The sequence below is a fragment of the Ovis aries genome, chromosome 14, assembly GCF_016772045.2.
Source record: "Ovis aries strain OAR_USU_Benz2616 breed Rambouillet chromosome 14, ARS-UI_Ramb_v3.0, whole genome shotgun sequence".
Taxonomy (NCBI): Eukaryota; Metazoa; Chordata; class Mammalia; order Artiodactyla; family Bovidae; genus Ovis; species Ovis aries.
Genome location: NC_056067.1, coordinates 45,471,859 through 45,540,701, shown reverse-complemented (window position 1 = coordinate 45,540,701; position 68,843 = coordinate 45,471,859). Strand labels below are relative to the sequence as shown.

General features: G+C 51.7%; 4 protein-coding genes and 1 long non-coding RNA gene across 5 annotated transcripts; 3 read left to right on the top strand and 2 right to left on the bottom strand.

Moving 5' to 3' along the window:
• Positions 1-29,184: 29,184 nt before the first annotated feature.
• Positions 29,185-42,072, top strand: ATP4A (ATPase H+/K+ transporting subunit alpha). The gene is made up of 22 exons (XM_042231991.1): positions 29,185-29,230; positions 29,332-29,472; positions 29,558-29,617; positions 29,980-30,183; positions 31,543-31,656; positions 31,851-32,103; positions 32,378-32,646; positions 33,300-33,498; positions 33,872-33,981; positions 34,085-34,219; positions 34,666-34,858; positions 35,867-36,042; positions 36,525-36,661; positions 36,749-36,899; positions 36,995-37,163; positions 37,256-37,410; positions 38,597-38,720; positions 39,164-39,309; positions 40,616-40,749; positions 41,158-41,259; positions 41,351-41,442; positions 41,649-42,072. The coding sequence occupies exons 1-22, from the start codon at positions 29,219-29,221 to the stop codon at positions 41,675-41,677; spliced, it is 3,105 nt and encodes a 1,034-aa protein (XP_042087925.1). The 5' UTR covers positions 29,185-29,218; the 3' UTR covers positions 41,678-42,072.
• Positions 42,073-44,908: 2,836 nt separating this feature from the next.
• Positions 44,909-46,780, bottom strand: TMEM147 (transmembrane protein 147). The gene is made up of 7 exons (XM_004015161.3): positions 46,596-46,780; positions 46,448-46,517; positions 45,850-45,909; positions 45,627-45,763; positions 45,399-45,483; positions 45,190-45,311; positions 44,909-45,107 (listed from the first exon to the last, which is right to left on the bottom strand). Exons 1-7 carry the CDS (start codon positions 46,670-46,672, stop codon positions 44,984-44,986), a joined length of 675 nt encoding a protein of 224 aa, XP_004015210.1. The 5' UTR covers positions 46,673-46,780; the 3' UTR covers positions 44,909-44,983.
• A 35-nt stretch (positions 46,781-46,815) lies between these two features.
• On the top strand, positions 46,816-55,713 carry LOC114117762 (uncharacterized). Its single transcript, XR_003591381.3, has 4 exons — positions 46,816-47,005; positions 47,321-48,157; positions 50,345-55,289; positions 55,549-55,713. It is a non-coding gene; the product is annotated as an uncharacterized LOC114117762 (long non-coding RNA).
• GAPDHS (glyceraldehyde-3-phosphate dehydrogenase, spermatogenic) lies at positions 47,000-55,893 on the bottom strand. The gene is made up of 11 exons (XM_027977452.3): positions 55,744-55,893; positions 53,685-53,847; positions 52,564-52,660; positions 52,290-52,396; positions 49,826-49,916; positions 49,627-49,745; positions 49,176-49,257; positions 48,741-48,892; positions 48,417-48,579; positions 47,318-47,415; positions 47,000-47,228 (listed from the first exon to the last, which is right to left on the bottom strand). Exons 1-11 carry the CDS (start codon positions 55,808-55,810, stop codon positions 47,156-47,158), a joined length of 1,212 nt encoding a protein of 403 aa, XP_027833253.1. The 5' UTR covers positions 55,811-55,893; the 3' UTR covers positions 47,000-47,155.
• Positions 55,894-60,633: 4,740 nt separating this feature from the next.
• On the top strand, positions 60,634-65,354 carry SBSN (suprabasin). The gene is made up of 4 exons (XM_027977407.3): positions 60,634-62,254; positions 64,058-64,123; positions 64,239-64,283; positions 65,146-65,354. Exons 1-4 carry the CDS (start codon positions 60,662-60,664, stop codon positions 65,167-65,169), a joined length of 1,728 nt encoding a protein of 575 aa, XP_027833208.1. The 5' UTR covers positions 60,634-60,661; the 3' UTR covers positions 65,170-65,354.
• The last annotated feature ends 3,489 nt before the right edge of the window (positions 65,355-68,843 follow it).

The window sequence follows — 68,843 nt, the reverse complement described above, 5'->3', positions numbered from 1 at the left end:
TTTCCTTTCATCTGTATGTATGTGTATGTGCACACATGTTCTCATGCCCCTGCATGTCCACTTCCAGGGGGCTTATTTACACATTCAGTGAATATGCAAATCATTTATTGGGCAACCACTCTACTGTGTCAGGCAGTTTTAGGCCTTAGTGATTCAGTGCTGATTCAAGAGATGAGGGATCTACCTCCATAGAACTTGCTATATTTTGAGGACACAGAAAAAAGGGTAAAATGTAAAGCAAGAAGATGGTTCTGGGTCTCCTCTGTCTAACAGAACATTTGGCAATGATAGAAATGCTTTGTAATCCACTCTGTCCAATATGGTACCTACTAGTCACAGGTGAGTGTTGAGCACTTGAAATGAGGCTAAGTGCAACTAAGGAGCTCAGTGTTTAATGTAACTTGATTATAATTAATTTAAATTAAATTTGACACATATGGTTAATGGCCACTGTCCTGGACAGCACAGTTCTAGGTAGTGTTAACATTATGAAGAAGAAAAAAATTGGGAGAATAGGAAGAGGGACTTATGACAGAGTGGCTAAGGAAAACCCTCACTGGAGAGCTGATATCTGAGCTGTGGTCTGAAGTGAGAGGAGGGGAGAGCCTTAGACAGTTCTGGAAGAGAGTTCTAAGCAGAACAGCAAGTGCAAAGTCCCCAGGGCAGGAAGGAGCCTGGCTTGTCCCCAGAAGAAAAAGAAGACTAGTGCAACTGGGGTGGAGCAATGGGAGTGCTACATAATAAATTCAGAGGGTGGGCAGGAGGCAGGTCACAGAGAGGCTGGAAGGTCACAGGAAGAAGGTTGGATTTTAAATGTGAAGTGGTACATATACACAATGGAGTATTACTCAGCCATTAAAAAGAATACATTTGAATCAGTTCTAATGAGATGGATGAAACTGGAGCCGATTATACAGAGTGAAGTAAGCCAGAAAGAAAAACACCAATACAGTATACTAACACATATATATGGAATTTAGAAAGATGGCAATGATGACCCTGTATGCGAGACAGCAAAAGAGACACAGATGTGTAGAGCGGACTTTTGGACTCAGAGGGAGAGGGAGAGGGTGGGATGATTTGGGAGAATGGCATTGAAACATGTATACTATCATGTAAGAAACGAATCGCCAGTCTATGTCTGATGCAGGATACAGGATGCTTGGGGCTGGTGCCTGGGGATGACCCAGAGAGATGTTATGGGGAGGGAGGTGGGAGGGGAGTTCATATTTGGGAACGCATGTACACCCGTGGTGGATTCATGTCAATGTATGGCAAAACCAATACAGTATTGTAAAGTAAAATAAAGTAAAAATAAAAATTTAATTGAAATACAAAAAAAAAAAGTGAAGTGAAGCTATTACAGGTATTAAACAGGGAGAACACAGACCCTGGATTCTGTTTTTGAAAGAGTTCCATGTCTAAATCGAATGTAAAATATCTTTGAATAGGTTCTGTTACCAACTCCAATTTTGGAGGGGTGATCCCCACACTTAATAAGCTACTGTCAGACACTAGCTGGATGTCCTGTGTGCATGGGTGCTCAGTTACTCAGTTGTGTTCAACTTTTTGGGACCCCACGGACCATAGCCCACCAGGCTTCTCTGTCCATGGAATTTTCTATGCAAGAGTACTGGAGTGGCCTGTCATTTCGTTCTCCAGGATGTCCTACAATTAAACCCAATTCTGACACTGCCTGGTGCTAGCACCAAATTCCACAGTTTGAGGGCTCAGTCCTGCAAGGCAGCTCCCACCCTCCCCAACCACTTCAGATGCCAGTCACAAGCCTGACCACCCAGGTACAGATTGAAGTTTCCTACAACCCCTTCCTGAGACTTCAGACACCAGTCCCCAGTCTGGGTTGTTACCTGTAAGTCTAACTGACTGGTTGTAAATCAGAGGTTCTTACAATCTCCTCCTCAGGACTGATTAATTAGAGTGGCTCATAGAATTCAGAGTAACAACCTACTTAGTAGATTCAGTTCAGTTCAGTCACTCAGTCGTGTCTGACTCTTTGTGACCCCATGGACTGCAGTATGGCAGGCTTCCCTGTCCATCACCAACTCCCAGAGCTTGCTCAAACTCAACATCCATCGAGTCAGTGATGCCATCCAACCATCTCATCCTCTGTCATCCTCTTCTCCTCCTTCCTTCAATCTTTTCCAGCATCAGGGTCTTTTCAAATGAGTCAGTTCTTCCCATCAAGTGGCCAAAATATTGGAGCTTCAACTTCAGCATCAGTCCTTCCAATGAATATTTAGGACTGATTTCCTTTGGGATTGACTGGTTTGATCTCCTTGCTGTCCAAGGGACGCTCAAGATTCTTCTCCAATACCACAGTTCAAAAGCATCAATTCTTTGGCACTCAGCTTTCTTTATGGTCTAACTTTCACATCCATACATGACTACTAGAAAAATCATAGCTTTGACTAGATGGACCTTTGTCAGCAAAGTAATGTCTCTGCTTTTTAATAGGCTGTCTAGGTTGGTCAGAGCTTTTCTTCCAAGGAGCAAGTGTCTTTTAATTTCATGGCTGCAGTCACCATCTCCAGTGATTTTGGAGCCCAAGAAAAGAAAAGTCTGTCACTGTTTCCATTGATTCCCCATCTATTTGCCATGAAGTGATGGGACCAGATGCCATGATCTTAGTTTTCTGAATGTTGAATTTAAAGCCAGCTTTTTCCCTCTCCACTTTCACTTTCATCAAGAAGCTCTTTAGTTCCTCTTCATTTTCTGCCATAAGGGTGGTGTCATCTGCATATTTGAAGTTATTGATATTTCCCTTGGCAATCTTGATTCCAGCTTGTGCTTCATCCAGCCCAGCATTTTGTGTGATATACTCTGCATATAAGTTAAGTAAGCAGGATGACAATATACAGCCTTGATGTACTCCTTTCCTAGTTTGGAACCAGTCCATTGTCCCATGTCCAGTTCTAACTGTTGCTTCTTGACCTGCATACAGATTTCTCAGGAGGCAAGTAAGATGATCTGATATTCTCATCTCTTGAAGAATTTTCCACAGTTTGTTGTGATCCACAGTCAAAGGTTTTGGTGTAGTCAATAAAGCAGAAATTGATGTTTTTTCTTGAACTCTCTTGCTTTTTCTATTATCCAGTGGATGTTGGCAATTTGATATCTGGTTCTGCTACTTTTTCTAAATCCAGCTTGAACATCTGCAAGTTCTCAGTTCATGTACTGTTTTAGCCTGGCTTGGAGAATTTTGAGCATTACTTTGCTAAGCGTGTGAGATGAGTGCAATTGTGCAGTAGTTTGAACATTCTTTGGCATTGCCCTTCTTTGGGATTGGAATGAAAACTGACCTTTTCCAGTCCTGTGGCCACGACTGAGTTTTCCAAATTTGCTGACATGTTGAGCGGAGCACTTTCACAGCATCCCCTTTTAGGATTTGCAATAGCTCAACTGGAATTCTATCACCTCCACTAGCTTTGTTCATAGTGATGCTTCCTAAGGCCCACTTGACTTCGCATTCCACGATGCCTGGCTCTAGGTGAGTGATCACACCATCGTGGTTATCTGGGTCATTAAGATTCAGTAGATCTTAGTAGATTACCAGCTTATTATAAAAGGATGTAACTCAGGAACAATCAGATGGAAAAGATGCACAGTGCAAGGTCTGGGGAAAGGTCACAGAGCTTCCATGTTCTCTTTAGGAGAAACACCCTCTTAGTATCCTCACATGTTTGCCAGCCCGGATGCTCTCTGAATCATCCTTTTGGGTTTTTATAGAGATGTTTGTAAAGACTTAAAGAAAAATGCACAAGAGCTGTGAATTTAGGTTTTATTGAGGGAACTTATTGAGAACTATCTCCCAGGAAACAGTCTCTCAGTAGCTCTGAGGGGACCGTTTGAGGGGGCTTTCCTGGTGGCTCAGTGGTAAAGAACCCACCTGCCAATGCGGGAAACATGGGCTCAATCCCTGGGTTGGGAAGATCCCCCAGAGGAGGAAATGGCAACCTATGCCAGTATTCTTGCCTAGGAAATCCCATGGACAGAGCATCCTGGCAGGCTAGAGTTGGCTGGGGTCATAAAAGAGTTGTACACGAGAACTGTGCTAGCTACAAAATTAATTCAGGATGACCACAGACCTAGATATAAAAGCTAAAACTTAATATAAAGCTTCTATGAGAAAGCACAGGAGAGTAATTTTTATAACCTTTGCATAGGTAGACAAAGATTTATTATATAAGACTTTAAAAAAACCTAAGCACAATAATAAAAATGACAGTTGGATTTTATTAAAATTTAATACTTCTGCTTGTGAAGATACCATTAAGAAGGTGAAAAGTTGTTTCAAATTGAAAGAAAATATTTGCAAGAATGCGGGGGGCCAGCGTGAGGAACTCCGCCCATGGCAAAGGTCATGAGGAAGGAGGCTTGGCATACGCAAAGGCGTGATCAAGCCTCAGGAAACCCCCTGTTCCCGAGCATCTAACCCCAAAACCAGAGTCTGTTTTATGCTCTCACCTACACCTCTGACTTTACGGAGGGCTCTCCCCCATAACCGTTTCTCTCAGAGAAGGAGTAAACGTGCAGCCCCAAGGCAATAAAAATTCCTGGGCGTGACAAGAGTGTTTCAGCTTATGGACTCCTCTGAAGGTTATCTAGCCCACCTGTGTAGGTTCGTCCGGCCACATATGATTGTTTACAGCCTCCCAACCTGAGAGGCATGAGATGTTTTAGACTTACTAAAGGCAAAATCTTTTGGGGAGTTAGAAATTATTAGTATAGTGGGTTGGTTAGGAATTATATTGGTGAAGGGTTTTTCATTTGTTGTGTCAATAATTGCTGCTAATTCCCTGCGCTGGGTGGGACAAGGATGTCTCAGGTCAAACCTCTCTGCTGACAGACTAGCTTGTGTGACAGGATTATCCATACTCCTGCCACATGATTGTTTACTACCTCTTAACCATAAACAGCACAGAGAGTTTTGGAGTATTTTGAGAGTCTTAATTAGCATAGGGCTTTTTCTTCTTGTTGAGTCAATGATTGCTGCCAGGCCTCCATATCCTTAGGTACCTGGGAATGTATTAATCAATGTATTTGGAATATAGCAAAGGAAATACAGTAGTTTTTGATGTTAGCAATACTAGACTTTTTGAGTTAATGGATTTTCTCTTTTGTAATAGATTACTGTACTTTGTTATAAATCACTGCGTCCTTGTTATGTAAAAATGTAACTTTATCACTATCTTAGGACTAAATAGATCTTAAGGGGAACATTGGTGAAAGGATTTTCATTTGTTGGACTGATGTTTGCTGTTAAATCTCCATGTTCCCTACTCTTATAATGAATATAACTAACATATAGGAGAAATAAGTATTAACCTTTAAGCATATAGGAGAAATAAGTATTAACCTTTAAGACTAATCATGTTAACCTTGGGTTAAATAAATTCCTTTCTTAATTGTAACTCACTACACCCTCACCCTATAGGAATGTAACTTTATTTGGAGGGTGGTGCCTGGTTTAAGAAAAAACACCCTTGGAAGAAATAAGTTTTTGGTTATCAGAAAGAAAGGATCATAAAATGTCAGCAGGTCTCACTCATGGCCAGAAGATGATGTACCTTTTTTTTATACATTTATGTGAAGCACCTGATTTTGATAAAGGTCAGGACTGCTGACCCCCACGTGACTCTGTATTCATCCCTATGTGTAACAAAAGGTATATAAGCAAACCCCAAAATAAAGAAATCAGATCAGTTTCCGGAAAGACTGATTCCCCCATGTCGCTTCTTTCTTGCTCCCGTTTTTCTGGCTGAATTCCCATCTGGAGCATGGATGCTATTCCACGTAATCCAAGTTATTCAGCCTCTTTTTCTCCACTGATCTTCCTACTACACTATCCATTTCTAATCTCTCTATATCTGTGATTAAATATGTATTTTTCCAAAGACGCCGACTCCGTCCCCACCTTCGAATCACCCTGGATCCACCGGGGCTGGACCCCGGCACAAGAAGAAAAAAATAAACAGTTCAGCTTTTTTAATGAGCAGAAAGCACGAACATGCATTTCACACAATGTAATTTCCACACGGCCATAGCATGTGCAAGGTGATGAACATCCTTTGTCATTAGGGAAATTCAAACTGAAACCAAAATTAAAGACTATTGCCAGCAAATTTTGGCAAGAACGCAGGGATCCATCTGTAGTCATTGGTTGCAAGTAACAGAGAAGAAAACATTCTTTTACAGAACAAGCACACAGTAGTGTTGACCTGAAACAAGCAGACTGCCAGATATTTCTCCAGCAGGTGTGAGTCACTCAGTCACGTCTGACTCTGTGACCCCATGGACTGTAGCCCTCCAGGCTCCTCTGTCCAAGGGATTCTCCAGCCAAGGACCCTGGAGTGGGTACATTCCGTTCCTCAGGGGATCTTCCCAGCCCAGGCATCAAACCCCAGTCTCCTGCTTTGGAGGCAGATTCTTTACCATCGGAGTCACCAAGGAAACCCCCAGCTAAGAGGAGGGGATCTTTCTTCTTCCTGTAGGACTCTGCTGTTGATGCAAGGTACCAGAGTGCCCCCTTCTGGTATCCTAACTCTACTTGATTGACATTTCTTTTGATTACTCTTTTATCGTAGGCAGGTTGCAGGCACAAGTACCTAGCTCTATTTCCAGCTTTTCTCCTAGTCCTGCCTTTATACCTGGTTTTGTGGACAAAGGCAACTCTAGAATGTTAATTCAAGGGAATTTCAGAAGTTGGGTGAGCCCCTGGAGAGAGTGGCAGGTGGCACAGCCCTTGCAGTTCACTCTCACTTGCTGAAACCCCACCAAAGAATGGCTCTGGTCAGGGTTGCACATTAAACCCTTAGTGAGATGAAGCACTGGCAGAGATGGCCTCCCTGGGATGTAGCCCACTGGCTAAGAGACACATGACCACCAGCCATGGGATCCACCTGGCAAGAAACACACCAGCCAAGGGACTCTCAGCCATGGGTGAGGGTTCTCCTTCTTTCTTTCTTTCTGCGTGCACTGGGTCTTCGGTGCTGTGCTCAGGCTTTCTCTAGCTGCAGCAAGTCGGGGCTACTCTTCACTGCAGCGCACAGGCTTTCTCACTGCAGTGGCTTCTCTTGTTGTGGAGCATGGGCCATAGGCATATGGGCTTTGGTCGTTGTGGCATGCAGGTTCAGGAGTTGTGGCGCACGGGCTCAGTTGCTCTGCAGCATGCGGAATCTTCCCAGACTAGGGATCAAATCCGTGTCCCTTGGATTCTTATACATTGAACCACCAGGGAAATCCTGGGGCGCTCATTCTTATCCATCTGTGTTAATGATTTCTCTGGTAGAAGGTGAGAAGCACTCTTTGGCAACATGATTTCTGCCTACACCTGTCCTACCTGCACCTTTCAGCTTCCATGCTTCCAGGGACTGGGGAGGGGGACAGCCTAAGATGAGGAAGGCATCACTGAGTCCTCATCTTAGGAGACAGACATACACATGTACAGACAGACACTCTCAGATCCACACGGCTATTCCTGGCTGATGTTTCCTGGCTCATTCTCTCTGCCAGATACTCCTTTTTTTCCATCCCCAAGTCCCACCATGTTCAAGGGATTCAGGGCTCAGGGCACTGCGCCATTCTCCCTGAGAATAAAACTGCCAGACACTATCTTCAGGCAAAACAAAAACCTTCTGCTTTCCACTCTCCATTCAGCTCGGGGCAGCTGGAGAAACTCCACAAGCTAAGCCAGATTCTCTCTCTCCCTGGATTAAACCCTCCATATTCCCACGGCTCTTGGGATCAAACCCAAATCCCTCACCCAGGTATGCAGCTCAGCCTTGGTCTGCAGCTCTCTTCCTGCCTCTCCGCACTCTACCCACACTGCCCTTGCTTCTGTTTCTGGAACACACAAATCTCTTTTTCACTTCAAGACCTTTGCACTTGCCATTCCCCCTGCCTGGAACTCTTCCTCCCACCCCCCATCTTCGCATGGCTGGCCCTTCATCAACGGTCTCAGCTTGGATGTCCTCTTCCAGGCAGGCCAGCCTTGACCTCCTCATTGCCCATCTGCCCTCCTGTCACCCTCCTGGGTTCCTTGCCCTTGTGTCCTAGTTAGTCCCCGTAGCCCTTGGTCATCTCTGAAATCATTTGGCTTATTTATTCAGGTTTCCCCTCTCCATCTCCCCGTCTCCTGCATGGTCTGTGAACTCCGGGACAGCCTTGGCTTTGCCTTTCTTGGCTGGCACTTGGCCCTCAAAAGCAGAGTGCTGCCTGATGCACCCTAGGCTTCTGATATTTTCATTCTAAAAACAGCAACAACGACATTACACCCTGCCCTTTGCATTTATGGAGCCTAACAAAGAATCATTCCAGAATTTAGTAGCCTGTACTTGAGGTTCATTCATTGAGTTAATCTGGAGCTCACACTGGGAACAACAAAAAGGCAAATAGTTGAAGTGAAGTGAAATGAAGTCGCTCAGTCGTGTCCGACTCTTTGCGACCCCATGGACTGTAGCCTATCAGGTTCCTCCGTCCATGGGATTTTCCAGGCAAGAGTGCTGGAGTGGATTGCCATTTCCTTCTCCAGGGGATCTTCCCGACCCAGGAATCGAACCCGGGTCTCCCGCATTGCGGGCAGATGCTTTAGCGTCTGAGCCACCGGGAAATGGCTTGAAATACTTGAAACCCTACCTCTTTATTGAATCAATGAAGGGGACAAGGCAGAGAAGAAGGGTGGGAGTGCCTAAGTAATGCTTCCTTAAAACACTGAACCAACCGGAATCTGGGTCTAAACCCTTTTGAGACACCATCATCTGACCCTCCGCCACCCTCTGCGGATCAGGGCAGCCAATCACAATGAAGTGGTAACCAGCAGAGGCCACGCCCCTGTGACTCAGCTCTCCAGGGCAGCCCCAGGGCTAGGCTGAGCGGTCAGTGGTGGCATTAACTGGGTTTGTGGATGATGATCCAGAAATAGCGGGGAGTTTAAGGGCACCAGGAAGGGATCAAAAGAGGACAGCCAGAGCTAGTATGGGAGAGACAGGGGGATGATGGACGTCTGGGTGTCCAGGAGGGAACTGTAAATCCACAGGAAAGTTTTTCTTGGGGGGGAAAGGAAGTAATTTGTGTGGGAAAGAGGCTGGAGGTTAGAAAGGAACAAGAAAAAGCTGTGAGACAACGAGAAGATTATAGGGGTCAAGGAGAGGGTTACATGGGATAAGGAGGTTCTCATGGGACAGGGAGAGGGTTAGGAAGGCATCTGGGAGGTTATGGGGTCTTGAGAAAGGGTTTGAGGGGAAACAGGAAGGGATTTATATGAAGAAATTGAAGGGTTTATAGAGGCAGGGGGAGTTTAAGACAGAGAAGGAGTTGTGGGAGGAGATTATAGGGGTTTAGGAAAGGGTTATGGGGAGCAGAAAAGGAGTTCTAGGGGACAGGGAGAGGTTATAGGAGGAGGATGGGTTATGGGAGGTGTTAAGAGAGACAGAAAGGTTGTTACTGGATCAGGGAGAGGAGTGTAGCAGGATGGGGAATATGAGGTACACGAAAAGGATTACAGAAGTGACCAGAGGGTTAGAGGGGTACCGAGAGTAAGTCATCATTTAAAGCAGTGGTTCTCAAGCCTGGTCCCTATCCTGCAGCAGCAGCTTCATCTGGGAACTTGTCAGAAATACACATTCTTTTTAAAAGGGCTTTTTTTTTTTTTTTTAAATTTACTTTTTTGGCCGCACCAGGCCTTAGTTGCAGCATTTGGGATCTTTAGTTGCGGCATTCAAACTCTTAGTTGCAGCATGAAGGATCTAGTTTCTTGATCAGGCATTGAACCCAGGCCCCCTGCATTGGGAGCATGGAGTCTTAGCCACTGGACCACCAGGGAAGTCCCAGAAATGCGCATTCTTGAGCCCTGCCCCAGACCTGCCGAATCAGCCATTTTGGGCACTCAGTTACCTTTTCCAGGAAGTCCTCCATGTGGCTCTGTTGTATGTTTAAGTTTTAGCATCACTGGGCTAAAGTGACCATTCCATTTAACATCCAAACTGAGGACTTTCTAAACTAAAAGGGAAGCTCTCAATAATTCGGTAGGACCAGGCTTAACTAACTGGACTGCACAGCAAACCAGGATGGAGCATGTTATTGGAGAGCAGGAATGGGTGTAGGAGGACAGGAGAAGCTTGCAGGGTTTCTGTTTCTTGAAGGGTGTTATATAGGGCCAGCGGGAGTATTATATGGAACCATTGGGATGTCACAGAGTCTGTTTCCCCATAGTGGTAGCCAGGGTCACTGTGGGGCAAGGACTTCCAGCACCCTCCTGATAGTGCAGTTGGTTTTATTGCTGTGGAATCTGGAATTACAAAACACACCTCGGAGGACACTCAAGACAGTGGAGTACAGTTTATTATGCCAGCGGGTCCAAGGGGAATCAGTTCCCAACAAGGACCCTGATGTTTCTGAAAGGCCCAGTTGTATACCCACTGGGGGGAATAAAAACTGATTTCCCTTGTTAACCCCCAAACAAGCTTAAAATCTTTTGTGAGGTAGACTGGCCATCCCTTGGGGTAGGATGGTCCTCAGAGGGAACCCTAAAATTGGTCAAAGTTCGTGCTGTGTACTCTGGTAACCGGGCAGCCAGGCCACCCAGATCAGTTTCCGTACATTGACTCATGGCTACTAATTGCAGAAAACCCACCACTTAGCGCCCGGGTATGTTACCCTGAAAAAGGAGAAAGCAAGATTTTGCTAGTGCAGGCAGAACCCAGGCAAGAAAAGCTGGGAAAAAAAAAAAAAAATCATGATCCAGAGGAAGAGGAGCTCCCACTTCCTCCCCTACACTGGGGAACATGACAGGGACTCCCAGAGCAGGAGGAAGAAGTGAGAAAAGAGGGAGATTTTCCTCCCCCACTTCCCTAGGTTGAGGAAGCTCCTTTCCCTCCTACTGTGCCACCGAGTGTGATGGGAGAGACCTCGCCAGCATTATACCCGCCCTCCCCGGTTCAGAGGAAGGTAAAAAGGGAGAGCTGAGTGTTCAGATTTGGCTGAGGTCTACAAAGAAACCTCGAGAGAGAGGTTTTGCAGATGTTTCTTAGGAAAGTCCAGGCGGCACTGCAAGTTGGGTCAGACGGGCACACTCTTCCTGGCCCCACTGTTCTTTACTACCAGCTGTTCTCCATATATAACGACGGGGCTATTAACTGCAACTGACAAAGATAAAAAAATAAAGAGAAAATTCTGCTGCTGTTGGAAGCAGGGTAGGAACCCGCTACAGTGGTTGTAATGCCCTGTAGGAGCCACCAGAGGTCGGACCCACCTCAGGCGAAAGGGAGCTGTCTGGCTGACCGAGCAGCAAAGCAAGCAGCCGCCCAGGACAATATAGCAACCAAACTTATGGTGACGCCTGTGGTGTCTAGCCTACTAACCGCCCAAGCGGTCCCAATCTATGACAAGGAAAAGAAACCACCTGGGCATGAACCGAGCAAGAAACACTACGGGAGGATGGATGGTGGGAACTCTCGGATGGGAGGCTCTTTGTCCCCTCTAGGTTGGCATTTCAGCTGGTTACAGATTTCCATCAATCCACCCGTTTAGGGAAAACAAAGACTTATGAGATTTTAGCTCGCTATTTTGTCATACCACATCTAATAGCCTTGTGGGCAGATGCAAGCCACCTGTACCCTGTAACCTGTGCCAAGAATAATCTGCCTCCCAAGGAGACTGCACCTCCTGGAATGCAATTAAAGGGGACAGCTCCATTTGAACATCTAGAAGTAGACTTCACTGAGGTAAAGCCATGCTGAGGCTACAAATATTTGCTGGTAATGGTATGTACTTTCACAGGATGGGTAGAAGCTTACCCCACCAAGACTGAAAAAGTGAAGGAAGTGGCCTGATTCTTGCTGAGAAACATTATTCCTAGGTTTGGGTTCCCTCTGAGTATATAATCAGATAATGGGCCTGCATTTGGGGCTGAATTACTCCAACTGGTCTGCAAAGCAGTAAATGTTAAATGGAAACTACATACAATGTATAGGTCACAAAGCTCAAGAACGGTTGAGAGAATGAACTGGACCATCAGGGTGACTTTGGCAAAATGGGTGCCAGAAACTGGTGCCCCCTCCCGGATGGATGTGATGCCATTAGTGTTAATGAGGATCAGAATGACCCCCCGGGCATGGGTATTCCCCCTATGAGATAAGGTTCAGGAGGCCTCCCCCACTTATTTGAGAAGTAAAGGGAAATTTATTACAAAGAGGAGGGATGGAGGTGTTGCGGCAACTGGAACAGGTGGGAAAGTTGATCCATGACATCACCTGTTATGTTTAAAAAAAATCCATTTTCTCTAGACACTGCTGTACATCCGTACTCATCAGGAGATTTAGTATGGATAAAGGATTGGAAGCAACAGATGCTGTCCACCGCCTACTCCCCTGAAAGGGCCATATTAGTTCAGTTCAGTTCAGTCGCTCAGTCGTGTCTGACTCTTTGCGACCCCATGAACTGCAGCACGCCAGGCCTCCCTGTCTGTCACCAACTCCCAGAGTTCACTCAGACTCATGTCCATCGAGTTGATAATGCCATCCAGCCATCTCATCTTCTGTCATCCCCTTTTCCTCCTGACCCCAATCCCTCCCAGCATCAGAGTCTTTTCCAATGAGTCAGTTCTTCACATCAGGTGGCCAAAGTATTGGAGTTTCAGCTTTAGCATCATTCCTTCCAAAGAACACCCAGGGCTGATCTCCTTTAGAAGGGACTGGTTGGATCTCCTTGCAGTCCAAGGGACTCTCAAGAGTCTTCTCCAACACCACAGTTCAAAAACATCAGTTCTTCGGTGCTCAGCTTTCTTTATGGTCCAACTCTCACATCCATACATGACTACTAGAAAAACCATAGCCTTGACTAGATGGACCTTTGTTGGCAAACTAATGTCTCTGCTTTTGAATATGATATCTAGGTTGGTCATAACTTTCCTTCCAAGAAGTAAGCGTCTTTTAGTTTCATGGCTGCAGTCACCATCTGCAGTGATTTTGGAGCCCCCCCAAAATAAAGTCTGACACTGTTTCCACTGTTTCCCCATCTATTTCCCATGAAGTGATGGGGCCAGATGCCATGATCTTCATTTTCTGAATGTTGAGCTTTAAGCCAACTTTTTCCCTCTCCTCTTTCACTTTCATCAAGAGGCTCTTTAGTTCCTCTTCACTTTCTGCCATAAGGGTGGTGTCATCTGCATATCTGAGGTTATTGATATTTCTCCCGGCAATCTTGATTCCAGCTTGTGCTTCTACCAGCCCAGCGTTTCTCATGATGTACTCTGCATATAAGTTAAATAAGCAGATGACAATATACAGCTTTGACATACTCCTTTTCCTATTTGGAACCAGTCTGTTGTTCCATGTCCAGTTGTACTAACCGCTCCCACTTTAGTTAAAGTTGCAGGTATTACTCCCTAGATTCACCACACACCAGCAGCGGAGGAAAAGGGACCTTGGACTGCCCATCCTAACCTGGGGGAACCATTAAAGACCTAACTCATCTTCCATCAGCAACCACAGATTCAGTTTGGAGCCGCTGCAAATAATTCTGCTGTTCCTGATCAGCATGATTACCCTACTGCAAATTCAGGATAATGTGTTCCTGTCTTGGGCGCACTCGGATACAACCTTCCAAAATACTTCTGACTGTTAGATGCGTGGGGCCATGCCTTTGTCAGTGATGGATGGACTTCCTTGGTGGGTGTCTCCCCTACGCAGAGGGGGACTTTAGCTCCCTCTGCTCATTTTCGAAACAGCAACAAGAGGCGTTTGCTTCCTTGGTAACTCACAACCTGTCGTTTTCACCTTGGTGTAACCTGGACTTTAACCAAAGTGGTCAAGGCCATGGGGTAAATACAAGCCTTACAAAAGTGACCAAAGCCTATACATTTTACTTAAAAAATAAAAAGAATGAGAACTCAATAGCCAGTGAGAAGGGCCAATCCATCAGGTAATTTGAACAGTTTTATCAGATATGGGATGAATATTTTTGGATTATCCCAGAAAAAGGCCAACCTATTGTCCCTGCCCCTATCTGTTGTGGACACAGGGAACAAGAAGTTGGATTTGGTGACCGTCCCATAGATCCAAAAGAATTAAAATATGTGGGATACTTGTCTTCTGAGCAGTGTGAACAAATATTAGAGGTCACTTATCGCCCAGATTTACCAGCTCGTGGGCCTGGCTCAGACTGGAAGTATGACCCTGGGATCTGATGGGTGGCCCCTGATGGCACCCAAGGGCCATGTGGATTTTATGGCCTTGGCTTCCAGTCGGTTGGGTTGGCTACTGCACATTAGGATTTGCCTTTGCTCATGGAAGTATTAAGCCAGCCTTACAACAAGCCCCGGTAAATTTGCCTTATTTACATGCATGGTGGGCAAGGTCTGAGATGATTAAAATAAAAGCTCTAACTAACTTCACGAAACAGGCCCTCCTGGAAAATGCAAAGGCAATCCAAGACAACGAGAATGGCAATGATGCAAAATTGGATGGCTTTAGACTTACTTACAGCCACCCAAGGAGGGACCTGTGCTATAAAATTGAATGTTGTGTAAATATCCCTGATTTATCTGGCAATATATCAGCTACTCTACATGACATGAAAACCAGGTAAAAGCTATGTTTAATGATAATCCTCCTTTTTAGACGTCAGTGTTTTCTTGGATCAAAGGTGATTGGTGGAAAATCTTTTTGTAACTGTTTTGTTAATCATTATATTATTAATTTGGGGGCTTTGTATTCTCCAGTGTGTAACTCGATGTGTAACCTCCAGACTGATAGCCCTGCTACTGTTACACAGTCCCGTTGTGCAGTTTTACCCATGACTGATGCCCATCGTTAAAGATAAGATGAGCATCAGGAGGGGGGAATGTTGGGGCCAGTGTGAGGAAAGCAAGAGAGACTCTATCTTGAAGTCTGTCATCCATTTTAAAGACAGGATGTAAACTGGGCCTGAGCCCTGCCCAAGAGTGAGGAAACCTTTGCTAGTGAAAACCACATCTCCTGGAGACTTCCCTCCCTACAGATGACAAACGGAGATTGTAGTTGCGGTCAGGCTGCCCCTGTTAGATTAACTATGGAGCCATCCTCCCTTGATGTATAACCTTTAACCACCCCCCCCCCCCGCAACCTTAATTGTTTGTTCCCCTAGCACCTACTCGTTGTAAAACTCAACCATGTACAACAAAGAGGTTGCTAACAGGTAACAGTCATGCAGTGGGGGGTATGAACCTGGGCCTCTCAGAAACATCAGGGGCCTTGTTGGGAAATGATTCCCCTTGGACCCGCTGGCATAATAAACTGTACTCCACTGTCTTGAGTGTCCTCCGAAGTGTGTTGCGTAACTCCGGATTCCACGACACCATGAATCCCGGCTTCTCAGCATTTGCTGACCCTTCTCAGTCCCTCTGTACATCCCATCCCCTCTCCTGGAGTCCGTGGCTGAGAGTTCGAGGGCCCCAGAGTTCAAGTGAAACGGAGCAGGACCCCACTGTCCTTGCCCCGACTGTGTCCTCTGCCTGCCTTTTGTCTGCGGAAAGCTTTAGTCAAAGAATAAGCTTAATCAGAGAAATGAGAGATGCAGATACAAAGGAAAACTGCCAAAGGACACTAAATAATAGTGGTGTAGTCATTAAGCAGAGTCAAGGACATTTGGTTCCTTCTCAAGGGCTATAGATAATATTCTGAGCCATATGCTATGAGTTGTCTTATAGATGCCAAAACACCAGGTGGAAAAGTTAGCTACATGATGACCAGGCTGTACCCAGGACATGAGCTGCCACAATTCTGAGAACTGGCCTCAGAGAAATGGGAACAAATGGACCCTGGAACTGAAGACGAACCATCTAAAACAACAAGACCAAGATGCTGCTGCTCAGACCACTGGTGACCAATCTGAAGATGACTGTCAGAGCTGACTGCGCTGTTTCTACATGCAGCAGCTCCTCACCCTCCACCCTGTCTCTAAAAGCTCTTGTCCCCTCCTTGTCGAGGGGTGGGGTGGGGTGGGGGAGTCGGCCTTTGGACAGATGTATGCCATCCTCCCCACCAAGTAGCCAGCATCTGAAATGAAGCTAACTCCTTTCCGCCAGCCTGGCCTGTTTACTGGCTTTTGAGTGGCCAGCAGCCAGACCCCACACATACTCTTTTGGTGACACAGGGTCACTGGGATGCAGTCCATCTGCAAGACGGCCTTCCCCATTCCTCTGAAGATCTATGTGCTGCTGGCCATGTTTGCAGTTTTCTGCTTCTTCCCACTAGGGGATACTGCAAATATTCTGCTTGGTGGGGATCAGCTATAGCCCTGCCTCTGCAGAACAGCCCCACGTGTTCCCTATCCAGAGGAGTTGGCCCCTGCCCAGCTCCCCCTCTTTTCTAGTTACTAATCTCAGTCCCCTCTCCACCCAACCCTCCCGGCCACCCTGGGGCTTGTCCCCACCCTGTTCACCACCTTGCTCCTTCCCACAGATCCCTGTGGCCCCCTTCTACCTAGTCCCGACCAGACCTCCTGCACCAGCTCACTCCGTGGCTTCCTCCTCCCATAAACCTAACTCCCTCTTCCCTCATCCTAATCACAGCTTTCAGGTTCTCTCCAGGGGCCCCTTCCTCCATTTTGCTCCTCTTCAGAAAAACATCAGCCTGTCTTCATCTCTGCAGGTGTGGAAAGCAAACAGTTTGGACACCAAAGAATTTTTCAGAGCAAAGAAAAATTCTAAGCTGCCCTTGGGCTTCAGCAGTGTGACCATCATTCTGGGCCTGTTGGTGCTCCTGTCCATCTTTATGCCCCAAGACAGCTCAGAAGACCTAGCAGAACCGGGAGCCAGAGACCTCTTTGGCATGCCCTGTGCCTCTCACGGTACCAGGGACTTCAAGGCCTTTTTGCTCCCTGGGAATCTTTTTTTAAAAATTAATTAATTATTGTTTGTTTGCACTGGGTTTCATTGCTGTCCGTGGATTTTCTCTAGTTGCCGTGCACAGGCTTCTCATGTTTCGTAGCATGGGCTCTAGGGTGCCGACTCAGCAGCTGTGGCCCAAGGGCTTTGTTGCTCCTCAGCATGTGGCATCTTCCTGCACCAGGGATCGAACTTGTATCCTCTGGATTGGTAGGTAGATCCTTAACCATTGGACCACCAGGGAAGCCCTCCCCTAAGAATCTCTGATCTTGGTTTGGATATTAGCACCCTGCTCCTGCCCCATAGAAGAAGTTTCTCTCCCAGCACTTCTAGGAGCCGTCCATATGATGCCTTCTGCGCAACTGTGTATGTGCGTTTGTGTGGCTGGGATATGCCTTTACACAGCCCTGTGTACTAACAGCTCCTGGAAGTATCCTGGAGGTTTCTTTCAACAGATTATTACATACTTCCTGTGTGCCTGGGCTAGGGCATAAGAGACAGTGTTGAATGGGACAGATTAGGCTGTGGCTTCACAGGATATATGTTATCTTGAGGGAGGCTAGAACAGAAATAAGAAAATGCAAATTAACAGGGTTATTTCAGATCATCATAAATAATTTAAAAGAGGCTGGAAAATGGGAGGGAGACAGATATGGTAATGTGTTCAGGAAAAGCCTCTCTTTTGGGGGTGGGTTGTGAAAGTTTGTTGAAATATAGTTGATTCCCAATGTAGTTTTTGCTATACAGCAAAGTGATTCAGTTATACATATATATATGTTATTTTTCATATTCTTATTATGGTTTATTATAAGATATTGAATATAGTTCCCTGTGCTATACAGTAGGACCTTGTTGTTTATCCATGGTATATATAATAGTTTGCAATCTGCTAACCCCAAAACTCCCATTTCATTTCCCGCCAACCCCCTCCTCCTTGGAAACTGTAAGTCTGTTCTCTATGTCCATGAGTCTATTTCTGTTTTGTGGATAAGTTCATTTGTGTCATATTTTTTCTTGCACACATACATGATATTGTATATATGTCTTTCTGTCTGACTTTAATCTCTAGGTCCATCCATGTTGTCGCAAGTGGCATTATTCCGTTCTTTTTTATGGCCGAGTAGTATTCCATTGTCTCTATGCACCACACCTTCTTTATCCAGTCCACCTGTGATGGACATTTAGGTTGCTTCCATGTCTTGTCTATTGTAAGTAGTGCTGCGAGAACATCACTTTGCCAACAAAGGTCCATCTAGTCAAAGCTATGGTTTTCCAGTAGTCATGTATGGATGTGAGAGTTGGACCATCAAGAAGGCTGAGCATGAAGAATTGATGCTTTTGAACTGTGGTGTTGGAAAAGACTCTTGAGAGGCCCTTGGGTAGTAAGGAGATCCAACCAGTCAATCCTAAAGGAAATCATGCTGAAGCTGAAGCTCCATAATTTGGTCACCTGATGCGAAGAGCCAACTCACTGGAAAAGACACTGATGCTAGGAAAGATTGAGGGCTGGTGGAGAAGGGGATGACTAAGGATGGCTGGATGGCATCACTGACTTAATGGACACAAGTTCAAGCAATTTCTGGGAGACAGTGAAGGACAGGAAAGCCTAGTCTGCTGTAGTCCATGGGGTTGCAAAGAATCAGACACTACTGAGAGACTGAACAACAATGAACACAGGGGTGCGTGTATCTAGGAAAAGCCTCTCTTAAGAGGCGATATTTGAGCTGTGGCCTGCCTAAAGCATGAGAAGGTGAGGGCTATCGAATTACCAGAAGAGAGAATCAATGAGATAGAATACCAAGTATAATATCCCTGAGGTAAGAAAGTGTAGGAAAAGGGGAAGAGCCAGTAAGCCTGGAGGAGAGCCGTGGGAATACACTAATAAGTCAGTGTGAAGGCTCCCTGGTGGCTCACCGGTAAAGAATCTGCTTGCTAGTGCAGGAGACATGAGTCTGATCCCTGGACAGGGAAGATCCGACATGCCATGGAGCAACTAAACCCGAGAACAGCAACTACTGAGCCTGCATGCTTGCAGCTACTGAAGCCCATGAGCCTACAGCCTGTGCTCCACAGCAAGAGAAACCGCTGCGGTGAGAAGCCCTGCACTGCAGCTGCAGAGTAGCCCCCACTCGCCACCACTAGAGAAAGCTATGCAGCAACAAAGACCCAGCACAGCCAAAAATAAACACATACAACTATTTAAAAAAAAAAAAAAAAAAAAAAGAAGTCAGCATGGCATCCTGAGCAGGGAACAGATCACCCAGAGTCACAGAGTCGTGGTAGTCGTGCCCATGGTGTGGAGTTTGGATCCGAAGTGAAGGGAAGCCATCGGAGGTATTAAACAGGAAAGCACGCGATCTGATTTCTATCTTTAAAGCCCAAATTCCATTCCTGGAAGATGTAGAAGGTCATGGAAGACTATTTTCTTTCTGTAACAACGATAGAGGAATAAACTAAAAATTCATAGCTTAAAGTCATCAAAGATCTATGGTATAAAAAGCAAAACCTCAAAAAAAAAAAAAAAGGTAATATCTCAAGAAACCAAATTCTAGTGAATGAAGGGTCCATCTCAAGTAAACTTGCTAAATTTTGGCACAGGTGGCTAAAGGGCTGGGCCTGTGACAGAGGGACTGTTCTGGGGGAAGAGAAACTTACCGAGCCTTTAAAGGCCAAATGGGCTGGTGTGGCAGACTGAAAGCTGGAATGCACAGTCAAATGCACAGCTGAAAAATTCAGGTTCTGAAATTGAGATGCATTAAGAAGCTACCAGTGTCTGGTAGCTTCACAACATCCCGGATGCAGTAGAAAAGATCAATAAATTCAAAACCAAAGTATTTCTTTTGTGAGGGTAAGACTTTATTTTCTTGTTTTAATTTTTGGCTGCACCAGACCTTCACTGGGGCATGTGGGCTTCTCTCGCTGCAACTCTCAAGCTTAGCTGCCCCAAGGCACGTGGGATCTTAGTTTCCCAACCAAGGATCGACCCTGCGTCCCCTACATTGGAAGGTGGATCTTAACCACTGGACCACCAGGGAATCCCCTCAAAACCAATTTAATAGAAATCGCCCAAAGGGAAACACAGAGAAGAAAAGGAAGGAAAAAGCATCACTCTGTCTGAATGCTACCAGACACTGTCTGATTATGTAATGTGGTTGTAATTGGAGTCCTGTATAGAGAGGAGCTCTGGTACACAGCAGATTCAATCTGTGATGAGATAATGGCTGATCATTTTCTCTAAATCATGAGAAAACATTAACCCATTGATTCTCAAAGCTCAGAAAGGTCTGGAGAGAGTGTCTCTAAAGTAGCTTATCCATCAGGATTCTCCAGAGAAACAGAACACGATGCGACACTGATGGGGCTTCCCAGGTGGCACTAGTGGTAAAGAACTCACCTGCCAGTGCAGGAGACGTAAGAGAGGCAGGTTCGATCCCTGGCTTAGGAAGATCCCCTGGAGGAGGGCATGGCAACCCACTCCAGTATCTTTACCTGGAGAATCCCATGGACAGAGGAGCCTGGCAGACGACTACAGTCGGATAGGACCAAGCAGCTTAGCACGCACACATGAGATATTGATAAAAAGAGAGATGGGGGTGGGGATTGAGATTTATTTTAAGAGATTGGCTTCTGTGATTGTGAAGAAAAGTGAAAGTGTTAGTCGCTCAGTTGTGTCTGACTTTTTGCAATCCCATGGACTGTAGCCCGCTAAGCTCCTCTGTCCATGGGATTCTCTGGGCAAAAATACTGGAATGGGTAACCATTCCATTCTCCAGGAAATCTTCCTGATCCAGGGACTGAACCTGCGTCTCCTGTACTGCAGGCGGATTCTTTACCATCTGAGCCACCAGGGAAGCCCTTCTGTGATTGTGGGCACTGGCGAATCTGAAATTTGTAGGGCAGGCTGGCAGCCCAGAAATTCAAATAAGAATCGATGTTGCCACTGTTAGTCCAGAATTCATAGGGCAGGCCAACAGGTTGAAACTCAGGTAGGATTTCTATGATACAGTCTTGAGGCAGACTTTCTAATTTTCTAGGAAACCTCAGTTGTCCCTCTTAAGGCTTTAACTGATTGGAAGAGACTCACCCACGTTATGAATGGTAATCTATTTTACTTAAAGTCAGCTGATGGTAAATGTTAACCACATCTATAAGCCACTGTCAGAGTAACATCGAACAACTGGGCACTATAGCTTAGCCAAGTCGACACATAAAATTAACCATCGCAGTGACCACAGAGAAAAGACCCCTGAACTTTCTTCTTTTTTATGGCTGTGGGATCTTAATTCCCTGACCAGGGATGGAACCCGTGCCCCTGGCAATGGAAGCACAGAGTCCTAACCGCTGAACCACCAGAGAATTCCGAAAAGACACCTGAACTTCAAGGAACAAAAACCCCTAAAACTATTCTCTTTATTTTTCCAGTTTTATTTGAGGTGTAGCTGACAAAAGGTATTTAAAGTGTACAACGTGCTTATTTGATACACATATATATCGTGAAAGGATTCCCCCCATCCATCATGTCACATATCAATATTTATTTACCTTTGTGTGTGTGACAGAACAGTTTTGTTTGACTCTCTTAACAAATTTAACACATTTCAGTTATACAGTATAGTGTTAGCAACCAAGGACTATCTTCTAATCGGAGATAATTGAAACCGGGAGACATTAGTGTGACATTTTCAAAGTACTGAAAGAAAGAAAAAAAAAAAAACCTGTTCCCTTGCTTCCACTCCCGATTGGCTGGAAAGCCAAGAAGGTGTACAGAGCTTAGGAATCCGTATGAACCAGCTGCTGGTCCAGCCCCATCATCATTTTTTTTGTCCTCCTCTCATGATTAGCTGACATGTGCAAGGGGCGTGTCCTGGGCATCCGCCATCCTGATGTACGGCCCTTCAGCCCCCATGTTTCTCTTTACGTATTGGCTGATGGGCGGTATGGACAGGCTTGCTTTCCTGATGACGCTGGTCCAGTCCCACATGTTGATTCTCCTCTTTTGATTGGCTAGAAGTTGGAAAACGATGTCCGGGCTCCTTGCCCCTCTCCCTCCTTCCAGAATTAGACGATTAGATCAAGAGAACTGTATGCCTCATTCTTGGCTTCTGAACCCCATTCTGAGATTTGCATACTTCTCTATCCGAGATTACCTTTTCTAACTCTAATTTTCTCAAGCTTCCCTGCCAGGCAAAAGGAAGGGGAGTCGGCATGCTCTAGTCACAAAACTCAGTCCTTGTTGGTTTCTCACGGTTTCTATCAAACATCTGTGAGTTTTGCTTTCGACTCCTCCAGCCATGCCTTTATTCAGCAAACAGTGAGCCACATGCTGTGTGCCAGGCTCTGTGCTGGGCACTGGGGGCTCTTAGAAACCCAAGACACTGCTGAACCCACCCTCCTTCAAAAGGCTCCTTTTCCCTTTGCTTCCGGGGCACCCCCTCCATCCCACCCTCATCCCTGGTTCTCACACCTCTCAGACTGTGCATTCATCTTTAATAGCGTGGCTCCCAGAGGCTGCGTCCTGGCCCTGCCCTCCCCTCCCACCTTGCTGTTCCCCCACCCTTGCCAGAGGTTGTCTCACCTCCTGTGGCCTCACTTTAAGTTTCCCCATGGGAACTTCCCTGGTGGTCTGGTGCTAAGACTGTGCTTCCAGTGCAGGGGGCCTGGGTTCTATCCCTGGTCAGGGGACTAGTTCCACATGCCGCAATGAAGATAGAAGATCCCTCATGCCACAGCTAAGACCTGGGGCAGCCAAATAAATAAATATCTTTTTAAAACGTTTCTACACTGACAACACCCTCATCTCAGTGCCCAGTTCCCCACTCTCCTGTAAGCTCCAAGACCCTGTTGTCCCGGAGCCCCCTGGTCATCTCCCCGAAGGTCCCTGGCTCCTATGATGTCTGAGCACTTCCTCAAGTCTACCTCTCCTCCCAGGCCTCATCTCCGGGGTGGCCTCATCACCCTCAGGCCAGAGCCCTGGGCCTCACCTGGACACTGCCTTGCCAGCCTGAGCACCCCTCCTCCCGGCTGCCCCCGTGTCCTTTCCCCCAGGCTCCTTCCTCAGCCTTCTCCCTTGGCTTCTAATCTTAGTCTCCTCTGATTCACAGTCTATGTAGCAGCCGGGGGCAGCTTCCTAAAACTCAGTGCTGTTGGAGCCCGTCTCTTGATCAAACCTCAGAAGCCTCCAAAATTCCTAGCCCCTCAGGGACTTCCCTGGTGGTCCTGTGGTTAAGAATCCACCTTCCAATGCAGGGGACTTAGGTTTGATCCCTGGTGGGAAAGCTAGGATCCCACACGCCTTGCAGCAGCTAACCCGTGAGCTGCAACAACTGAGCTCACATGCTCCAGAGCCCACGCGCTACAACTAGAGAATACTCGCACCGCAAGCAAAGACACAACACGACAAACACAGTAGACGTGACACAACGAAGATCCAACACAGCCAAGAATAGATAAATATTAAAAAAGAGACAAAGACCCAGTGGAGGGAGAGAGGGAGCCATGCAGAATCTGGGAGAAAATCATTCCAGGACATGGCATGCGTACATGCTAAGTTGCTCAGTCGTGTCCACCTCTTTGCAACCCCATGGACTGTAGCCTGCTAGACACCTCTGTCCATGGGATTCTCCAGGCAAGAATGCTGGAGTGGGTTGCCATGCTTTCCTCCAATTCCAGGATGAAGAAACAGCAAATACAAAGGCCAGGAGGCAGGACTGCTCATTGCGCTTGAGGCACCGTGTGGCTGGGGTCAGGGAAGTGGTGTTGGGGGGTGGGGTGGGGGCGGGAGAGAGATGAGGACAGAGAGGCCACAGGACAGCTCACCAGGACCTCAGGCCCCAGTGTGAGGACTTTGCTTTCAGCTGGAGTGAGGTAGAGCAGGGGGAGGGCTCTGAGCCAGGAGGGCCCTGCTCTGACTCAGGGGTTCACCGGCCTCTTCTGGCTGCGTGGATGGGGACAGGGATGGGAACAGGGGGATGAAAGCAGGGAGACAGAGGTGGAGAACCCAGGCGGGAAGGGATGGAGGTTGAACCCGAGAGGGAGCAGAGATGGGAGAGATGGCTGGATTCAGGATAAGATTTTAAGATCCCGGATAAAGAACCCCCAAGGACATCTGACCTTTGCACATCTGTACAAAGGTTGGAGGGGAGCAGAACCCAGGAGACCAGGCTGCTGGCTCAGCTGGGCTGGGGTGACCTTGCCCCTCCCTCGGTGACCCACTGCCTACTCCTCTGCCAGCTGCAAGAAGAAGAGGAAGCAAGGTCCTTGCCTTCTGGGCCCCTAGCATCCAGCTGGAGGGGGAGTACAGGTGGGGGAAGGGTGACCTGCCCAGGAGGCAAAGGGCATTGCTGAACCCACTATCTTATCAGAGACCAAACACAGAAAACCAAGGTCACAATGAGCTCTTTCACTCCACAAACACTCTCTGAGGCCAGCCGGGGTGACTCTGGGCTGGGTGGTGCAGGCACACGGTGGTGACCGAGACATCTGGGACTCTATCCTCTGGAGGAAGAGGGGAGAGGAAATGTCACCAGACAGAGTCAGCCCAGAGTGATCAGGCTTGTGAAGGAGGAATTAAGCGTCAGATTGGTCTCGGGCTAGTATAGGGAAACCTAGAGATCTGTGGGAGCCCAGGGTGGATACCTGATCCAGAAGACTTCCTGGAGGAAGGGGCGTCTGTGTTGGAGCAGGATAGATGAGAGGTAGTCGAACGTGGGCAGGATGAAAGGTGAGTGTCTCAGGCAGAGAAAACTGTATGTTTCAAGGTCTTGAAATGATTTTTTTTTTCTTTTGGCTTGCAGGATCTTAGTTCTCTGACCAGGGATCGAGTCTGCAGTGAAAGTGTGGAGTCTTAACCACTGGACTGCCAGGGAATTCCCTTGAAATAACAGTTTTGATGAGCAGACATCTTAAAACATGAAGCAGAAGTGGCACATGGGACGAAGAAGGGACAGCCAGGGGTCTGCTCCCAGCGGGTCTTGTAGGATGCAGAGTCCCTAAGAGTGTGTGCGGTCACAATTCTAGGAGACTCTTGTTCAAATTCCCCTGAAAGTGAAAGCTGCACAGTCATGTCCACTCTTTGCAACCCCATGGACTGTTGCCCACCAGGCTCCTCTGTCCATGACGTTCTCCAGGCAAGAATATGTAGTGGTTGCCATGTCCTCCTCCAGTGTACCTTCCCAACCCAGGGATCTAACTCAGGTCTCCTGCATTGCAGGCGGTTTCTTGACCATCCGAACCACCATGGAAGCCCATAAAAACCCACTCAAATGTTTACCATTCATTTAACAGTCTGTCTTCTCTGACAGACAGGAAAAAATATTCAATTCTGAACGTCACTTGTTCTCAGAAAGTCTCTATTGCCCCATGTGCCCCAGGTTCAGGGAAATCTTGCTCCCTGTGTTAGATGGATTGTGTCACGCTTTGTGACATTCTTGAAAGAAGTCTTTGCCCCTGAGTGGTGCTGGGAGTTGCCTGTCCCCTTCCCACATGGCACAATCTGCCTGGGCACCGCTCCAGGTGCCAACGTTGGTACACCTCCCACTTTATCCAGATCCTGCCTGGGGCACCCGCCTGTCCACCCCGGAGACAGGGTTAGGATTGCTTGGACACACAATGAAAGAATAAATGCACAAGCAAAGACCCCCCTCCCCCAAGATGCAGAACTTGAATGCCAGCTGAAGACTGTGTAAACAGGGGGCTTGTGAAAAAAAAAAATTAATGGGGAACTGACTAGTCACAATGGACAAGGCCAAGGGGCTGGAGCAAGGTCAGGCTGGGATGGGTGTGGGAGGACTGGGGGCTCAGACAGTGGCTGTTTCCACTACTTGAATCACTGGTCCAGCTGAGTGCCAGCCCGCGACTGCCACAGTGTTTTAAGTAGAAAATAAAAAGACCATAGAACAGCCCTCTGGTCATTCCCTAAGCCTCTTGATATCCCCCAAATGTCTGACTTGTTCCAGACTGCTTGAAAACTCAAAAATAAAGCCTGCCCTGACATGATACTCAGAGGACACAAATGTAGCCGCAGTGCTCCTGCCAACCACGAGGAGCCATCGGCCAACCCAAACCAAGGGAAAATCTGCAAAATAACAGAGATGCTCTTCCAAACCGTTAAGGTCACGAAAGGCAAGGAAAGACTGGGGGAATGCCACAGACTGAAGGAGAGTGGGGAGCCAGGACTGCTACATGCAATGTCTGATTCTGGATTGGGTCCTAGACCAAGAAAGAGACATAAGCGGGAACACTGAGGAAATTCAAATAAATTCCCTAAATCAGGTAATAATGTCATATCCACATTAGTTTCTGAATTTGACTGGGGACTGTGGTTATGTAAGAAAGTGCCCTTGTTCATAGAAGACACATGCCCAAGTATTTATAGGTAAACAAGCATCCTGTTTCCAACTTACTCTCAAATGAGTCAGTGATTCAGCCAAAACTTTAAAAAAACCTATCATCTATCTTGTTGTTGTTCAGTTGCTCAGTCGTGTCCAATTCTTTGTGATACCATGGCCTGCAGCATGCCAGGCTTCCCTGTCCTTCACCATCTCTAGGAGCTTGTTCAAACTCATATCCATTTAGTCAGTGATGCCATCCAACCATCTCATCCTCTGTTGTCCCCTTCTCCTCCTGCCTTCAATCTATCCCAGCATCAAGGTCTTTTCGAATGAGTTGGCTCTTTGCATCAGGTAGCTATCTATTTATTAATATTTATGGCTTGGAAAGACCAAAGGCAAAAAGAGAAGAGGGCAGCAGAGGATGAAATGGTTAGAAAGCATCACCAACTCAGTGGACATGAATTTGAGCAAACTCTGGGAGATGGTGAAGGACAGGGAAGCCTGGTGTGCTGGAGTCCATGGGGTCGTGGAGAGTCAGACATAACTTAGCAACTGAACAGCAGTAACAAATTTATCATCTATCTATCTATTTATATCATCTGTCTAGCACAGATATGGTCAAGTCATTAAATTTAGGGGAAATGTAAGCAGGAGTTCATTTTACTATCCCTGTGACTTGTAAGTCTAAAATATTTAAAATCATTGAAAATGAACATAATACAACTAAGAAATGAGAAGTACAAATGAGGTAGGGACCAGAGAAGGGCAGTCCCTGAGTTTTGATGGGGGTCTGCACTGTATCTCGGGTCAGCCCTCTGCTGCTAGCGATGGTGCCTTGTCTCTTCACCTGTGACCTAGGTTGTGGGCTTCCCTAATCTATACAGACGAGCCTGCACACAGCGAGGGGACACCAGAGGAGTTCCCAATGATGAGACTTCCTGAGATCCTGGCTGGCACTCCAGGTTTGTTAGTGAATGTTCCCAACCACTCAAAGAGAGAAATCCTGTTCAATATCCAACAGTGTCTATTGAGCATCTACAGGGTGTCTGAGATCACCTTTCCGGGTGCTGTGCATATAGCAGCAAACACGGCCAAGTCCCAGTCTTCCTTCCACTGGGACACTAATGACACCAAACAAATAAGATACAAGGTCAGGTTGGGTTAAATGTGTGAGTAAACAGGGTTAAGGGGGTGGAGTCTGGTGGGGATGCTGTATTACATGTGAGGACTCTCTGAAGAGTCGACATATGATTTGAGACCTGGACGGGAGAAAAAGCCAGCTGATATCTGAGGGAAAGAAGGGCTTCTCTGGTGGCTCAGATGGTAAAGAATCTGCCTGAAATGCAGGAGACCCAGATTCAATCCCTGGGTCGGGAAGATCCCCTGGAGAAAGAACAGCTACTCACTCCTGCATTCTTGCCTGGAGAATCCCATGGACAGAGGAGCAAAGCACAGCAAGGCCAGTGTCAATGGCTCAGCAGTAGAGACTGAACTGGGAGAAGTGATCTGGGGCCAGGTCTTACAGGAATGATTTCAGAGTTTAGTCTGAGTGTGAAGGGAAGCCCGTGGAGGGTTGTAAGCAGGGGAATACTAACACAAGCCGTTTTACACGTGTGACTCAGAGAGAAAAGTACCCGGTGAGTGAGTGTGTGTGACTTCGGCCCTGCCTCCTCTCTTGGGGTTTCCTGCAGCCAGATGAGGGGGTGGTGGTGGTGGTGAGGTAAGGGGCTCCTACTGCTCCCAGGTGACCCACCCCAGAAGAGAAGGACATTGCCAAGGCAGTTATCAGATCTACCCACACATGCCCCTGGAGACATTGTGAGGCTCAAGCAGGAGACTATCAAGGACCTGCCATCCTACCAGAGCAGCCCTCATGGCTTCCCATGGAGGTCCCTGCCTAGGGAGGTTCTCCAGACCTCACACCTGGTACCAAGCACCAAGTTCAAAAAATCCCTTCCCCACTTTGCACTGTGGTTCCCACCTGGGCAGGCTGGGCTGGAGACAAGGCAATGATTGAGGGCTGTGATGGCTGTAGCTGGAGGGTGGCATGCCTCTGGGGTCCTCTGAGCCTCAGTTTCCCCCTCTGTATGATGGGAATAACACTACCACCTTCACAGGAATTTCTCGCAGGGACTCATATGCTCAATACTGGCCCATGCTTAGCACTGCTGCTGGGAAGTTGGGGTGTTTTCATTGGTGAGCGCCTATGAGAGCCAGGCTCCAGGGTCAAGCTTGGCCTGGAAACCGGTCCCTGTTACTTAGTCATTGCAACCTCAGGCAAAGTCCTTGATCTCTCTGTGGCTCAGTTTCCCCACCCGTACAATGGGGGATAATAAGAGAACATAGCTTCATGGGGTGGTTGTGAGGAGCTAAGGAAACATTCGAGCCAAGCACACAGGGCTGAGCCAGCACAGGATAAGTTTTCCCTGAATGACAGCAAGGACAGCCACTGTTGTGACCCCCACTCACCCAGGGGTCCAGCGCCTGCTATGCAGTTTTAAATAGGACAGACAGTCTGCAGTCAAGCTGCCTGCTTCTGAGTCCTACCTCTCACATCCGTGGGATGTGGGGACATGTGACTTCACCCCCATGTGCCTGTCTCCCCATCTGTAAGGAGGGGGGGGAGGCAGGTGAGAATGGCACTCACCTCAAAGGGTAGTTGTGAGGTTAAACAAGCTAATATGTGAAAGCCCTTAGCACAGTGCTGGGCATATAATGTTCTTATGTTCTTACTACTGCTCTTCATAAGAGCACCTTATGTTCTTACTATTCCTCTTGTTGTCAGGACGGTTTTTCCCAGTGGGCCCCTGATCTCAGGAACAGGTTGCAGGTAGGGCAGCCCAGTAGGAAAGGCCCGAGCTGCCCAGGCCTGGAGGTCACCCCAAGGAGCCCTGTAATCAGCTGTAATCAAGCCTGTCCTGCTCCACCCCCTACCTCCCTGGGTATATCAGGGCTGGTCCAGATCCTGGGCTTGGTCTCAACAAAGGAGGGCACTGCACTGGGCACCATGGGGAAGGCAGTGAGTGCGGTCAGGGATGGGGGGTGGAGGTTGGAGGCAGGGGCTCTAGTGGGATCTGATGCCTTCTCTGTCCCGCCCGCTCCCCGCCCCCCCAACCCCAGGAGAATTACGAGCTGCACCAGGTAGAGCTGGGTCCTGGCCCTGGTGGGGACATGGCGGCCAAGATGAGCAAGAAGAAGGCGGCCAGTGGAGGGGGCAAGAGGAAGGAAAAGCTGGAGAACATGAAGAAGGAGATGGAGATTGTGAGCAGGGGCTGGGCGGGGCTGGCTGAGGGCAAGGGTGGGGGCCCGGGAGACAGAAAGTGAGTGTGGTGCCCCCTCCATGCAGAATGACCACCAGCTGTCAGTGCAGGAGCTGGAGCAGAAATACCGAACCAGTGCGACCAAGGTGAGCTGGGGCAGACAGAGAGGTGGGTGCAGGGAAGGAGAGGAGGGGAGAGAGGAAAACATTAGAGAGGGCCAAACAGGGCTTCCCCGGCGGTCCAGTGGCTAAGACTGCTCCCAATGCAGGAGGCATGGGTTTGATCCCTGGTTGAGGAACTAAGATCCCACATGCTACAAAGTGCGGTCAAAAGAAGAAAAGAAAAGGCCAAACCGAAAGGGACAAGAGAGGCAGATAAAAAGAAACAGAGACAGAGAGGGAGCAGGAAGAGACAGAGGCAGAAGAGCTCTTGTTAATGAGAGGAGAGCTCTTGTTAATGAGAGGAGAGCCCTTGGTGACCACCGTGACCCTACCCCGCCCATCCCCAGGGCCTGTCTGCCAGCCTGGCTGCTGAGCTGCTGTTGAGGGATGGGCCCAATGCTCTGAGGCCGCCGAAGGGCACCCCCGAGTACGTCAAATTCGCGCGGCAGCTGGCGGGCGGTCTGCAGTGCCTCATGTGGGTGGCTGCTGCCATCTGCCTCATCGCCTTTGCCATCCAGGCCAGCGAGGGCGACCTCACCACGGACGACAATGTGAGTGGCGGGTGCTGGGAGCCAGATCTGGGACACAGGGACCTGGGGGACAGAGGATGTTAAGCATGCGACTCAGGATATGAGTGACATAGGATGGGGATCTAGAGACGTGGAAAAACAGCTTTAAGACGTGGGTCATGTGGGCTGAAGGACACTGGGCTAAGAGACAGACCCAAGATCACAGGGGATGCAGGGGAGTCTGTGTTGCGGAGATGGAGGACATAGGGAGGAAGACACAGACAGGCAACACTTAAGATATGGTCCTGGGAAGGGACTTCCCTGGCAGTCCAGTGGTTAAGACTTCACCTTCTAATTCAGGGGGTGCGGGTTCGATTGCTGGTTGGGGAGCTAAGATCCCACATGCCTCAGGGCCAAAAATCCCAACCATAAAACAGAAGCAATATTGTGACAAATTCAATGAAGACTTTAACATTAAAAAAAAAACCACCACAGTCCTTGGAAAACAGAGGTCATGAGGGCATGAGACAGACCAAGGACAGAGGGCACAGGGGACACTGGGACTCAGACATGGGGACACAAGGGCATGAGGACAGAAGACTCAGGACACGGCGCATGGAGACACGCAAGCTATTAGCCATGGAGCACACGGACATGAAGGATATTGAGATGCAGGACAAGAGCACACTGGATACATGCCAGGGTCAAGACAAGGGACATGGGGGCCCTGGGACATGTGACACTGGACAGAGGATTGAAAGTCACAGGTCATGTGGCACAGGATGGGGACTCAAGGGCACATAGACGTGTGGAGGGACCTGGAATTTGGGACCTGGGACATTGGGCGACACAGAACATGGAGCATGAGATCGACAGCACGCATGGAAGTGGCGACAGGAGGGCACAGGGGCTGTTGGGCACAGGGGACAAGGTGGGTCCCCAGCCCCCAGCCACTGGTATTTTCTGTGGCTCCTCCCACAGGGGCTCAGGGCACACGGATTTTGAAAATGCAGACTATGAACCTTGGAACACATAATACAGGACATGGAAACATGAGGCAGAGGACAGTGCAGAACGCAAGACTTGGGGGCATAGGAAAAGGGGACACATGCCACCAAGCTGCACAGAGATGTGGGGCACGGTCACAGGGCATGGGGCCACAGGGCCAGGAAAGTGGGATCTGTGCCCACCGCGAGCACAGGGCAGTTGAATGCGGGATGTGACGCTCATGGGGACAGGGACACAGGTCTCAGGAAACAGTGCCTGAGGCTTCCTAGTAGAGAGGGGAAAACCATGGAGGTGACCCTGGAGGAAATCACCAGGGGGACCAGAAAGCAGGCAGTGGCCTCAGGCAGGGAGCTTCCAGCCCCTGGTCATTCCCCACCCCTCTGCCTCCCCTAGCTGTACCTGGCGCTGGCCCTCATCGCCGTGGTCGTGGTCACAGGCTGCTTTGGCTACTACCAGGAGTTTAAGAGCACCAACATCATCGCCAGCTTTAAGAACCTCGTCCCCCAGGTGGGCCCCCAGCCCCCAGCCACTGGCATTTTCTGTGGCTCCTCCCATCAGGCCCAGGCAGCCCTTCACCCCCTGCCCCCAGCTCTCCCCACAGGTCCTCACCTCTCCCCACTTTCACCTCCCCACCTTCCCACTGCAAGCGGCAACTTTCACCCCTGCTCCCTGCCCCCAACTCTGGTGCTCTGGTCCCACAGCAAGCAACTGTCATCCGAGACGGGGACAAGTTCCAGATCAACGCAGATCAGCTGGTGGTGGGCGATCTGGTGGAGATGAAAGGCGGGGATCGAGTGCCGGCAGACATCCGCATCCTCCAGGCCCAGGGCTGCAAGGTGGACAACTCCTCGCTGACTGGAGAGTCTGAGCCGCAGACCCGCTCACCCGACTGCACCCATGAGAGCCCCCTGGAGACCCGCAACATCGCCTTCTTCTCCACCATGTGCCTTGAGGGTCTGTGAGGTCCCCAGCCATCCGTCCAGTTGACTACACTGCCTCCGTGCTGCCCTTTGCTGCCTCCACTGCCCTCTTCTGCTTCATTTTGAGATCCACTGACTCCCCGACTTGATGTGATTGCTGCCTCTCTAGCTCCCCCTATTGCCTCCAGTGCCTTCCATGACCGTCCCTCCTCTGGTTCACCGCTGCTGCTGTGCAAGCGAACCGCCGCCCCCCACCCCTGCCAGTGCCGCTCACCTGATGCTGAGTTACCCTCTTGGCCCCCCTGCAGGCACCGCCCAGGGTCTGGTGGTGAACACGGGCGACCGCACCATCATCGGGCGCATCGCATCACTGGCCTCAGGAGTAGAAAATGAGAAGACGCCCATCGCCATCGAAATTGAACATTTTGTGGACATCATCGCAGGCCTGGCCATCCTCTTTGGTGCCACATTTTTCATAGTGGCCATGTGCATCGGCTACACCTTCCTGCGAGCTATGGTCTTCTTCATGGCCATCGTGGTAGCTTATGTGCCTGAGGGGCTGCTGGCCACCGTCACGGTGAGCTGGGGACACAGAAGAACCGTGCAGTGAGCTGAGAGGCCTGTCCATCCATCTTTCCAATCATCCAGGCTTCCTTGTATCCTCTCCCTATCTGTCCATCCATCCTCCATCACCTTTTCTCCTCCTCCCCACCCCCATCTCTCCACCTATCCCATCCATTCAGCAAACACCCGCTGGGTCTGCTCTGGCCTGGGTCCTGTGCCACACACCCAACACTCAGAGATGAACAGGGAAGGGCTTTGACAGGAGGAGGCTGAGGTTGGGTGTTGAAAGCTGCTGTGGGCAGCCTTCCATAATGAGCACCCAGTCCTGGGCCAGTCCAAGAGGAGACTTAGGGAATGTTAGTTTTCTTACTTTGATTGTGCTGATAAGAAATTACAGAACCTCAGCTAGGACACCTAAGAGAGGGGCCTGACTACATTTATCTGGACAGATTGGGGAGGCGTCCCAAGTGGAAAGCAGAGTGGACAAAAGTTTGGAGGCAAGAAAAAGCCCAGTCTTTGCAGGGGAGTGCTGTGTACGCAGTACTGTGGCAGCTTAACGCTGCATACTGTGGCTGGGGTAAAGGATCCCCAGTGCTGAGAAAGGAGGGAGGTGGGGCGGGGAGCAAGGCTTGATCCCCATGCCTGCATTCCCCACCCTTCCCCCAGGTGTGCCTGTCCCTGACAGCCAAGCGGCTGGCCAGCAAGAACTGTGTAGTCAAGAACCTGGAAGCGGTGGAGACACTAGGCTCCACCTCGGTGATCTGCTCTGACAAGACGGGGACCCTCACTCAGAACCGCATGACTGTGTCCCATCTGTGGTTCGACAACCACATCCACTCGGCGGACACTACAGAAGACCAGTCAGGTGTGGGGGTGGGGGTGGGGGACAGTGGCTGGGCGGGATCTGGTAGATGGTGGAGATCTAGAAGGGAGCTCTGAAGTTACTGAAAGAAGTCTGGGGAAGGCTTTGCATTAATGGAGAAGGGGCTCCAGCAGTCATCAGGCAAAGGCTGGGTCCTGGGGTGGCTAAGCTCCGGGTCTGTGAAGGGGTTTGATATTTACTGGGTCTCCTAAGAGACTTGATACTGGGTCTGGAGAGAAAGCTCCGCCCTGGGGTACGTGGAGGTGTGTGGGTCCCACCCAGGCCGGAATTCAGTCTTGAATCCAGGGGGCTGGGGAACTCGATTCTGGTATGGGAGAGACCCTTCGCAGCCCCAGCCTGGATGCCTGGCCTCCAGGGCAGACATTTGACCAATCCTCGGAGACATGGCGGGCGTTGTGCCGCGTGCTCACCCTGTGTAACCGCGCTGCCTTCAAGTCGGGCCAGGACGCAGTGCCGGTGCCCAAGGTGAGAGCAGCGGGCGCTCAGGGGAGTCGAGGGACGAAGCCTGGGGATCCCGGGAGTCTGGTGGTGCAGCCCGGCTCGCCCCTGACACCTCCTGCGTTCCCAGCGCATCGTGATCGGGGACGCGTCGGAGACGGCGCTGCTCAAGTTCTCCGAGCTGACGCTGGGCAATTCCATGGGCTACCGCGAGCGCTTCCCCAAAGTCTGTGAGATCCCCTTCAACTCTACAAACAAGTTCCAGGTGCGCACCCGCCGCGGCCGGCCCCGCCCACGGTCCAGTCCCGCCCACCACAAGTCCCGCCCACCGGAGGCCCCACCCACATTCCGGGCTGGCCTGCGACCGGCCTTCACTCTCAGGCCCCTCCCTCTACACAGCCAAAGGCCGGCAAGGGCCCGGGCACTCCGCCCGCTCTCAGCTGTCAGGCCCTCGATGCGGAGAAGCTCTCAATCCAAATCCCGCCCCAGTCCAACTCCGACCTAAATTCTGCCCGTTCCCCACTCCCAGGCCCTTATCCAGGCCGGTAGGTCCTCCCCAACCCTCAGCCTCTGCTAAGGACCTGCCAGCAAGCAAGCCCCTCACGCTCAGTCCCTCCCGCAGCGCCTGGGCTCTGTCAGCCCCTCGGTTCCCCAAGCCCCGCCTCTCCCCCTTGACCTCGCCCACAACCTCGCCTCTTCCTCCGCCCACAGCTGTCCATACACACGCTGGAGGACCCGCGAGACCCGAGGCACGTGCTTGTCATGAAGGGCGCCCCCGAGCGCGTGCTGGAGCGCTGTAGCTCCATCCTCATCAAGGGCCAGGAGCTGCCACTGGATGAGCAATGGCGCGAGGCCTTCCAGACTGCCTACCTCAGCCTGGGAGGCCTGGGCGAACGCGTCTTGGGTGAGAGTCCATATCCTGCCCAACCTTCTGCGCCAGCCCCAACCCTGACCTTTCCCATCTTTGTTCGACACTTGACCTGCCCCAGTCTACACACTCAACTTTGACTTTCCCTATCTCAGTCCTGATCCCTGTCGTCAATGTCTACCCCACCCAACCTGTCCTCACCTGGATCTTACCTCTCCTGACTCAACCTGTGATCCTTTGATTTTCCCCAACTCTTGCCCCACCCGATGCCCAGTTCTTGTTTTCTTCCTCGTCTGCCTTTCAGCATCCTCCTCCAGACCTTTTGACTTCCTCCAGTCTCTGCCTCAACTCAAGGTTTTCCTCAATCCTTGTTCTGACCTCTGACCCCCTCCCAAGTGTTGTCTTGCTTCCTTAAACTTCCATAACCCCTGCCTTATCTTCCACTTTGCTTGGTGTGTGACTTCTGGCAAGAAGTGTCCTTTCTCCAAACCTGTGTCCTCATTTGCAAGATGAGGATGCTAGTAACTCCCAGAGTGGCTGTGGAGATGGATTCCAACACAGTTGTCTCTCAGTGTCCATAGGGGACGGCTTCCAAGACACCCACCACATTCCCCCCACACCCTTACTACCCCACAGATACCAAAATCTGCAGGCATTCAAATCCCTCATGTAAAATGGTGTAGTATTTGCATATAACCTGTGCACTTCCTTTTGTATACTTAGAATCATCTCCAGATTACTTGGAGTGCCTGATGTACTAGGTAGGATGTACCTCTCCAGGTAGTTGTCATTGTGTGGCAAACTCAGGTTTTTCTAGAATTTTCCGGAGTTTTTTTGGAATATGTTTGATCTGCAGTTGGTTAAATCTGTGACTGTGGAAGTTGTGGATACAGAGGGCTAAGTGTAATGCGAATGAAGGATTCAGCACAGGGTCAGGCATTCACAGATGCTTGGTGCAAGACGTGGTTATTTTACTCATCACTTGGTTTTGCTATGGAAAGGTTCACCCAGGACTCCTGTTTGACTTCCTTGTTTTTTGGTCAGGCTTCTGCCAGCTCTACCTGAGCGAGAAGGACTACCCACATGGCTACGCCTTCGACGTGGAGGCCATGAACTTTCCAACCAGTGGCTTGTGCTTTGCGGGACTCGTATCCATGATAGACCCACCCCGGGCCACCGTTCCTGATGCTGTGCTCAAGTGCCGCACAGCAGGCATCCGGGTATGCCCCTGGGGAGAGTATCAGGCAGGGGTGAGAACAGAGGATGACAGTATTTGAGGATGAGCAACCCTGTGACAGAAACCCACCTGAAAACACCTTGAACCACAAAGGAATACGTTGGTTCAAGAACTGAAAATTTCTGGGGAAGGAAGGTTTGGGTATAGCTGGATCCAGGAGTTCAACATCTTTAGGAATTTGCCTTTCTCCACGTCTCAGCTCTGCTTTTCTCTCTGCTGGCTTTATTCTCAAGCAGTCCTCCATTTTGGTGGACAAAGATGACCACCACCCAGCAGCTCCAACTAAATAACATCCCACCTGTTTAGCCATCACACCAAAAAAAGAGCGCGTCTTTGGCAGTTAGGCCACATTCGGTTACATGTTCATCCTTGAACCAATCACTGTGGCTGAGGAATGTCCACTGGGGCAGACAGGGAGAGTGGGTTAATCTGAAGGGGTCAGGGGTCTGCTGGTTCCTCCTTCAGGTGATCATGGTGACAGGTGACCACCCCATCACAGCCAAGGCCATTGCATCCAGCGTGGGCATCATATCAGAAGGCAGTGAGACAGTGGAGGACATCGCTGCCCGCCTCCGTGTGCCCGTGGACCAGGTTAACCGGAAGTAAGTCCCCTTATGTCCTCCTTGTAGTTCTTCCCACACCCTGCATGGACTGAGGCCCCGGTGCTGCCCTCCCACTGCCCTTTCTAGGGATGCCCGTGCCTGTGTGATTAATGGCATGCAGCTGAAGGACATGGACCCGTCAGAGCTGGTCGAGGCACTGCGGACCCACCCTGAGATGGTGTTTGCTCGCACCAGTCCCCAACAGAAGCTGGTGATTGTGGAGAGCTGCCAGAGACTGGTGCGACCCTGATGATGCCGGCAGGCAGATGGGCTGGGCTGGCCCTGGGCTGCCCTGTCACTGACCACCCTCCCACTTGTGCTCACTGCCTGCAGGGCGCCATTGTGGCAGTGACGGGAGATGGTGTGAATGACTCCCCAGCCCTGAAGAAGGCAGACATCGGCGTGGCCATGGGCATTGCTGGCTCAGATGCTGCCAAAAATGCAGCGGATATGATCCTGCTTGATGACAACTTCGCCTCCATTGTGACAGGCGTGGAGCAGGGTCCGGGCCAGATCAGAGATGGGGGCCAGCAGTGTGGGTGTGGGAGGAAGTGGGCTTAGGGGGACACTGAGGTGCTTGTGGTCCCCCCACAGGCCGACTGATTTTTGACAACCTGAAGAAGTCCATCGCCTATACGCTGACCAAGAACATCCCTGAGCTGACACCGTATCTCATTTATATCACCGTCAGTGTGCCCCTGCCGCTCGGATGCATCACCATCCTCTTCATAGAACTCTGTACTGACATCGTGAGTCTACGGCCCTGATGCCTCCACCCATATAGTGCCCAGAGACATATGCCCACAGGCAGGCATGATAGAGACCATCACGGACAGTCTTAGACTCAGAGTGATACAGATGTGTGTACAACAGACAGCCAGATGTGGACACACAGGCAGGCAGGAAGCTAGCCATGGGCAGACTTACAGACATGGACACACAGGTGGACACTCAGGTAGGCACAGACAGACTCAAGGATATGCATGGACTCAGATATGGACACTCAGACAAACAGATTTTAACAGACACAGCTATCTGGCTAAGCTTGGATTGCAGACATTCTCCAACAGACATGGGCAGATAAACAGCGTCAGATAGACCTCAAAGCAGACAGACAGAAAAGAGCCTCAGATACAGCCACGAATACAGCCAGATGCACGGTCATGGCACAGATTCATTCAACAGCACTTACACAATGCCTGCTCTGGGCCAAGTATGTGTTAATTACTTCATTTTGTCCTCAGAACTACTCTATGAGGAGTTTTATTTCATCATCCCCATTTTACCGATGAGCTAATTGAAGCTTAGACAACTTGAGTGGCTTGCCCCAGGTCACACAGCTAATTCAAGCCCAGGCAGGCTGGTGCCTCGAACAGGCAGGCTGTCCTCGGTCAGCACACTCTGCCGCCACAAACAGACGGGTAGGGGACAGGGAGGCCGCCACAGGTACACAGAGAGGCAGAAGAGATGCAGAGATAGTGACAGAGATAAAGAGACAGGCGCACAGAGATGCAACAGTAGAGACATAATCACAGCACGAGACGAGAGACAGGAACAACAACAAGGAAAAACACAAAGACAGTAAGGGGCAGAGAGAGACAGAATGTGCAATAGGAAAAGCCATCAAGACCGGAGGAGCCCAGACCAGAAACAGAGAGGAGGAGGAGGACGGGACAAAGAGACCGAGAGAACACACAATGGCAGCGACAAACCCAGACGTTCCCGTGGAGACGGACAGCAGGACAGGTGTGGACACACGTGGAAAGGGCCAGCTGGCCTCAGGCTGTCCGGGCAGGTGTGACTGTGTGACCGCTGTGGACCTCACCTCCTTACCTCGGTTCTGTCCCCGTCCACTGCAGAGGGGGAGGGGTCCAAAGAGTCAGGGACAGGGGCCCAGGCAAACTGCCAACCCTGGCTCCTTCCACCCCTGGCCAGTTCCCGTCAGTGTCCCTGGCATACGAGAAGGCTGAGAGTGACATCATGCACTTGCGTCCCCGGAACCCAAAGCGGGACCGACTGGTCAACGAGCCCCTGGCTGCCTACTCTTACTTCCAGATCGGTGCGTGCCCGTGGCGGCGGGGTGGGGCGGCGCAGGGCTGTCCTGCGGGACTGCTCACCGCCGTGGGGTCTCTCCCTGGGACTTGGCCTTGCTCTGGATCTCAGTGTCTGCCTTTGATCCTGGGTGTCTGTTGTTTTCTGAGTCTTTGTCTGCACACGATGGCCTCTGAGGTGCCCTGGGTCCCTCCTCCGTCTCTGGCCTCATTCTCCTTGGCCCTGCCTCTGGGTCATTGCCTTTTGCCTTTTTTGGGTCCTCTGGGTGTGTGTCTGTCCCTGCCTCTCCCTGTGTCCTGTCTCGTGTCACTGTCGATCTGTCTTGGAGTCTTTTCTTTGTCTGTCCACGGTTTGTGTTCCTGTCTGTTTCCATGCTACCATTTCTGTGTGTTCCTGACTCTCTTGGTCTCTCCATCTCTGTCTCCCTGTGTTTCCTCGCTTCTCACCCAGGTGCCATCCAGTCATTTGCTGGCTTCACTGACTACTTCACGGCCATGGCCCAGGAGGGCTGGTTCCCTTTGCTATGTGTGGGACTGCGGCCGCAGTGGGAGGACCACCACCTACAGGATCTGCAGGACAGCTATGGCCAGGAGTGGGTGAGTCCCTGCCCCTATCCCCTGAGTTTCCAGCGCCACCTTCCTTGAGTATGGCCCACGCTCACTCCTCCATGCATGACTGAGCTCAGCTGGAGCCTCCTGGACACCCAAGCTCTCTGCCAGTGCTGTGGTAAGGGGCCTTTCCCATCACAGTCTCGAGCTCCAGACTCGTTTCTGAGGACCCTAGCTGTTCATCATCTCAGGTGTGGAACCAGGATCCTGCCCCGCCCTCCAGCGTCCTGTGATTTTCCCTGCAGCAGCATGACTTACACAGAGTATTTGCACGTGTGGCTGACTTAGGTGAAAGCTGGTGCCTAGAGAGGCTAGATCTGGCTGGCAGGTGTGTTTAGCTTGCCCTGTGGAATGACAGATCGGGACATTCCCCTTGAACGTTTACTGTTGTGTTAAGAAAATAGATCTTGGAACCAGACTGCTTGGGTTGACTGCCACTGCTCCTCGCAGCTGTGTGACACTGGGTGAACTCATTTGCCTCTCTCTGCCTCAGTTTTCCCACCTCTAAAGTGGATAGCCTACTCATGTCTTATCTTGGTGACTTTGACCTTATTGATTTTTACAGTGTGGTCCTCAGACCAGCAGCATCCGCAACACCTGGGAACTTGTTTGAAAAATCTCAGTTTTTCCCTCAGACCTCTGGGGTCAGAAACTCTAGGGGTGGGACCCACATTTTAACCAGTTCTTCTGGGGATTCTGATGTATGTCAAAGTTTGAATACCACCAGTCTACCTCAGAGGATTATTGGAAGGATTCAGTGAGATAATACATGCAAAACACTTGGTACCTGGAGCATAGTAAGTGTTCCTTACACAATTGGTGGTTTGTATAGAAATAGTTATACCGAAGACATGGATTGAACAGTGGCTGCCCCTCTAAATGTGGCTTGTGCCGCATTCCTCAAAGGCCCATCTGCCTCATGTTTGCCATCTTCCCGGGTCCTGGAGTCACCAAACTTTGTATACCCTGCCTCAGGGTTCGAATTCCCTTTGCCCAGGTGCTCCCTTTAGGGTGCCCAGGAAATCCTGCATCCCTCCTTTCATTATGAAGGCGATTGACCTGACCTACTGATTGGCCAGGCACTGACATCTAAGCTCACTAGACCAGGTTTCTAGGCCCTGCACTCTGGGGTCCTGCACACCTGGCAGACCGTGCATCTCTGCTTTGTCCCCGCCCCGGACTCTGACACAAGGGATAGAGTGTTGAGGGGCTCGTGGCCCCAGGCCCCGGGTGCCCGGCTGGCCACCGAGGCTCTCCGCCTGGGCTCAGGCTGCTTTTCCCGCTGGGCCCACAGACGTTCGGGCAGCGCCTGTACCAGCAGTACACCTGCTACACCGTGTTCTTCATCAGCATCGAGATGTGCCAGATCGCAGACGTGCTCATCCGGAAGACGCGCCGCCTCTCCGCCTTCCAGCAGGGCTTCTTCAGGTGCCCCTGGCCAGCCGCAGCCCCGCCCCCACCCTGCCCTCCGGGCCCCAGCAGGTCTTGACCGGGGCTTGCTGCAGCCAGCGGACCCCAGCACTGGATGTGCCGGGGCCAGGTGCTAATGTTCCTGATCAATAGCGGGCCAAGAGCTCCCACCCTGTGCATCTCAACTGGCCCCCCACGTTTCTTCAGCTAAAGGGGTGATGCTGACCACTCCTGGTGTGGGCCAGCGTCCACTGGGGGAGAGGTGCAAGCTACGCCAGGGTTCGGTGTTTAGAACATCTCCCTGCAGCTGCTATCTGACCCCCTCTGACCCAGCACCCTGATGTCCGTCCAGTCGCCATCTCCTCCTGGCCTGTCTTTGTCCCGAGTCCGCCTGTCTGAGTCTGTCCCACCCCGTCCCACCTGCAGGAACAGGATCCTGGTGATTGCCATCGTGTTCCAGGTCTGCATCGGCTGCTTCCTGTGCTACTGCCCTGGCATGCCCAACATCTTCAACTTCATGCCCATTCGGTGAGGGGCTGTGAGCTGTGGGCGTCAGGTGGGCCTGTGGGACACACACCTGGGAGGAGCCTTGACCTTGCCATCTCACCTGTGCCTTCAGGTACCAGTGGTGGCTGGTCCCCATGCCCTTTGGCCTCCTCATTTTTGTCTATGATGAGATCCGGAAACTTGGAGTCCGCTGTTGCCCAGGAAGTGAGTGTGGAGCCTAGAAGCCTGGGGATAGAGGGCTGAAACTTTCTTAGAGCTGCTGCCTTCACGTCTGATTTCCAGTACTTGACCTCTAGGCCCTGGACCTGCCGTATGAAACCACCACTGAGCTATCACCTTTGAGCCCCTGGCTCCCACATACTCACCTGAAACCCCCAGCACTGAGTCTCCTTTCTCTCTCTGCCCCCCAGGCTGGTGGGACCAGGAACTCTACTATTAGAAGGGCCGCTGCCTTCAAGTCATCCTCACCCCGCTGTAGTAGGGGTGGAGGTGGGGGACACCTGGGACCCTCTGAACAGCCGCCAAAACATCTGAGCACTCGAGCTCCAGCCCCATCTGTGCCTGCTCTTGTAGCCCGCAACAACTCAACCTCGGAGAGACCTTCCCTACTCCCCTTCCCCACTCCCCTTCCCCACTCCCCCTCCCTGGGCCCAGTTCTCAGAGCTGGCCTCAGGGAAGCCCCCACCTGAAGGGGAGGGGGCGCTTTGAAGGGGAGTAGGAGTTCACATCTCCTACGAGGTTGGTCTCTCCTTAGGACTCCAGGCCAGCAAGTCTTCTTTAAAAACACACGTGTCTGCATGATAGTAATAAACCAGCTCACACTGACTGCTTTTATTTGGTGCTGGGCATCGTCATCTTTTTTTTTTTTTTTTCATGATCCCCTTTGTTTCCTACAACTCAGGGGCTGTTTGTTCCAGGCTGTTATCTCCAGTTTCTAGAACACAGCCTGGCACATAGTAGGTACTCAGTAAACGTTGCCTGGGAGAAGGAATTCCCAGTTCTTTGCCGAGAGCGACAGCATTTCTGGGCAAGCTGGTGTGACCGTGTGCACGCTCCAGAGTAGTGCCTTTTAACTGTACCACTAGCTAACCACCACCTCTGGGCTCTCCTTTCTCAGTACCCCTTTCCATCTCTGCTCAGGTGACAGGTGTCAGGTGTCAGAATCATCAGAATCGTTTCTGCCTGAAGCAGCCCCTCCCAGTTCACAGGTTCCTGATTCCACTTACACCTTTGCAGCTGCAGTGGGCACCCTATCGCTGGTTAGTCCCAGCCGACTCCTGGAGGCTGAAAGTCACAGGTCCCCTCCTCACACCCCTATCACCTGAAAAGTGAATCCTCCAACTGTTGGAAACTCCCGTCCACAGTCCCCCCACCCCTACTTTTGCCACTCCTCTCCCCAGTCCTCTTTCCTGCCTCTCTTCCCTGTTTTTTGACGTCTCTCTGGCTGGACCCCAGGCTTCTCCTTCCTCATCGGCACAGTCCCCACACCCCTACCGGCCTCAGCTGTCTCTGCAGTGATGCCCACATCTGCCCCCAGCCTCCTCTGGCATGTTCAAGGGGGCCTACACTAGCCTCTGCATCATCCTCCAAACCTGCTCGCGTCATTCTGGCTCCTCCTCCCTGGAAACGTCCTCACGGGTGGCTCACAAACAACCGCACTTCTATTACCCTGGCCTCCTTCCTTTCTCACTGGTCATCTCCCTACTCCCCACCCCCAGCCCACCTGGCAAGATGAAAACACACAGCTCCCCGAACTCATTCCAACCAGTTCTTGTTTCCCTGGAAAGGCCAGGTGCTCTCTTTTAACTTCAAGGACTTTGCTCCTTGAAAAGCAGGGCCTTGACACCCACTTTCTTCTCTTTGCCCCATGAACTCATCCTCTTCAGCCCACACACCCTCTCCTCCAGGAGACAGATAGACATCTTTTCCCTTCCCAGCCCTTATCACTGTAGTCTAGCCCACCAGGGCCACCATCCTGGCCAGGGTTAACCATCAGTCCTGATCCGTCTGGCTTGCGTGCCCCCATTCAGTCCCTGAACCCCATGAAAGCTGGGGCTACTTCACAGACAGATGGCCACCAGTAGAAGGCCTGGATCAGAGTCCCTGCTCAGCTGCTGCTGCTGGTGCTGTCACTTCAGTCCTGTCCGACTCTGTGTGACCCCATAGATGGCAGCCTATCAGGCTCCCCAGTCCCTGGGATTCTCCAGGCAAGAACACTGGAGTGGGTTGCCATTTCCTTCTCCAATGCATGAAGGTGAAAAGTGAAAGTGAAGTTGCTCAGTCGTGTCCGACTCTTTGCGAACTCATGGACTGCAGCCTACCAGGCTCCTCCGTCCATGGGATTTTCCAGGCAAGAGTACTGGAGTCAGGTGCCATTGCCTTCTCCCTGCTCAGCAGATAGGTTGAATAGTCATTTCTGCAACCTTCCCTCTATGTGCTCAGGGCTAGGTGGGGCATGGGAGGGGGATACGGGAGAAGGCAATGCCCTTATACATCCACGCATGTGGGCTTGGGGAGCGCCCCATCCACTCCCTTTTCATATCAAACTCATGGTGACCTCCCACTCACCTCCCCACCCCATCCCAAGACCCCTGGGAACCCTGTCCTGACTAGGAGCAATGAGGATGTGGGCTACATGGTGGTTGCCCCATCTGAAGGTAAATGCTGCCTCTGGAAACACCAAGACTCAGAGTAGAGCTGAACAGATCTGTGTTTGCTGCTTTCCTAGGCCCCGGGTCAAGTAACATTATGGCAGGACTTGAGAGCCTAGTGCAGGGAGGGAGGCAGGAAGGGAGGGAGGGAGGGAGGGAGGGAAAGGGCACGTGCTCTATCTCATGCCCTGGGGGATCCCACTGATAACAGCAGGGCTGGGGTGCAACTTCCCACATGGTCAGGGATTGCAGCTGGGTGGATCTTAAGAAAGCCATTCAACACCTTGCTTCTAATCAATCCCCCTTAGGGAAGGGGAGAGAAAGCGGCAGGAAGCTGGCCTCACTAGACCAGGCAAGGACTGGGATGAGCAGGGTGGTATTCAGGGTAACAGCCACATTGGTGGGCTCTGCTCCTGGGCTGCAGCTGTCTCTGTTCTCCACCCTAAGACGACTCAGGCCAGGGTTTAATCTGAGGGCCACAAAAACGAGTCAGCGCACTGAAGACCTCAGAATCACAAAACAGACACTCAAAGATAAAACCAAGGGTCCAGTGGACTGCTCCAGTGTGAGGAGCCCTAGATGGTTGTAAGCAGAGAAGGGCAAACTAGTAAGACGGGGGTTTCAGATAGATTCCCTTAGTTCCCATACAAAAGGTGGATAGGGAGATGGTTTGGGACCAGGAGCTGAAGAGGTGACCAGCCAGGGAAGAGCCATGTGGGAGAGGGCCAGGTTAAGGCAGTGAGGAGAAGCCCTCAAGAACCATCTCTTGGATTCTAGCTCCCCTCCGTCACCTGTTCCCTGAGGGCCTAGGCTATGCCACTGCTCCAAGACTGTCTACAAGCCCTCAGCCAACTCAGGGAAAACAAGGAGCAGAGGAGCTGGTCCAGGAACATAGGGCAAATCACGCGGCCTGGTCGTCCGGCTTGCCTGCCTGGCTCCAAAACCAAAACGAGGGCCGCTGGGACCCAGGTGAGCACAGTATTGGCAGACAGTTCCAGAGAGAGAAACGGAGGCAGAAACAACTTTCCAAATACTGTTTACTTCACTGAACCTGGGGATGGGGAGAAGGTATGTGAGAGTCTGGGATGCCAAGCCTAGGAGTGCACGTTGACAACGGCGACATACAGGGCTAAGGTGCTGAGGGCCAGCAGCCCCGTCACCAGCGCTCGGGCCAGCAGTGCCGTCCAGCTGCCCAGGGAACAGAGGTGGACGAAGGTCCTGTGAGGAAACAGCACAATGAGGGAGGGAGAAGAGAAAACCTGGCCCATCTGGCCCCGGCCTCCAACCCCACCCCGCTCACTCCATGACAAAGGCCTTGTAGACGCTAAGGAACATCAGGAGGAGGACTGCTGGCCGGTAAGTGTGGTACAGGTCGTAGCGAGTTATCATCCACACCTGGGCAGAGGCGACGATGTAATGGACCTGGAGGGAAGCGGGCAGTCAGGGCTGGGCCTCAAGAGTAGAGCCACCAGCAAAGGAGTTGTGTGTGGGGTAAGCAGGACTGCGTACCAGGCTGATGTTGGAGTCGATGCTCATCTGGATGTATTTCCAGTCAAACTCAATGCCCCGAGCTCCAACCCAGAGGGGGATGCAGCTGAGGAAGGCAAAGGGAGGGATTCTCCAGTACCCAGACACCCTCAGCACCCAGAATCTGAGTGAGCCCCCCCCCCACTCCAGCACCCCCTGGAACCCAGGTGTCCTTTCTCAGGAGTCTGGGCTCCAGGCTGCTGCACACACCGGGACATAATGAGCTCGGCGGTGGCCCAGCCCAGGGCAGCAACCATGATCTTGTATTCCCCCTTGCCGGCATTCCGGGACATGACAAGGTTTAGGCCTATCAGGTCTGCCACGTCCACGCTGGCCTTCATGAACTCCTGTGGGTCAGGTTGAGGCTTGAGTAAGCACAGGTGCCAGGGGCCCCCACTCCTGTACTCCCTCCCCCTCCCTTGCCCCCACTCACCCCAATGAAGTCATAGATGCCGCCTTCCCAGGTGGGAAAGAAAGTGGCCAAGAACAGCATCTGAGACCAGAACACAGAGAGGTCACCTCAAGGTGAGGGAAAGCAACCATGTGGATTGGGTGGGAAGTTAGTATGTGGAGGGGAGTACACTGGGGTTCTGGGGGGCGGTGTCCATATGGAAGAGGGATCACCAGAGAGCAGCAAGAAGGCAGAAGCCTGGGTGACTGAGGGCAGGGGCTTGGAAGTCTGGGGTCCTGTGGTGATCAGAGGGGATCGAGGTCAGGTCTGGAGGCGCCGCGGCTGGTTATCTACCAGGGCAGTGGTAGCAGTGCTGGGACTTGGGGTTAGTCAGCGGCTCTTAGTAGTTAGTATCCAAAACCCTCTTGGCCATGTAATCGAGTGTTCTCAGTGTTACTAAAAGTGCTATACAAAAGTTGCTCGGGGACCTCTCCTCGGGTTCCAGCCCTTCCAAGCCCGGCTTCCCTAGGCATTCTGGAGCACCCAGTTGGGGTGCGGGAATGGCCCCACCTCCGGGGTCCGGGCAGGGGCAGAGACGAGGGTCCCCCAAGCCCTAGCGCGGCACCGCTGGCGCCCTCACCTTGCACAGCTGCACGAACAGGTAGGTGACCCCGGCCTGGACGCACTTCCAGAAGGCGTTGTACTCCGACCTGCGAGAGTGGGCGGTGAGGGGTCGGCTCGACCCGCGGCACCCCCTTCCCACCGCCCCGCGGCCTCCCCGCACTCACAGGCCGCTGCACTTGTAGGTGATGAAGTAGGGGAAGTAGGCCAGGGCGAAGCAGTTCCCGAAGTGGAAGAGCGTCATGACGCCGGCCGCCAGGCCCGCCGGAGCGCGCCTCTCTGCCTCGGCGGCCTGGCGCCCGAGCCCGGGCCTGGCGCCCACCTGCCTCCGCCGCGGCCCGCGCGGCCTTCTGGGAGCCGGAGTCCGTGGCGCGGCGCGCTGACGTCATCCGGCTCCGCCGCGGCGCCCGGGGGCGGCCAGCAAGGAGCCTGCTCCGGAGCTGGACCCCGTGCCGTCCCGGCCTCTCTGGAGCGGCCCTTGGGGTCTGGTTGCCCGGATCGAGCGAGCGCATGCGGAGCGGCTCTGGATCCCGGACCCGACCCCGTCGTGACCGGCGCAGAGACATGGCGCGCAACTGTGAGCACTCTGAGTTTTTATTTTACCACTGGCCCAGCGGCACAGGCCCCTCGCGCGGGGACGCCCACCTTTCCCCGGGGGGCCGAGGACGGGGATGAGAAAGAGGTTCCGGCCCGAGAGCACTGGGAAGCAGAGGTGGGTCAGCCTGTTTCACTTGTCTCTGCTGAACATGTAGCGGACGAGGTCCACCACCCGGTTACTGTAGCCATATTCATTGTCGTACCTGGGGAGGGAGGGATGGAGGGGTTCAGGGGATCCTTTCCGACCACTCCCACTCTGCCCACCATGGTCTCTGACCCCTTCCCCCTTTACCAGGAAATGAGCTTCACGAAGTTGTCGTTGAGCGCGATGCCGGCCTTAGCATCGAAGATAGATGAGTGGCTATCGCTAAGGAAGTCCGTGGATACGACCTGAACATGAGAATTTCAAAGATAAGCGTGGGTCGCAGAAGGACCTTCAGGAGCTCAGTCTGTTGGGCGCACAGTGTTTGATGGAGCCCCACTCTGTCCAGGTTCTGGGGACAGGGTATGAGGGAGACTCATGGGGGGCATTGCAGGTAGGGGCCAGGCTAAAGGATACAGACTGCAAACAGCCTTTGATGCTGCACCAACAGACATCTCTTCCTGGGAATCCTGCAAGGGGGATGAGTCGCCAGAGGCCCTTGAGGGAAGGTGGTGAGCCTGGCTCTGGACGACTAGGAGGATCTGGTCAGCTCCACCCCTCAGTAGGGTCTGAGGTGGAAGGAACTGGAGCGTGAGGCCCCTGGGGGTTTGACCCTAGCATGGTGGAAGGCTACAGGAAGGTTTCCAGCTTTGAGGATGACGTGATCTGATTTAAGAGATCCCGGCAGCTTTGGGAGGGTGGACTTGAAGGAGCTAAAGCAGGGAGACAGCACCAAAGTGGACTGATGGAGCAGAGGGAGGTGATACCCATTCCTCACAGGGAAGGCCATGGGACATGGCCGGCCCAAAGCAAGTGTTGAAAAATGGGAGTCCTTGTCTTGTTCACTAAGCATGGTGTTGAACACCTGCTGTATGCCAGGCCCTGGAAGATGGCTGGAGCTATGGAAGTGAAAAAGGAGTCCCAAGGTCACTACTGTCTTGGAGTGTTCATGCTAGCAGAGCCAACAGTGACCATGAAATGACATTTCAGGTAAGAACAAGGGCCACAAAAAGAGGTGAGAAGTTTAAGTAGTGACTTGGAGAAGGTGAGGACACACTGTGTGGCTATTCGAGGGAACAGCAGTCCAGACCAAAGGGGAGCAAGTACAGAGACCCTGATTTGGTGGGGAGAGCTGACCTTCCCAGCCCTGCAGGTCCTATTTTAATACGCTGCAAACAACTCCTTGGCAAATGGAAAACCACGCTCCCTCCCCAGAGGGCTCTTCCCAGGGTCCCTTCTCAGCCCCTACCTCATCCTCCGTGTAGGCAAGGATGCCAGCCATGGGCCCCTTGGCTGCTGCTTTGATGGCATCCTTGATGGCTGAGTATGGGGTAGGCTGGGCCAGGCGGCAGGTCAGGTCCACCACAGACACGTCTGGGGTTGGCACTCGGAATGCCATTCCTGTCAGCTTCCTGAAGAATCCCACAGCAGGGGCAGGAGTCAGAACCCAGGGGCCTAGCCACCATTCCCCCTTGTCTCTGCTTTCGCCACACTGGACACCTCCAGGATTGGGGGCCAGTCCAGTCCTTCTGGGGTGCGCCCTCGCCCCAGTTGCAGCCTCCTGCCCTCATACCCTTTGAGGTCTGGGATGACTTTGCCCACGGCCTTGGCAGCCCCTGTGGAGGCTGGGATGATGTTCTGGTGGGCGCCCCGTCCGTCTCGCCAAGCTTTCTTCGACGGCCCATCCACTGTCTTCTGGGTGGCCGTGTAGGAATGGACTGTGGTCTTGGGAAGGAAGAGGGCCAAGGTGAGGCCTTCCTGGCTCCTAGGCTGCTTCTTCCCAGGCCCAAGGTTAGCGGTCCAGGTGTGGAGGTTGGCAGGGCCACAACCACCCAGGAGGAGCACATGCAGGCAGGATCCAGAGTTCAAAGGATGTCACCACTGGTGGGCTTCTCCCCACACAGAAAACCAGTCTCTCCCGGTTAACTCCACACACGAAGCAAGTACAGGAGGAAGAGGTACAGGTTCCCAGCTGGGTCTCCTGCCCTGCCCCTTTTCCCCAGCTTACCATCAGGCCTTCCAGAATCCCAAATCGTTCATGGATGACCTTGGCGAGGGGGGCCAGGCAGTTGGTGGTGCAGGACGCATTGCTGAAACAGCCAGGAGTGCCAGGGCACTGTGAGGTGAGCCGCAGAGCCGCCCCCCCACCCCCCTTACCTGACCTTCAGGGTTTGCACACAGACTTGGTTTGCTGAAAACTTGGGCTGGGGATGAGGGAGCAGTGGGGAGCGGAAGCTCCCCAAGCATGTTCTGAGAACATTTCTAACTGATGGCTTTAGGGTAACGTGAACAAGAGGGCTGCTAAGACCTTGGGAAGGAGAAGTGGAGTGAAGTGAAGACAGCACCAGGGGGCGAGGGGGAGTGGTGAGGGTGAGAGGATTCCTATCTCCCTCACCCCCCACCCCCAGGCTTGTCCTTCAGGCACACCCTGCAGAGCATTGCTGCCCATAGGTTGTTACCTGACGATTTTCATGGAGCTGGGGTTATATTCCTTTTCGTTCACCCCCATGACAAACATGGGTGCATCTGGAGAGGGCGCACAGATGACCACACGCTGGGCACCTGCCTCGATGTGGGCCTAGAGAAGAAGCAGAGTGTCATGAGGCACTTCGAGTGCCACCCCACCCAGGCAGCCCCGGGTGTCTCCTCCCAACTTACCTTAGTTTCCTCTAAGGACAGGTACACACCGGTGGCCTCTACCACAAAGGGGCTCCCGACAGACTTCCAGGGGATTTCTTTGGGCTGCTTGCTGTGGAGGGGCGGCAGCGCTGTCAGTCGGTCTCTCCCCTGCCTGGCCTCCCCTTCCCAGTCCCTGGCCTTCACCATTTGAGAAAGGCTGACCCGAGGCCTTCCTGCCAGGCCATCTGGCAGGAATGAGCGGCTTCCTCGTCTCCCCGGGCACCGTGCGTGGTGGTTCTCACTCTGTGGTCATCTGGCAGGTCCCCCTTTTCATCATCCGACCCAAGCAGCTCTTCTCTTATCGCCCCCCTCCCCTGCTTTGTCTGCCTTCCAAGTTGGGGAAAGGGCCCTTCAACAAATTCCTCTGCAGCAACTGGGGAGCTGGCATGAGGCAGAGTCAGTGACCCTGGAGACCCCAGCCCCCTCCCCTAGGTTGTCATGGGCCCTGCCCTCCTGCCCAGGGGCCTGTTTTGAGGATTCTGTTCATTCGTTCTTCAGGGAAGTACTGAGTCTACCCACTGGGCCTGTGCCCACAGATGCCAGAGCAACGGTGGTCCTGCAGACTGACAGGGCCCTCCCTGCGGGAGCGCTGCATGAGGCTTCTTGGGAGGAGGACCTTCCTGGTGCTCTCTGCACACCTCTGGCCCTTCTCCCTGCTCTGGCTGTGGTGGGTATGATCAGCATCCCCATCAGACACACGAGGAGACCAAGCTTTGTTCCCTTACCCAAGGTCACCCAACAGGAAGGTGGGGGAGCAGGATAAAGTACACACATAAGCCACACTGCTTGTGCAGACATGCCAGAGGGCATCCATGGTGCTGTAATGCAGAGCAGTGGGGCACACACTGAGGGGGGCGCCTGTGTGGGGGCGGAGCAGCACTGGGAGGGTACCCTAGGGGACAGGGATAATGGTGCCCAGGCCCAGGAAGGAAAGGACTCTGAGCAACAGCTGCTCTGCTGGAATCTGGAATTGTTTTTGCTGTCATGACTTCAAATTGGGGTCAGACAGCTTCTCTCATTCTGACTTTCCAGTCCTCACCTCCACCCACACCTGACCACCGATGGACAGCAGGGCTGAGAGTGGGCCTGCTGGGAAGAGCCCTGGGAAGGCTGTGGATCTTGCCTGCGGCTGGAGAGGGCTTGCGAACGTGCATGTGTGTAAAATGGAAGGCAGCCACAGGGCCAGCAGTGGCTAATTTACCTTAGATAAAGTAGATTTACTGATTCCCATTTTATGAATTTTAATTTTTTTTTTTTTTTTTTGGTATTTTGAAAATGTATTTGAAGCTTAGTAAACATCTAGTTGTTACTGATTTTGACTTGCTGAGTCGCTTCAGTCATGTCCGACTCTGTGTGACCCCATGGACGGCAGCCCACTAGGCTCCCCTGTCCCTGGGGTTCTCCAGGCAAGAACACTGGAGTGGGTTGCCATTTCCTTCTCCAGTGCATGAAAGTGAAAAGTGAAAGTGAAGTCGCTCAGTCATGTCCGACTCTTAGCGACCCCATGGACTGCAGCCTACCAGGCTCCTCCATTCATGGGATTTTCCAGGCAAGACTACTGGAGTGGGGTGCCGTTGCCTTCTCCTACAAGATTTTGACTTACTAGATTTTAAACATCTTTAAGTGACTTCCCTGGTGGTCCAGTGTCCACTTTGCAATGCAGGGGACATGGGTTTGAGTCCTAAGGTAGGGGAACTAAGATCCCGCATGCAGCAGGGCAACCAAGCCCACGTATGGCAACCACTGAGCCCATGGGCTGCAACCAAGACCTGAGGTAACCAAATAAATATTTCACAAATACATCTTTAGATAAAGGAGGAGTGTTTGTATCAGTGAGAACTGGGTGAAGTGGGTTCTAAGAGGTGCTGGAGCAGGGTTCCAAGAGGTTGATCGCCAGTGTGTCTTTGGTGACATGGGGCTGGGGCATGGGGCACATGGTGGGGAACCCCGTCAGCAGCTGGGATTTTGTATGTGGGGTGATGGGAAAGCCACTGGAGGATTTAAGTGGGGATGGGGGGTAACCAGTCCAGCTGTTTAAGAAGGCTTCTGTGGCTGCTATGTAGGAACTGAATGGAAGTAGTTGGCTAGATGGTGATGCTGTTTCCAGGGCAGGGGGATAAATAGATTGAAGGGTTGAAGGATAATCAAGGGTTGAATTTTACATAGGTTGAGTTGATAGGCCTGAGAGAAAACACACACATATGTATTAAATAAAAAGTGTTTTGAGGACAGTGAGGCATCTTTCTAGATCAGTGCTTCACCATTCTAGGGGTCAGGCGCTTCTCCGAGATCACCTCTCCAAACCAGTACCTGGAAGCATATGCACATACAGTGTGAGGGGTTACAAACTGAACCCTACATGAGAGCCTGGAATCCTTTTCTAAGCACCTCTACAACCCCTGCATTAGTATGTTGCAGCTTGGCATCAGACAGCCGCCCTTACCACTGGAAAACACTGATCTCATTGTTATCGACGACCAGTCGTCCATTCTTGTGTTCCACGCTCCCCTTGTATCGCCCGTGGGTGGAGTCATACTTAAACATGTACACCTGCAGGAGACAGAATGACTTCTAGTCCTGGGGTGGATGGGGAGTGAGCAGTGCCCCCACGCCGTGAGGGGTCCACCGGGCAGCTGGGAGCCCCCACAGAGCCTCCCCAAACCCCTTCGCCACTCCGGTCCCACTGTCTCCCACCCTGCCTTTTGTCTGCTGCTCACCATGTATTCCAGGTCAATGAATGGGTCGTTCACTGCTACCACCTTAACGCCCTTCTCCATGCAGGCACGCAGCACTAGGCGACCGATGCGTCCGAAGCTGCCAGGGAGAAGGCTGGGGGTTTGTCCTCAGAGTCCCCAGCCAGCAGGCAGAGGAGGGGGGCGGGAGGGAGGGGCTAAAAGAGGCCTGCTCAGGGACTGGGTGGGATGTCTCAATCTGGGGAAGACGGTCGCATCCGTGTGGGCCAGTGTCATTTTGCTCACACGATCTCGCCCGTTTCCACCACTTTTTGTGTTTCTCTGCCCCTCTGTCCTCTCACCCCTATTCCTCACTTCATAGCTGGATGCATCCTGTAGAACTTGAGGTCAGATTATATCTCTCAAGCTGAAAAATGAAAACCTCTATCCCCGTCTATCAGTAAAACCAGATCCAAACTCCTCACCACGGTCCTCCAGGCCCCTGTGTGGCTTTCCGCCATCCTCCGTCCTCTTCTCCTTTGCTTGTGCCGCCCCCCACCAGCTGTGCTGAATTCCTGTCTGTCCTCAGAACACTGAGCTGCCCCCTACACCCCATAGCCATTGCTTGCTGCCCCATTGTCACTCAGGGCATTGTCGGACTCCAGTGTCACTTCCCAGAGGCCTTCCTTGAGTCCCTGGCTAACATAGCCCTCTTCAATCTTACTCTCCTCCCAAGTTCCACACTGTTCACCACCGAGCTGCCATGTTCCGTATTCATTGACTTTCTGCCCAAATGTGAGCCCTCTGAAGGTGGAGCCCTCTTGACTTTATCCCTGTGTTTCTCCAGGATGGGCAGGATGAAAGCATTGGGAAAGCCTCCTTTAGTAATAGAGAGTCGTTGTTTAGTCACTATGTCATGTCCGACTCTGTGGCCCCGTGGACTGTAGCCCACCAGGTTCCTCTGTCCATGTCCATGGGATTTCCCAGGCAAGAATACTGGAATGGGTTGCCATTTCCTTCTCCACGGGATCTTCCCAAACCTGGGATCAAACCCAGGTCTCCTGCATTGCAGGCAGATTCTTTAGCTGAGCCACCAGGGAAGCCCAACTGGGTAGAGCTTTAGGGGTAGGCCCTAAAGCTTTGGGAACCGCTCAGGGGTGACTCACCCATTGATGCCAACTATCAGCTCCCGAACCTTCTTAGCTGCAGGAGGGGGCGGTGGTGGTGGAGGTGGTGGGACTTCCTCCTTGACTGGCTCCGGCTGGGGCTGGGGTGGGGGCTCAGGCTCTGCTTCAACCCTGGGCTCCGGTGGGGGCGGTGCTCTGGTTACTGTTGGGAGCAGGGGAGAGGGACAGTGAGCTAATGAGCTGCACCATCACTGCGACAGAACAAGCCATCTTTGCCACTCAGGATCTGCTGCTGGCTTCTGGCCCCTAGTGGCCAACTGTCGAGCCCAGTGTTTCCCAAAACTACCTAATCCAAAGAGAATAGGGGGGTGGGCTTGCTTTAAAATAGCAGTGCCAGGGCCTCTTCCCTGGGGATTCTAATTCAGCGGATGTCGACTTTTAACAGCTGCTTGGGGTGATGGTCTCGTTGCCTCCTGTTCCTCCTCTGTAAAATGGAGATGATAATGGTACTTCTCACAGAGGATCACTGTAAGGATTAAATGAGGTGACACAGGTAGTGCTTACAAGAGAGTCTGGGAAACATGCCACACTCAATATTTTGAAGATTGTTTCCCAGACTTATCTGATCATTGATCTAGTCCAGTGGTCCCCAAACTGTTTTGGTAAGGATCACAGGAAGACCTCTTCCTAGGGAAATCTGACTCGGCGGGTCTGCACTGAGTCCCAGGAATCCTGTTTCCAAGGTGATTCTTATCCTCAGAAACACAAGTCCATCGTAACATATCAAACAAATGGAAACCCCTATCAGCTTCTGCTTTTCCACACATGCATGTCCACATCCATACTGTGTTTAAAACACCTATGCTTGAAGCTGTGTTGTCTGAGCTACAGTTGAGGGCTTGATGTGGGGAGGAGGGACCTGGTGGAGACAGCAGTCAAGGGACCCTGGCTGGCAGAGGGTTTCAAGCTGGGGGTCAGGCCTGGATATCAGCCCTGGCTCAGCCATCTGCCAGCTGAGTTGTCCTGAGCAAGGTAATGAAACTAGCCTGTTTCCTGGTGTCACACCTGACCCTTCACCTGGGGGCTACTGTGAGGACTCAGCGAGATCTCAAGGCACAATCGGTGCTGGTTTTAATAGAGGGGAGAACGTCTGACAGTGTATTCATGAGGAAAGGGAGACGGAAGGGATTGGAGAGAGACTGGAGGATGAAGGTTGGAGTTGTGTTTGGCACCAGAATCAAAGGGACTTTGGAGGGAGTGGGATTAGGAGCTGGGGGTCAACTGACCTCTCTTCTAATCTCTCCAATTTGCCAAAGACCTTGTGACCTGAGGCTGGGCTGTGTGTGTTTCCAGTACCGCTACAAGTTCATAAAACTATTGGTCAGTGTTTATTGGTGGCTATTGGTGACTTTAAGAATGTCTCTATTCCTTTGTGTTCTGTTTCTGCTTCCGTGAAAAGGGGGGATTTCTTCATATGGTGAAGAGTAGGGATCTGAGCCTACTCTGTGACCTTTCAGGAGAAACCCCAGCTGGTCCTTCTTTTGCAACTTCCCCCAGGCTTGCCTTCTTCCCTCTGCTCCTGGATCGGGTACACGGGCTGGGAAGGAAGAGCCTGGGGCAGCTTCAGTGATGAAGCCTCATCCGGTAGGTGAAACACGGTACTGGGCGCGCCTGCCCACACCTCTGAGGTGCGGAGGCTGCGAGCTGCCCAGCCTTCAGTCGGTAAGGGGGCGGGGAGGGAAGGGCGTGAAGATCCCGGGTGCCCCCTCGTAGACCCGGCTCCTGCCTCCGCCCAGGCCGGTTTCTACCCTTCCATGGCGCTATTGGCGCAAAGCTCAGCCTGGAGGCGGGGGTCCCCTTCTCCTCCACCACCGTCATAGAACGCACTTTGCCCGCAAACCAGGTGGTGAGGAGAGTGGGGCTGCGGGGAGCGAAGGCAGCGAGTCAGGATGGAAGAGCCCCCGACCGGCAAGTGGTCCCTCACCCCGCGCCTCCTGTCCGGCTCTTGGTGGACGCTGCCGGGGCGCCTCCCGCCCGCAGGGGCTCGGACCCACCGCCCTTTCTTCCCTCCCAGGGGTCGCTCTGCCGCCTCCCTCACCAGGGCATGGCGGTCGCAGCAGCTGGACAACGGTGACATTGGTGAGGACGATGTCGCGTTTCGACATGGCCTTCTAAAGTTTCATGGCCCAGCCAGCCGCCCTGGCGCTCGCCGCGATGTTACTGCTTGATGGGGCTCAGGGCTGGAGGGACCGGAACAGCTTACCGTGACGTCCTGTGACGTCACAGAGGAGCCGGCGTGAAGGCCCAGTCCCAGCCGAGGCGCGTGGCCGCGGCCGTGTCCCACCCTTCCAAGACCACCCCTGGCGTCTCGAATGGAATCCAGCATTTTGCACTGACCTTCAAAGCCCTTTCTCGGTTCTTTCTTCTCCTTGGGCACACGGGCTCTATGCTCTTCTGGACCCTTCTCTGGATAGTTATCCTTGCTATTTCTTTTTGCCTGGAAGTCCTGTATTTATTCATTCGTTCTGGTATTCATTCAAGTTCTTCCCTTGGCAGCCTCTTGGTTGCCCTCAGGTGCCACGCTCTAAGAGAGCTCCTCCTAACTCCACATCTAAAGTTCTCTCCTTTCTCAGTCACTATCTGCCATGACCATTACTCCTGTCATCCAGGAATCTTTGTTTGACTTCCCATCCTGGGTTACATATGAAAATGTGCCAAACTGCTTTAGGGTTATACTCTATAATTTTCTTTTCCTCCCAGCATATCTCTCTCTCTAAAGATCATTTTATTTTTCCATTTTTTTTTCTTGCAAATTGTCTCTGCCCATTAGAGGGCTTGTCTGCCTTTGTCACTTTTATATCCCATTGACTAGAAGAATGGTACTTAAAAGGTGCTTGCTCAAGAAATAATTCCAGGATGAATGAATAAATGTAACCTTCTGAGGTTTCTTCTGATGCCCAATCTTGAGTCCTGTCCTCTCACACATGCTGTTCTTTTCCTGATGGCTTTTCATGGATTTAGTTTACCCTGATGCAGTTACTCCTTTGCTTGTTCATTGTCTCCCTGTTGGGACCATTGTTTTCTGTTTTGTTCATCACTGGTCCTCCAGCTCCTGTGCCTGACACAAAGCAGGCTTTCATTAAACATTCTGGGAAGAACACAGGGACCGATGGCCCCATCCCCCCACAGCATGGGGTGTGGGGGCTTGCTTGCTCATCTGTGACTCACAGGCAGGCACCTTCACCTGTAGGGCCAGTTGACACACAGCTGTGACCAAGATTTAGGGGGGATTTGGGCCAGGAGGGAGTCATCGTCCCAGAGAGAGGTGTGGAAGCAAGAAAGGGCAGAATGGCATAACCTCTTCCTTCCCCTGACCTCCATAAGGACTCAGTGTGCTAAGCATCTGCCATGAGACAGAGCAAGGGTGAGGCCCTCCTGCTTGGATGGGAAAGGTGAAACTGAAAATAAGTTGAGTGAACAGCTGGGGAGATGTCAACAAACCCAGACCAAAAAAGAGAACAGAGGTGGGGGGTACCAAATTTAACATGTATAGTCAAGGTGGAGGAAGTGTGCACAAAGAAAACCAGGACTGAAAAGGGACCGATTTTGTATGCCTCTACAATAATATATGTGAAGAACTAGATGCAGTTAAAATCTTCTTAGAAAATACGAGGGATCGAAACTGATACAAAAAGAAATGGCAGGACTTCTCTGGTCTGGGAAGATCCCACAAGCCTCGGAACAATTAAGCCTGTGCAATGCAACTGCTGTGCACAGTAACTACTGAAGCCCACGAGCCCTGGATATTGAGCTCCACAACCAGAGAAGCCACTGCAATGAGAAGCCTGCACACTGCAACTAGAGAAAACACATGCCCAGCAACACAGACCTAGCGCCACCAAAAAAAAAAAAAGGAAATGGCAAATCTGCGTAGGCCAATAACAAGAGAAGAAACAAGGAGTTAAGATCTGTCCTCCCAAAGGGTGACTCAGATCCCAATGATTTTATGGGCAAGATGTGCTGAGGCCCTGGGAACAAATATTTGCCATTCTACGGGACCTAGTGCAGAGCCTAAGTGAAGCTGGGAAACCTAGAGGCAGCTCCTGTGCTGAGGCACTCTGGGTAGGGCCTGGGCTCTGAGGCCCTATGGAGTGGCAGTCACACTGTGTGTACCCATGTTGCACAGTTCATGAGTGCTATGGGGTACTGTGACAGCTCAGCTCCTGAAACCTCCACTACTCACTCTAGGAAACAGCAGAGAAAGGACAACTCCAGGTTAATCTAATATATGGAGATAGATGCCAAAGTCCTGAGTTAAACAGTGCAAGTGAGAATGAATGGTTTTTCCAGTAGTCATGTATGGATGTGAGAGTTGGACCATAAAGAAGGTTGAGCACGAAGAATTGACACTTTTGAACTGTGGTATTGAAGAAGACTCTTGAGAGTCCCTTGGGAAGCAAGGAAATCAAACCAGTCAGTCCTAAAGGAAATCAACCCTGAATATTCATTGAAAAGACTGATGCTGAAGCTCCAATACTTTGGCCACCTGATGCAAAGAGCTGACTCATTGGAAAATACCCCGATGCTGGGAAAGATTGAGGGCAGGTGGAGAAGGGGGTGACAGAGGATGAGATGGTTGGATGGCATCACCAGCTCAATGGACATGAGTTTGAGCAGATAGTGAAGAACAGGGAAGCTTGATGTGTTGCAGTCCATGGGGTCACAGAGTCAGACACGACTGGATGACTGAACAACAACAGAGAACTATGCACTGAAGAGAAGGATGGAGACTGACAGAAAATGGAAGGATGGGGCGGGGAGAGAGGAACGGAGTGCGTTTCTGAAGGAGAAGCCCCACCTCTCAGTCTTGGGGCAGATTAAGATTCTGAAGCTCACAACCTCCCGGCCTGGGAAACTCCCTCATTCTGGTGCTGGACAAGGGCAGAAAAGCCACACCTGAGGTTGCCCAGAGATTTGACTTTATCCTTGGACTGTGAAACCAACTTGGTGAGCTCAAGCTTGGAGAGGTGGCACAATTAATCATGGTCTATGGGCAGAGCCTAGAGAAGAAAGCCAGAAACTCCTGGCTTTCTGGGTCTGGATCCCTGGATCTGAGATGGAGCCCTGGGTCCTCCAGGGGGAGTGGATCTTGTCGCCCTTGTTAAGCAAAGCCTGAAAACACGTGCAGATTCTCGCCACACCTGTGTACCCACACGCATAACTCCACCGCCCCCACCTGCTCACACCCAGCACATTCCTTCGTGCCTGGCCTGCCCACCTGCAAACCCATCTTCGCCCCCTCTCCCAGGCTCTCCCCTTGGCACCAAAACCCAAATATCTTTCACCTGGCACCCAACTGTACCCACCCTCTGGCCATCATCCTTCTAGTCCCTCCAAACCAGTTCTACAGACCCACCAAGGACAGACCTACCACCACCCCCTGCCCTTCGCTCTGATGTCCCTTTCCACACTGAGGCCAAATTCTCAGCTGTTTCTGTCTCCAGCCCTTGCCATTATGTCAACACTTGGGACTTCAGGTCGGGACTTAGGAGGCCTCAGGGGGAGGAGGGAGGAAGGGATGAGCTCCTGGCCCCCAGCCCAGGTTCTGGCTGACTGGCTCCTGCTGCCCTGGGTCTTCGGCTCCTCCCTGTGGCTGCCTCAACCGGCTTTTCAGGAGACACTACGTCCTGTCCCAGCTAGTGGCAATCAGTCCTCTGCCTTAGCCCAAGGGCTGGGAGGTAGGGCAAGAATGTGTTTCTGGTTCCAAAATCTGCCACCCTCACCAAGGGACCTGATGCTGCTCTGGGGACACATGCAAACTTCCCTCCATCATGCTCTGAGACCCAGGCTCAGGCCTGGACTCTCATCCCCTGATTTCTTCTAATCCATTCATTGTTCAGCCTACAAATGTTTACTGAATGTTCTCGAAGCTCACGATACAGCATGACCAACACAGACAAAGGCCCTCTGGAAGTCTACAAACTGATAGGGGTTTGTGTGTGTGTGTGTGCTCAGTCATGTCTGACTCTTTGCGATCCCATGGACTGTTGCCCCCCAGGCTCCTCTGTCTGTGGGGATTCTGCAGGCAAGAATCCAGTGAGTGGGTTGCCATGCCCTCCTCCAGGGGATCTTCCCAGCCCAGGGATTGAACTGAGATCTCCTGCATTGGCAGGTGGGTTCTTTACCACTGCGCCACCTGGGAAGCATACAATCTGATAGGTGAGACAGACAATAAAAAATAATTTCGGATTGTAGTAAGAGCTTATAAAGGATGACATTACAGAGTATAACTGGGGGAGGGCCAGGGAAGGGTGTTTTGAGAAGGTGACATCTGAGGCAAGAAGAGAGTGAGGAGGAACCCAACCTGTGAAAATCTGAGTTCTTCATTCTGGGCAGAGAGAAGAGCAAGTGCCAAGGGCATGAGGCAGGAATGAGCTCGGTGTGTTTGAGGACCAGAGAGACCTGTGTGGCTGGAGCATAGTAAGTGCATAGGGGCAGGGGTCAACAACAACAATCAGAGCAAGGTCTAATGATTGTTTCCACTCCCTGAGGGGTGCTTCTGGCCCCTGCTCCCCATCTTTTCAGACCTTTGTTGCTGGGGAAGCTGGATCCTTAGACCTCCTGAGAGGAGTGAAGATGCTGAAGAACCAGCCGGGGTCCTAGGGATGGAGGGTGACAGAAGATGGGGTTGGGAGAGATGAAGCCTGGATAGTAACTGAGGAGTGAAAAGAGCAGGTGATTGAAAGGGCAGACATATGGGCTCTGGGGTGGAGGGTGCGAGCTGGGCAAGGAGCAAAGATGCCGTGTGAGTCTTCTTCATTCATGACTCACCCTCTCTTCCTCCTCTTCTCATTGCTCAACCCCAGATCTCCCTGGGAAATACCTCCCGACTGGGGACGAAGTACCTCACAGGGTAATTGAGTCATGAGGGGTGGAGAAGAGCAGAGGAGGCAGAGGATAAATAGCAGCTTTGCCTCCCTGGCTCTTCTCTGCATCCTCCCCGCTTGCCCAACAATATGCATCTTGCCCGTTTGCTCAGTTCCTGCTCCCTCCTGCTGCTACTGGGGGCCCTGCCTGGATGGGCGGCCAACAATGACCCCATTGAGAAGGTCATTGAAGGGATCAACCGAGGGCTGAGCAGTGCAGAGAGAGAGGTGGGCAAGGCCCTGGAAGGCATCAACAATGGAATCACTCAAGCTGGAAGGGAAGTGGAGAAAGTTTTTAATGGACTCAGCAGCATGGGGAACCAGGCCGGCAAGGAGCTGGACAAGGGCGTCCAGGGGCTCAACCACGGCTTGGACAAGGTAGCCCATGGAATCAACAATGGCGTCGGACATGCAGGAAAGGAAGCAGAGAAGCTTGCCCATGGGGTCAACTATGCTGCTGGACAGGTTGGGAAGGAGGCAGACAAAGTGATTCAGGGGGTCCATCATGGGGTCAACCAGGTGGGAAGTGATGCAGGGAGGTTTGGCCAGGGGGCCCACCATGCTGCCGGGCAGGCTGGGAGCGAGGCAGAAAAGTTTGGCCAGGGGGCCCACCATGCTGCTGGGCAGGCTGGGAAAGAGGCAGAGAAGTTTGGGCAGGGGGCCCACCATGCCACTGGGCAGTTTGGGAATGAGGCAGAGAAGTTTGGTCAAGGAGTCCACCATGCCGCTGGGCAGGCTGGGAAAGAGGGAGAAAAAATAGTCCAAGGGGTTCATCATGGATTGAATCAGGCTGGGAAGGAGGCAGAGAAGTTTGGGCAGGGGGTCCACCATGGTGCTGGGCAGTTTGGGAATGAGGCAGAGAAGTTTGGTCAAGGAGTCCACCATGCTGCCGGGCAGGCTGGGAAAGAAGGAGAAAAAATAGTCCAGGGGGTCCAACATGGAGTGAATCAGGCTGGGAAGGAGGCAGAGAAGTTTGGGCAGGGGATCCACCATGGTGCTGGGCAGTTTGGGAATGAGGCAGAGAAGTTTGGTCAAGGAGTCCACCATGCTGCCGGGCAGGCTGGGAAAGAAGGAGAAAAAATAGTCCAGGGGGTCCAACATGGAGTGAATCAGGCTGGGAAGGAGGCAGAGAAGTTTGGGCAGGGGATCCACCATGGTGCTGGGCAGTTTGGAAATGAGGCAGAGAAGTTTGGTCAAGGAGTCCACCATGCTGCCGGGCAGGCTGAGAAAGAAGGAGAAAAAATAGTCCAGGGGGTCCAACATGGAGTGAATCAGGCTGGGAAGGAGGCAGAGAAGTTTGGCAAGGATGTTCATTATGCTGCTGGGCAGGCTGGGAAAGAGGGAGAAAAAATAGTCCAGGGGGTCCAACATGGAGTGAATCAGGCTGGGAAGGAGGCAGAGAAGTTTGGGCAGGGGGTCCACCATGCCATTGAACAGGCCGGAAAGGAGGCGGGTAAAGTGGGTCAAGGGGTCCATGATGGGGTCAACCAGGCCGGCAAGGAGGCAGAGAAATTGGGCCACGGGGTCAACCACGCGGCTGGCCAGGCTGGAAAGGAAGCGGAGAAACTTGGCCAAGGTGTCCACCATGCTGCAGGCCAGGCCGGGAAGGAGGAGGACAGGTTGCAGCAGAATGTTCATAATGGGGTCAACCAAGCCGGCAAGGAGGCCAACCAGCTGCTGAATGTAGGTGAACAGGGTGGGGAAGTGGGGAGAAGGGTGTTGGGGGAGGGAGAGGTTCAACCCTTGGGACATTTTGGGGAGCCCACGTCACCATCATTTGGTGAAAGACGCTTGGGCAGCTAAGCTTGGGGGAAGCTTGGGCTTCCCACTCTCCATCTCCCTTACAAAGGAGCTGGTGGCCAACCGGTCAGACTGATTAAGCCATCTTATCTGCAAAGCCCTATATCAGAGAGTGTGAAAGGGACCCCAGCCCCACCTCCAGGGAGCTGTCCTCCCAGTTAAGGCGATTGGTAGGGAGGAGCACAGCCTCCCCTGGGGAACAGGAAGCAGTTACTGAGGCCAAGATCTATTATGGAGCAAAGAGAATGAGTGTTGAGAAAACCCAGAACGTCAGCATGAACTTGAGGATTAGCTTTGGGAGATAAGCCCATTCTGTTTAATTTTCATAGCAAGCCTCTGAGGTAGTCAGAGTAAGGATGCTGACTCCCTGATTCTCAGATAAGGAACCGGAAGCTCAGCGAGGTTTGAGGGACTTGCCAAGGTCACGTGGCTAGCACACAGCTTTAGTGAATTGCAAATTAGGCTTCTTTCTCTTCCTCCACACTGTCCTGTCCGAGGAGGCCTTCCAGAGGATCTTTCTTCCTTTCTTCCTTCCTTTGTTTGTTTCTTTCTTTCTCCATGCCATGCAGCATGGGCTTCCCTGGTGGCTCAGATGGTAAAGAATTTGCCTGCAAGACCAAAGACCTGAGTTCGATCCCTGGGTTGGGAAGATCCCCTGGAGGAGGGCATGGCAACTCACTCCAGTATTCTTGCCTGGAGAATCCCCATGGACAGAGGAGCCCGGTGGGCTACAGTCCATGGGGTTGCAAAGAGTCAGACATGACGGAGCAACTAAGCATAGAGAGCATAGCCATGCAGCATATGGGATCTTAGTTCCCAATCAGGGATCCAAGTCCCACCTCCTGCACTGGAAGTTCGGAGTCTTAACTACTGGATCACCAGGGAGACTTCCTGGGGGATTTCTGATCCCCACTTAGGTAGAGGGGACAGATACTGGGAGGCAAGCTGCACCACGCACGGCATTACAGGCACCAAGGAGGAGCAAGAGAAGGCTGACTCCTGCCTGCCCCAGTTCCCTACTCCCCACTCTCCATGCGGAGTCTTGGGACACCAGCTTTCAGACTGGCCCAGGCCTCGAAAGCTGCCAGCCTCGGAGCCAGGGATGGGTGGGTATGGAGAGAGGAACTATGTTGGAAGTGTGCAGGGTAAGGGAGAGGGCTGAGTCAGGTGCCAGGATTCACTGAATAGAGCCCAAGAGTGGGTGGTTTGTTTGGGGATTCAAGGCTAGCAGCAGCAGTGCAGAGGCGGAGGCACTGCTGAGAGTCTGGGGAGGGTTCAGGATGGGGATCAGCCCGAATTAGTGATCAGGCTGGAGTGTGTGTAGCAGAGTGTGTTAGAGGTCAGGACGGAGGTTAAACTATGGTCTTGGCTCCTCTGGGCTCCCTTTCTGGTGGGGCCCCTTCTCAGTAACTAAGAACATCTCATTAACCAGAACAAAAGGGAATTGAGGGAAGACTGACCAGTAAGGGCAGACATGGTTCCTGGCTTCTCCTCCCATCTCTCATGGAATTCCCACAGCCACGTGGGCTTTGGGTTTTCTTCCTGGACAGTGCGGGTCGGCGGGTGAGCTTATGCCTCCCACCCTAGCCCCAGTCCCCCTAGGGGAAACGGGCCACTGGGAAAAAAGAAGTTGGGAGACCCTCAAGGTCTCGGGGGTTGTAACAACAGTCTGGGCTTCGTCCACAGGACGGTCGTCCAGGCGGATCCACCGCCCAGCACGGAGGGGCCGCAACCACAACCTTAACATCTGGAGTAAGTCTCAAGCACGCAGCGTGGACTTGGAGGGTGGTGGTGTGGGGAGCGGAGGCTCTCCTCAGATGGTAGGTGGGACATGCTGGGGACTGACCCTCTTGTCCTTGAATTTCAGGCTTCGGTCAACAAGCCCTTCATGGCCTTGTCAGCCCTGTGGAAGGTGAGTGCTCAGGTGGTTTCTGGGAGATGTTCTCACACCCGCTCCCATCACCTGTTCATTGAGAGCTGCGCTGCAGACACTCAGGCTCTGCAGATGCCAGCCAACCCGTTTCCCAGCTCTGGTCTGCCTTGTCTCCCTGCTCTCTGCCCTTCACATCCTGCGCTCACCTTTTGGGCTCTTTCTATTCCCATCCAAGCAGAAGAGACCTCCAGGGGTCCTTATGCATCTGGGCGCCAGGGAGGGAGGGGCTGCCGAAACCTTCCCATGTGTGCCTGTCACCAACCGCCTGGGCATCTCCTGCCACACCCCCTCCCTTCACTGTGACTCCCTCGGTGGTTTTGTTCCTGCTGTCTTGTGGCAACATCCTGGGTGGCGGGAACCCCAGCTCTGTCCCTGGTGGACAGCAAGTCCCTCCCCACCCCCACCCCCACCCCCCACCAGGCTAAAGGCTCCTCTGGGATCCTGGGCCTCCCTCTAGACCCAAAGAGAAGTCTTAGGTCTCGTCTGTGCTCAGTACATTCAGCAGCCTGAAACTGGGTCCAATGGGTGAGGGTGTAGAACAGCCCTAAGACTATGCCAGAAACTCAGAGACACACCCTTGTTTATCCCTGGGCTCTGGAGGTGGTGGAGGATCCTCTCAGGCAAAGCAGACAAGGCTTCTCAGTCTCTACCGAGGCTCCTGGCACCTGTGTCTGGGTGGACCGGCTCCCTGTTCTTCCTGAGTCTAGGTGCCGCCTTCCTTAAAACAGTCCCTGGAACAGAAGCAATTCCTGACCAGAGTAGCTAGTCTCCCTCTCCTCTCTCTAGGGGGTGTGAGGGCGCAGGACTCTGCATCCATTCCCTCTCTCCTTCTCTCCTCCAGAGCGTCACCAGCATCATTCCCTAAGCTGATGAACTGGCCTGGTTGAAGAGACTGACATTCCTATTGTCATATCCGCTGAAGTGACCTGAAGGAGCTGGGGCACGCAGGGGGGGGTTGGGGGGGTCGGGGAAGGGAAGGGGGAGGATGGATTTCTAGAGTCCCTTGGGGGCAATACTGAGACTTATGAATAAATACAACACTCTGTACAACATCATGGTCCATTGTGCTCCCTAAGCGGGGGATCCATGGGAGGAGGCTTGTCTTTCCTCCTCTTGCTGCTTTGCTGGAGGAGCTGGGAGTCTGATGCACAGGATAGGTGGAGCTGGAGATTTCAGCCTGATCTGATGGAAGAGGGTAGTTACAGGGACAGGTTATACTTCACTAGTGCAAAGTTTGTGCTTGGCACCAAGAGGAAATCCATGCAGGGAAAGCCCCTCTGGGCCAGTAGTGGTGGGAGGAGCCCAGGGAAAAACTGGCAGGAACCTTGATGGAGCCCCAAAAGTTAGCATCCTCATTCAGGGGTGTGGCACCAAAGGAATACCAACAGTAACCCATGTGTATTGTGTAATTAAGGCATTCTAGGCTCCCCGTACATTACATTCATGACCTCACCAAATCCTCCCAATTGGCCAGTTAGGTAAGTTCAGTTCAGTTCAGTTGCTCAGTCGTGTCCGACTCTTTGCGACCCCATGAATCCCAGCACGCCAGGCCTCCCTGTCCATCACCAACTCCCGGAGTTCACTCAGACTCACGTCCATCGAGTCAGTGATGCCATCCAGCCATCTCATCCTCTGTCGTCCCTTTCTTCTCCTGCCCCCAATCCCTCCCAGCATCAGAGTCTTTTCCAATGAGTCAACTCTTCGCATGAGGTGGCCAAAGTACTGGAGTTTCAGCTTCAGCATCATTCCTTCCAAAGAAATCCCAGGGTTGATCTTCAGAATGAACTGGTTGGATCTCCTTGCAGTTCAAGGGACTCTCAAGAGTCTTCTCCAACACCACAGTTCAAAAGCATCAATTCTTTGGCGCTCAGCCTTCTTCACAGTCCAACTCTCACATCCATACATGACCACAGGAAAAACCATAGCCTTGACTAGATGGACCTTAGTCAGCAAAGTAATGTCTCTGCTTTTGAATATACTATCTAGGTTGGTCATGACTTTTCTTCCAAGGAGTAAGCATCTTTTAATTTCATGGCTGCAATCACCATCTGCAGTAAGAGGTACTGCTATTGCCTCATTTTATAAAAAATCACAAGGAGGTGCAGGCAAGTTAAGAAACACGACCGAATTCACACAGCAAGTGGAGGGAGAAACAGCCACAAAGGATATTCTGAAAACCCAGAGGTCTTTTGCTGTTATATTTTTTTTAACATTTAAAAAATGTTTCATTTTTGGTTGCCCTGGGTCTTTGTCACTGCGAGCAGGCTCTCTCTCGTTGTGGACAGTGGTGGCTACTCTCTCATCACGGTGGGTGGGCTTCTCATCGCAGTGGCTTCTCTTGTTTCAGAGCACAGGCTCTAGGGCGTGCCAGCTTCCGGAGGTGCAGTTCATGGGTTCAGTAGTTGTGGCTCTCGGGCTCTAGGGCACCCCCTCAGTAGTTGCGGTGCATGAGCTTGGCTGCTCTGCAGCCTGTGGGACCTTCTCCAAGACCAGGGATCGAACCTGTATCCCCTGCATTGGCAGGCAGATTCTTATCCACTCTACCACCAGGGAAGTCCTCTTTTGCTGTTTAGCATCAGTAGGGAGGGGACTCAGTGAATAAGGAGAGAGGAAGGAGGCACACGTGCGAGGTCTTCTCTCCGGTGGGGCCACAAAGGGCTCAGGGGGAAGGCACAGTGAGGACAGGAGGGAGGCCTCTTTATGAGAGGAATGGTGACACACGAGGCCCCGCTTTCAGATCTGTGGATGGCTCAAAGCCCGGAGAGAAGATGCTAGCAACTACTATATACTGAGCATGCAGTAGGTTCCAGGTACCGTATGAAAGATACTCTACAACCATTGAAGCTTCCTACAACCCAAAGGATATGATCTACACTGTATGGATGAGGAAGGTGAGACTCCAAGGGGCCAGGCCACTTGCCTGGGGTAACCCGTGAGAAAGTAGCAGGCCTGTCTATTTCCAGAACCTGACCTTGCCCAGTTACCTATAAAGTCTGTAGAATACTCACCTAGCATGGGTGGAGTGCTGGGAGACCAGGTGCCTGTGGGCCACGTCCTTCCCCTCCAGGGGCCACCACTTCCTTCCATATAAAGGGGGGGGGGCGGGTGTCTGCAAGAGAGGACTGCAAACATGGCTTCCAGCTCCAAAATTCCATCAACTGTGGGAGCAGAAATAGAGACAGTGTTTTTGCCCTTGGGGAATTTAGAGGCTTCCTGGGAAGGCTTCCCCAATGGCTCAGCAGGTAAAGAATCTGCCAGCAAAGCAGGAGACACAGGAGATGTGGGTTCGATCCCTGGGTTGGGAAGATCCCCTGGAGGAGGAAATGGCAACCCACTCCAGTATTCTTGCCTGGAGAATCCCATGGATGGAGGAGCCTGGCGGGCTACAGTCCATGGGGTCACAAACAGCTGGACATGAATGAGTGACTAGGCACAAAGCATAAACAGAATTTGAAAACAAACACAAAGTGATGTATCAATAAAGACTAAAGGACGCACCAGGGAGGGGAGGGGCCTGATAGGCACAGTGAAGGTAATGTTCTTGGCACTTCATATTCTCTGTGTTTTTCCTTGTTTGTGGAATACCACTATTTTATTTTCTTATTTATTTATTTTTTGCCTCGCTGCCTCCCCAACCACCGATAGAACCCAGGCCCCCAGCAGTGGAAGCTCGGAGTCCCAACCACTGGACCCCCAGGGAAGTCCCTACTTAAACAACATATGCTCCTTTTTCTCCCTGGCAATATCTTATTGCAAAAATGAAAGAATTTTACAGTGGATACCTGCATACTCACCACTTGGATTCCACCATGAACATACGACTATGCTTGCTTTATCACATTTCCACTGATACTTTTTCTTTTTTTTGCTATACAGTAGGTCCTTGTTGGTTATACATTTTAAATATAGCAGTGTATTCATGTCCATCCCAAACTCCTTAACCGTCCCTTCCCCTGATCCTTCTGCTCGGGTACTGATACATTTTCGATGCTTTTCAAAGTAAATCCCAGAGCTTTGTTTCTGGCATTTCAATAAACAGAAGCATTCATTCCTATTGGGTTGGCCAAAAAGTTCACTTGGTTTTAAGTAACAATAAAAGACATATTTTCCATTTTCACAAGACCTTTATTGAACAACTGTTCAGTAACCAAATGAACTTTTTGGCCAACTCAATACCACATGTTTCCTACACATGTGGGAACAGAGGGTCTACTCTATGTTGAACGTCCTTTCATCTGGTCTGGAAGAACCCCTTCCGGTCATTCTTTCAGAAAGTAAAAGCTTTCATTGATTCTATTTGCCCCCATTTTCATGCTAGGTTGGCTTGAATGGGGTTCCTGAAAGTGCCAAAGAGATATAGGATAATGCTGGGGGTCAGTCCTGGGAGGCTTCTGGAAGAGGAGGGTCTGAAGAGGCAGATCTGAAGGTTACAAGAGGCACGGCTCAGTCCTGCCTCGAGGCCTGGTGAGCTCTGCTTCCTCTGCCAGGGACGTTCGCCCTGCCTATCTGTCCTTTCCTGCCTCCCCGGTTTGAACAAAG

Coding starts and splice junctions, on each gene's coding strand:
- TMEM147 (XM_004015161.3), bottom strand. CDS start 46,672: ATGACGCTCTTCCACTTCGGGAACTGCTTCGCCCTGGCCTACTTCCCC. Junction 46,518..46,595: donor ACCTACAAGTGCAGCGGCCT/GTGAGTGCGGGG, acceptor CCACTCTCGCAG/GTCGGAGTACAACGCCTTCT. Junction 45,910..46,447: donor TGTTCGTGCAGCTGTGCAAG/GTGAGGGCGCCA, acceptor TTCTGGTCTCAG/ATGCTGTTCTTGGCCACTTT.
- SBSN (XM_027977407.3), top strand. CDS start 60,662: ATGCATCTTGCCCGTTTGCTCAGTTCCTGCTCCCTCCTGCTGCTACTG. Junction 62,255..64,057: donor AGGCCAACCAGCTGCTGAAT/GTAGGTGAACAG, acceptor CTTCGTCCACAG/GACGGTCGTCCAGGCGGATC. Junction 64,284..65,145: donor CCTTGTCAGCCCTGTGGAAG/GTGAGTGCTCAG, acceptor TCTCTCCTCCAG/AGCGTCACCAGCATCATTCC.
- ATP4A (XM_042231991.1), top strand. Junction 32,104..32,377: donor CTCCACCATGTGCCTTGAGG/GTCTGTGAGGTC, acceptor GCCCCCCTGCAG/GCACCGCCCAGGGTCTGGTG. Junction 36,662..36,748: donor GTGGACCAGGTTAACCGGAA/GTAAGTCCCCTT, acceptor TGCCCTTTCTAG/GGATGCCCGTGCCTGTGTGA.
- GAPDHS (XM_027977452.3), bottom strand. CDS start 55,810: ATGTCGAAACGCGACATCGTCCTCACCAATGTCACCGTTGTCCAGCTG. Junction 52,661..53,684: donor CTGATAGTTGGCATCAATGG/GTGAGTCACCCC, acceptor TCTCCCTGGCAG/CTTCGGACGCATCGGTCGCC. Junction 48,580..48,740: donor GTCATCCCAGACCTCAAAGG/GTATGAGGGCAG, acceptor GGGATTCTTCAG/GAAGCTGACAGGAATGGCAT.